The 72,089-nt window shown below is 46.3% G+C and overlaps 2 protein-coding genes and 2 pseudogenes across 5 annotated transcripts; all 4 read right to left on the bottom strand.

The window, feature by feature from the left end:
* Positions 1-19,995: 19,995 nt before the first annotated feature.
* LOC125518167 lies at positions 19,996-25,505 on the bottom strand (annotated as a pseudogene).
* A 6,831-nt stretch (positions 25,506-32,336) lies between these two features.
* Positions 32,337-36,840, bottom strand: LOC125525127 (disease resistance protein RPM1-like). Of its 3 annotated transcripts, none has more exons than XM_048690153.1 (5): positions 36,519-36,840; positions 33,347-36,274; positions 33,170-33,249; positions 32,960-33,079; positions 32,338-32,822 (listed from the first exon to the last, which is right to left on the bottom strand). In XM_048690153.1, exons 1-3 carry the CDS (start codon positions 36,632-36,634, stop codon positions 33,243-33,245), a joined length of 3,051 nt encoding a protein of 1,016 aa, XP_048546110.1. In that variant the 5' UTR covers positions 36,635-36,840; the 3' UTR covers positions 32,338-32,822; positions 32,960-33,079; positions 33,170-33,242. The 3 variants fall into 3 exon arrangements, with proteins under 3 accessions (XP_048546109.1, XP_048546110.1, XP_048546108.1); XM_048690151.1 differs by having other exon boundaries at positions 33,170-33,254; XM_048690152.1 differs by having other exon boundaries at positions 32,337-32,822; positions 32,960-33,249.
* Positions 36,841-52,406: 15,566 nt separating this feature from the next.
* On the bottom strand, positions 52,407-56,217 carry LOC125519070 (disease resistance protein RPM1-like). Of its 2 annotated transcripts, none has more exons than XR_007288188.1 (3): positions 56,021-56,217; positions 52,609-55,572; positions 52,407-52,528 (listed from the first exon to the last, which is right to left on the bottom strand). XR_007288188.1 is itself a non-coding variant. In XM_048683956.1 (3 exons), exons 1-3 carry the CDS (start codon positions 56,134-56,136, stop codon positions 52,492-52,494), a joined length of 3,051 nt encoding a protein of 1,016 aa, XP_048539913.1. In that variant the 5' UTR covers positions 56,137-56,217; the 3' UTR covers positions 52,407-52,491. The 2 variants fall into 2 exon arrangements, 1 of the variants encoding a protein (XP_048539913.1); XM_048683956.1 differs by having other exon boundaries at positions 52,675-55,572.
* A 10,152-nt stretch (positions 56,218-66,369) lies between these two features.
* Positions 66,370-72,089, bottom strand: part of LOC125524625 — a 6,302-nt pseudogene continuing 582 nt past the window's right edge.

Raw genomic sequence — 72,089 nt, forward strand, 5'->3', positions numbered from 1 at the left:
GGGTTTACTAGAGTTAGTAATCTAGTTCACATCACTATGTGATTAACACCCAAAGAGTACTAAGGTGTGATCATGTTTTGCTTGTGAGATAATTTTAGTCAACGGGTCTGTCACATTCAGATCCGTAAGTATTTTGCAAATTTCTATGTCAACAATGCTCTGCACGGAGCTACTCTAACTAATTGCTCCCACTTTCAATATGTATCTAGATTGATACTTAGAGTCATCCAGATCAGTGTCAGAACTTGCATCGACGTAACCCTTTACGGCGAACCTTTTTTTGTCACCTCCATAATTGAGAAACATATCCTTATTCCACTAAGGATAATTTTGACCGCTGTCCAGTGATCTACTTCTAGATCACTATTGTACTTCCCTTGCCACAGTGTAGGGTATACAATAGATCTGGTACACAGCATGGCATACTTTATAGAACCTATGGCTGAGGCATAGGGAATGACTTTCATTCTCTCTCTATCTTCTGCCGTGGTCGGGCTTTGAGTCTTACTCAACTTCATACCTTGTAACACAGGCAAGAAACTTTTTCTTTGACTGTTCCATTTTGAACTACTTCAAAATCTTGTCAAGGTATGTACTTATTGAAAAAACTTATCAAGCGTCTTGATCTATCTCTATAGATCTTGATACTCAATATGTAAGCAGCTTCACCGAGGTCTTTCTTTGAAAAATCCTTTCAAACACTCCTTTATGCTTTGCAGAATAATTCTACATTATTTCCGATCAACAATATGTCATACACATATACTTATCAGAAATGTTGTAGTGCTCCCACTCACTTTCTTGTAAATACAGGCTTCACCGCAAGTCTGTATAAAACTATATGCTTTGATCAACTTATCAAAGCGTATATTCCAACTCCGAGATGCTTGCACCAGTCCATAGATGGATCGCTGGAGCTTGCATATTTTATTAGCTCCCTTTGGATCGACAAAACCTTCTGGTTGCATCATATACAACTCTTCTTTCAGAAATCCATTCAGGAATGCAGTTTTAACATCCATCTGCCAAATTTCATAATCATAAAATGCGGCAATTGCTAACATGATTCGGACAGACTTAAGCATCGCTACGAGTGAGAAGGTCTCATCGTAGTCAACCCCTTGAACTTGTCGAAAACCTTTTGCGACAAGTCGAGCTTTGTAGACAGTAATATTACCGTCAGCGTCAGTCTTCTTCTTGAAGATCCATTTATTCTCAATTGCTTGCCGATCAACGGGCAAGTCAACCAAAGTCCATACTTTGTTCTCATACATGGATCCCATCTCAGATTTCATGGCTTCAAGCCATTTTGCGGAATCTGGGCTCACCATCGCTTCTTCATAGTTCGTAGGTTCATCATGATCTAGTAGCATGACTTCCAGAACAGAATTGCCGTACCAGTCTGGCGCGGATCTCACTCTGGTCGATCTACGAGGTTCAGTAGTATCTTGATCTGAAGTTTCATGATCATCATCATTAGCTTCCTCACTGACTGGTGTAGGTGTCACTGAAACAGTTTTCTGTGATGCACTACTTTCCAATAAGGGAGCAGGTACAGTTACCTCGTCAAGTTCCACTTTCCTCACACTCACTTCTTTCAAGAGAAACTCCTTCTCCAGAAAGTTTCCAAATTTAGCAACAAAAGTCTTGCCTTCGGATCTGTGATAGAAGGTGTACCCAACAATAACTTTTTGGGTATCCTATGAAGACACACTTTTCCGATTTGGGTTTGAGCTTATCAGGATGAAACTTTTTCACATAAGCATTGCAACCCCAAACTTTGAGAAACGACAACTTTGGTTTCTTGCCAAACCATAGTTCATACGGTGTCGTCTCAACAGATTTAGATGGTGCCCTTTTAACGTGAATGCAGCTGTCTCTTATGCATAACCCCAAAACGATAGTGGTAGATCGGTAAGAGACATCATAGATTGCACTATATCCAATAAAGTACGGTTATGACGTTCGAACACACCATTATGCTGTGGTGTTCCATGTGGCATGAGTTGTGAAACTATTCCACATTGTTTTAATTGAAGACCAAACACGTAACTCAAATATTTGTCTCCGCGATCAGATCGTAGAAACTTTATTTTCTTGTCACGATGATTTTCCACTTCACTTTGAAATTCTTTGAACTTTTCAAATGTTTTAGACTTATGTTTCATCAAGTAGATATACCCATATCTGCTCAAATCATCTGTGAAGTTCAGAAAATAACGATATTTGCCGTGAGCCTTAACACTCATCGGACCGCATACATCAGTATGTATTATTTCCAATAAGTCAGTTGCTCGCACCGAAGAACGGAGTCTTATTCATCTTGACCATGAGGCATGGTTCGCAAGCATCAAGTGATTCATAATCAAGTGATTCCAAAATCCCATCAGCATGGAGTTTCTTCATGCGCTTTACACCAATATGACCTAAACGGCAGTGCCACAAATAAGTTGCACTATCACTATTAACTTTGCATCTTTTGGTTTCAATATTATGAATATGTGTATCACTACGATCGAGATCCAATGAACTTGTTTCGTTGGGTGTATGACTATATAAGGTTTTATTCATGTAAAGAGAACAACAATTTATTCTCTTAGTTAAATGAATAACTGTATTACAATAAACATGATCAAATCATATTCATGCTCAACGCAAACACCAAATAACACTTATTTAGGTTCAACACTAATCCCGAAATTATAGGGAGTGTACGATGATGATCATATCAATCTTGGAACCACTTCCAACACACATCGTCACTTCACCCTTAATTAGTCTCTGTTTATTCTGCAACTCCCGTTTCGAGTTACTAATCTTAGCAACTGAACTAGTATCAAATACTGAGGGGTTTCTATAAACACTAGTAAAGTACACATCAATAACATGTATATCAAATATACTTATGTTCACTTTGCCATCCTTCTTATCCGCCAAATACTTGGGGTAATTCCGCTTCCAGTGACCAGTCCCTTTGCAGTAGAAGCACTTAGTCTCAGGCTTAGGATCAGACTTGGGCTTCTTCACTTGAGCAGCAACTTGCTTGCCGTTCTTCTTGAAGTTCCCCTTCTTCCCTCTGCCCTTTTCTTGAAACTAGTGGTCTTGTCTACCATCAACACTTGATGTTTTTCTTGATTTCTACCTTCGTCAATTTCCGCATTACGAAGAGCTTGGGAGTCGTTTCCGTTATCCCTTGCATATCATAGTTCATCACGAAGTTCTACTAACTTGGTGATGGTGACTAGAGAATTCTGTCAATCACTATCTTATCTGGAAGATTAACTCCCACTTGATTCAAGCGATTGTAGTACTCAGACAATCTGGGCACATGCTCACTAGTTGAGCGATTCTCCTCCATCTTTTAGCTATAGAACTTGTTGGAGACTTCATATCTCTCAACTCGGGTATTTGCTTGAAATATTAACTTCAACTCCTGGAACATCTCATATGCTCCATGACGTTCAAAACGTCTTTGAAGTCCCGATTCTAAGCCATTAAGCATGGTGCACTAAACTATCAAGTAGTCATCATATTGAGCTAGCCAAACGTTCATAATGTCTGCATCTGCTCCTGCAATAGGTCTGTCACCTAGCGGTGCATCAAGGACATAATTCTTCTGTGCAGCAATGAGGATAAACCTCAGATCACGGATCCAATCCGCATCATTGCTACTAACATCTTTTAACACAATTTTCTCTAGGAACATATCAAAATAAACACAGGGAAGAAACAACGCGAGCTATTGATCTACAACATAATTTGCAAAATACTACCAGGACTAAGTTCATGATAAATTTAAGTTCAATTTAATCATATTACTTAAGAACTCCCACTTAGATAGACATCCCTCTAATCCTCTAAGTGATCACGTGATCCAAATCAACTAAACCATGTCCGATCATCACGTGAGATGGAGTAGTTTCATTGGTGAACATCACTATGTTGATCATATCTACTATATGATTCACGCTCGACCTTTCGGTCTCCGTGTTCCGAGGCCATATCTGTATATGCTTGGCTCGTCAAGTATAACCTGAGTATTCCGCGTGTACAATTGTTTTGCACCCGTTGTATTTGAACGTAGAGCCTATCACACCCGATCATCACGTGGTGTCTCAGCACGAAGAACTTTCGCAACGGTGCATACTCAGGGAGAACACTTCTTGATAATTTAGTGAGAGATCATCTTATAATGCTACCGTCAATCAAAGCAAGATAAGATGCATAAAAGATAAACATCACATGCAATCAATATAAGTGATATGATATGGCCATCATCATCTTGTGCCTGTGATCTCCATCTCCGAAGCACCTGTCATGATCACCATCGTCACCGGCGCGACACCTTGATCTCCATCGCAGCATCGTTGTCGTCTCGCCAATCTTATGCTTCCACGACTATCGCTACCGCTTAGAGGTAAAGTAAAGCATTACATTGCGATTGCATTGCATACAATAAAGCGACAACCATATGGCTCCTGCCAGTTGCCGATAACTCGGTTACAAAACATGATCATCTCATACAATAAAATTTAGCATCATGTCTTGACCATATCACATCACAACATGCCCTGCAAAAACAAGTTAGACGTCCTCTACTTTGTTGTTGCAAGTTTTACGTGGCTGCTACGGGCTTAAGCAAGAACCAATCTTACCTACGCATCAAAACCACAACGATAGTTTGTCAAGTTGGTGCTGTTTTAACCTTCGCAAGGACCGGGCGTAGCCACACTCGGTTCAACTAAAGTTGGAGAGACTGTCGCCCGCAAGCCACCTATGTGCAAAGCACGTCGGGAGAACCGGTCTCGCGTAAGCGTACGCATAATGTCGGTCCGGGTCGTCTCGTCCAACAATACCGCCGAACCAAAGTATGACATGCTGGTAGGCAGTATGACTTATATCGCCCACAACTCACTTGTGTTCTACTCGTGCATATAATATCAACATATAAAACCTAGGCTCGGATGCCACTGTTGGGGAACGTAGTAATTTCAAAATTTTCCTACGCACACTCAAGATCATGGTGATGCATAGCAACGAGAGGGGAGAGTGTTTTCTACGTACCCACGCAGACCGACTGCGGAAGCGTTGCCGCAACGTAGAGGAAGTAGTCGTACGTCTTCCCGATCCGACCGATCTAAGCACCATTACTCCGGCACCTCCGAGTTCTTAGCACACGTACAGCTCGATGACGATCCCCGGGCTCCGATCCAGCAAAGCTTCGGGGAGGAGTTCCGTCAGCACGATGGCTTGGTGACGATCTTTATGTTCTACCGACGCAGGGCTTCGCCTAAACACTGCAACGATATGACCGAGGTGGAATATGGTGGAGGGGGGCACCGCACACGGCTAAGGAACGATCACGAAGATCAACTTGTGTGTCTATGGGGTGCCCCCTGCCCCTGTATATAAAGGATGGAGGAGGAGGAGGCCGGCCAAGGCTTGGTGCGGCCAGGATGTGGAGTTCTACTAGGACTCCAAGTCCTAGTAGGAGTCCACCAAGAGGGGAGGAAGGGAGAAGAAGTGGAGGAGAAGGAAAGTGCTGGCCCTGATGAGGACATCAATACCATTGTTACACCCACAGCCCCTACTGTTACATATACTGGACCAATTACTAGAGCTCGCGCACGCCAATTAAACCAGGTACTTTCATTTCTTGGTAATGATTCTAATGTTCATGAGATTATGATGCTGCCTAAATTGGATACATTTGTTTTGCTTACAAATGAAGGGCCTAGTTGGAGAAGGATGAACATTGGAGCAAGAACAGGCATGGAGTTGATGGCATGCGCAAGGGATCAAGAACGGAGTTACAAGTGATGATTTCAGGAATTTGAGGCCGCCATAAGGAGTGCATGAAGCCTTGACGAAATATACAAGATGCCACTTCATAATATTCGTCCATAGGCTATTCTAGGTGCTGCGTCTCCTTATTAATGGGCCAGGCCCATGTAATTTCGAAATACTTAAGTATAGGCTATTTTTAGAGTCCGTATGTGTGGGGAAACAAGAGTTAGGGTTGGTTTCGGACCCCACCCTCAAGGGCCACGAAATTCCCCCCTCTTCCTCCATATATACAGTCCTTAGGGCGTCGTTTAGACTTTGGGTTTTGTTTAGATTAAAAGTTTGCCATAGCTGTAACTTCGCGTACTTCGTTTGTGTCCAACGACCAGACCAAGACGTCACAGAACCCCACCTTGATCAATAAAGCTTTCATCTTATATTCGCAATATCCCGATTGCAATCTCAGTTTCTTGCTTGTTCTTCGTTTGCTCGCAGGAAACAGACCCTCGTGGTCAGGTTGATCGTGCTCCGGCGTGGTCAATAACCCTCGGAAGTTGGTTTAGCGATTGCTAAGGCGCGACGTCTCGCACGTTCGTAGTCGGATCGTCAAGGTCGACTCCCACAGAAAACGATAGCCACCATCTCATCGAAACATCGGGACACCTTAGCCTCTATCAGGCCCCCTTTTCCCCTAGTCCAATTCGGACTAGGCCTTGGAGGGGCGCGCGGCCTGCCCTAGGCAGCCCCTCTCTCTTTCCCGTATGGCCCAATAAGGCCCAATACTTCTCCCGGCGAATTCCTGTAACTCTCCGGTATTCCGAAAAATACCCGAATCACTCGGAACCTTTCCAAAGTCCGAATATAGTCGTCCAATATATCGATCTTTACGTCTCAACTATTTCGAGACTCCTCGTCATATCCCCGATCTCATCCGGGACTCCGAACTCCTTCGGTACATCAAAACTCATAAACTCATAATAAAACTGTCATCGAAACCTTAAGCGTGCGGACCCTACGGTTCGAGAGCAATGTAGACATGACCGAGACACGTCTCTGGTCAATAAACAATAGCGGGACCTGGATGCCCATATTGGCTCCTACATATTCTACGAAGATCTTTATCGGTCAGACCGCATAACAACATACGTTGTTCCCTTTGTCATCGGTATGTTACTTACCCGAGATTCGATCGTCGGTATCTCAATACCTAGTTCAATCTCGTTACCGGCAAGTCTCTTTACTCGTTCCGTAATACATCATCTCACAACTAACTCATTAGTTGCAATGCTTGCAAGGCTTATGTGATGTGCATTACCGAGAGGGCCAGAGATACCTCTCCGACAATCGGAGTGACAAATCGTAATCTCGAAATACGCCAACCCAACATGTACCTTTGGAGACACCTGTAGAGCTCCTTTATAATCAACCAGTTACGTTGTGACGTTTGGTAGTACACAAAGTGTTCCTCCGGCAAACGGGAGTTGCATAATCTCATAGTCATAAGAACATGTATAAGTCATGAAGAAAGCAATAGCAACATACTAAACGATCGGGTGCTAAGCTAATGGAATGGGTCATGTCAATCAGATCATTCAACTAATGATGTGATCCCATTAATCAAATAACAACTCTTTGTCTATGGTTAGGAAACATAACCATCTTTGATTAATGAGCTAGTAAAGAAGAGGCATACTAGTGACACTATGTTTGTCTATATATTCACACATGTATTATGTTTCCGGTTAATACAATTCTAGCATGAATAATAAACATTTATCATGAAATAAGGAAATAAATAATAACTTTATTATTACCTCTAGGCATATTTCCTTCACTTATAACATAGGTAGATGCTACAAGAAGTAGCAACTCTGTGTTTTATAGGTGTTTGTCATGCTCAGAGTGAGAAATATTGTTGAGCACATTATGAAGGAAATATGCCCTAGAGGCAATAATAAAGTTATTATTTATTTCCTTATAATCATGATAAATGTTTATTATTCATGCTAGAATTGTATTAACCGGAAACATAATACATGTGTGAATACATAGACAAACAAAGTGTCACTAGTATGCCTCTACTTGACTAGCTCATTAATCAAAGATGGTTATGTTTCCTAACCATGAACAATGAGTTGTTATTTGATTAACAAGGTCACATCATTAGTTGAATGATCTGATTGACATGACCCATTCCATTAGCTTAGCACACGGTCGCTTAGTATGTTGCTATTGCTTTCTTCATGACTTATACATGTTCCTATGACTATGAGATTATGCAACTCCCGTTTGCCGGAGGAACACTTTGGGTGCTACCAAACGTCACAACGTAACTGGGTGATTATAAAGGAGCATTACAGGTGTCTCCGAAGGTAGATGTTGGGTTGGCGTATATCGAGAATAGGATTTGTCACTCCGATTGTCGGAGAGGTATCTCTGGGCCCTCTCGGTAATACACATCACATAAGCCTTGCAAGCATTACAACTAATATGTTAGTTGTGAGATGATGTATTACGGAACGAGTAAAGAGACTTGCCGATAACGAGATTGAACTAGGTATTGGATACCGACGATCGAATCTCGGGCAAGTAAACATACCGATGACAAAGGGAACAACGTATGTTGTTATGCGGTCTGACCGATAAAGATCTTCGTAGAATATGTAGGGGCCAATATGGGCATCCAGGTCCCGCTATTGGTTATTGACCGGAGACGTGTCTCGGTCATGTCTACATTGTTCTCGAACCCGTAGGGTCCGCACGCTTAAGGTTACGATGACAGTTACATTATGAGTTTATGCATTTTGATGTACCGAAGGTTGTTCGGAGTCCCGGATGTGATCATGGACATGACGAGGAGTCTCGAAATGGTCGAGACGTAAAGATTGATATATCGGAAGCCTATGTTTGGATATCGGATGTGTTTCGGGTGAAATCGGGATTTTACCGGAATACCGGGAGGGTTACCGGAACCCCCCGGGAGCTATATGGGCCATAGTGGGCCTTGGTGGAAAAGAGAAGAGGCTGCCCTAGATGGGCTGTGCGCCTCCCCCTTCCCCTAGTCCTATTAGGACTAGGAGAGGTGGCCGGCCCCCTCCTCCTCTTTTCCCCCTCCGCGAATCCTATTCCGACTAGGATTGGGGGGGGGGGAATCCTACTCCTAGAGGGAGTAGGACTCTCCAGCGCCCTCCTCCTTGGCCGGCCAGCCTTCCCCCCTCTACTCCTTTATATATGGAGGCAGGGGGCACCTCTAGACACACAAGTTGATCCACGTGATCTATTCCTTAGCCGTGTGCGGTGCCCCCTGCCACCATATTCCTCGATAATACTGTAGCGGAGTTTAGGCGAAGCCCTGCTGCTGTAGTTCATCAAGATCGTCACCACACCGTCGTGCTGACGGAACTCTTCCCCGACACTTTGCTGGATCGGAGTCCGGGGATCGTCATCGAGCTGAACGTGTGCTCGAACTCGGAGGTGCCGTAGTTTCGGTGCTTGATCGGTTGGATCGTGAAGACGTACGACTACTTCCTCTACGTCGTGTCATCGCTTCCGCAGTCGGTCTGCGTTGGGTACGTAGACAACACTCTCCCTCTCGTTGCTATGCATCACATGATCTTGCGTGTGCATAGGAAAATTTTTGAAATTACTACGAAACCCAACAGTGGCATCCGAGCCTAGGTTATTTATGTTGATGTTATATGCACGAGTAGAACACAAGTGAGTTGTGGACGATACAAGTCATACTGCCTACCAACATGTCATACTTTGGTTCGGCGGTATTGTTGGACGAGACGACCCGGACCAACCTTACGCGTACGCTTACGCGAGACCGGTTCCCTCGACGTGCTTTGCACAGAGATGGCTTGCGGGCGACTGTCTCTCCAACTTTAGTTGAACCAAGTATGGCTACGCCCGGTCCTTGCGAAGGTTAAAACGGAGTCTATTTGACAAACTATCGTTGTGGTTTTGATGCGTAGGTGAGATTGGTTCTTACTTAAGCCCGTAGCAGCCACGTAAAACATGCAACAACAAAGTAGAGGACGTCTAACTTGTTTTTGCAGGGCATGTTGTGATGTGATATGGTCAAGGCATGATGCTGAATTTTATTGTATGAGATGATCATGTTTTGTAACCGAGTTATCGGCAACTGGCAGGAGCCATATGGTTGTCGCTTTATTGTATGCAATGCAATCGCGATGTAATGCTTTACTTTATTACTAAACGGTAGTGATAGTCGTGGAAGCATAAGATTGGCGAGACGACAGCGATGCTACGATGGAGATCAAGGTGTCGCGCCGGTGACGATGGTGATCATGACGGTGCTTCGGAGATGGAGATCACAGGCACAAGATGATGATGGCCATATCATATCACTTATATTGATTGCATGTGATGTTTATCTTTTATGCATCTTATCTTGCTTTGATTGACGGTAGCATTATAAGATGATCTCTCACTAAATTATCAAGAAGTGTTCTCCCTGAGTATGCACCGTTGCGAAAGTTCTTCGTGCTGAGACACCACGTGATGATCGGGTGTGATAGGCTCTACGTTCAAATACAATGGGTGCAAAACAGTTGCGCACGCAGAATACTCAGGTTATACTTGACGAGCCAAGCATATACAGATATGGCCTCGGAACACGGAGACCGAAAGGTCGAGCGTGAATCATATAGTAGATATGATCAACATAATGATGTTCACCGATGAAACTACTCCATCTCACGTGATGATCGGACATGGTTTAGTTGATTTGGATCACGTGATCACTTAGAGGATTAGAGGGATGTCTATCTAAGTGGGAGTTCTTAAGTAATATGATTAAATTGAACTTAAATTTATCATGAACTTAGTACCTGATAGTATCTTGCTTGTTTATGTTGATTGTAAATAGATGGCTCGTGCTGTTGTTCCATTGAATTTTAATGCGTTCCTTGAGAAAGCAAAGTTGAAAGATGATGGTAGCAATTACACGGACTGGGTCCGTAACTTGAGGATTATCCTCATTGCTGCACAAAAGAATTACGTCCTGGAAGCACCGCTGGGTGCCAGGCCTGCTGCTGGAGCAACACCAGATGTTATGAACGTCTGGCAGAGCAAAGCTGATGACTACTCGATAGTTCAGTGTGCCATGCTTTACGGCTTAGAATCAGGACTTCGACGACGTTTTGAACGTCATGGAGCATATGAGATGTTCCAGGAGTTGAAGTTGATATTTCAAGCAAATGCCCGGATTGAGAGATATGAAGTCTCCAATAAGTTCTATAGCTGCAAGATGGAGGAGAACAGTTCTGTCAGTGAGCATATACTCAAAATGTCTGGGCATAATAATCACTTGATTCAATTGGGAGTTAATCTTCCAGATGATTGCGTCATTGACAGAATTCTCCAATCACTGCCACCAAGCTACAAGAGCTTCGTGATGAACTATAATATGCAAGGGATGAACAAGACTATTCCCGAGCTCTTCGCGATGCTGAAAGCTGCGGAGGTAGAAATCAAGAAAGAGCATCAAGTGTTGATGGTCAACAAGACCACTAGTTTCAAGAAAAAGGGCAAAGGAAAGAAAAAGGGGAACTTCAAGAAGAACGGCAAGCCAGTTGCTGCTCAAGAGAAGAAACCCAAGTCTGGACCTAAGCCTGAAACTGAGTGCTTCTACTGCAAGCAGACTGGTCACTGGAAGCGGAACTGCCCCAAGTATTTGGCGGATAAGAAGGATGGCAAAGTGAACAAAGGTATATATGATATACATGTTATTGATGTGTACCTTACTAATGCTCGCAGTAGCACCTGGGTATTTGATACTGGTTCTGTTGCTAATATTTGCAACTCGAAACAGGGGCTACGGATTAAGCGAAGATTGGCTAAGGACGAGGTGACGATGCGCGTGGGAAACGGTTCCAAAGTCGATGTGATCGCGGTCGGCACGCTACCTCTACATCTACCTTCGGGATTAATATTAGACCTAAATAATTGTTATTTGGTGCCAGCGTTGAGCATGAACATTATATCTGGATCTTGTTTAATGCGAGACGGTTATTCATTTAAATCAGAGAATAATGGTTGTTCTATTTATATGAGTAATATCTTTTATGGTCATGCACCCTTGAAGAGTGGTCTATTCTTATTGAATCTCGATAGTAGTAATACACATATTCATAATGTTGAAGCCAAAAGATGCAGAGTTGATAATGAAAGTGCAACTTATTTGTGGCACTGTCGTTTAGGTCATATCGGTATAAAGCGCATGAAGAAACTCCATACTGATGGACTTTTGGAACCACTTGATTATGAATCACTTGGTACTTGCGAACCGTGCCTCATGGGCAAGATGACTAAAACACCGTTCTCCGGTACTATGGAGAGAGCAACAGATTTGTTGGAAATCATACATACCGATGTATGTGGTCCGATGAATATTGAGGCTCGTGGCGGATATCGTTATTTTCTCACCTTCACAGATGATTTAAGCAGATATATTTACTTAATGAAACATAAATCTGAAACATTTGAAAGGTTCAAAGAATTTTAGAGTGAAGTTGAAAATCATCATAACAAGAAAATAAAGTTTCTACGATCTGATCGTGGAGGAGAATATTTGAGTTACGAGTTTGGTGTACATTTGAAACAATGCGGAATAGTTTCGCAACTCACGCCACCCGGAACACCACAGCGTAATGGTGTGTCCGAACGTCGTAATCGTACTTTACTAGATATGGTACGATCTATGATGTCTCTTACTGATTTACCGCTATCGTTTTGGGGTTATGCTTTAGAGACAGCCGCATTCACGTTAAATAGGGCACCATCAAAATCCGTTGAGACGACGCCTTATGAACTATGGTTTGGCAAGAAACCAAAGTTGTCGTTTCTGAAAGTTTGGGGCTGCGATGCTTATGTGAAAAAGCTTCAACCTGATAAGCTCGAACCCAAATCGGAGAAATGTGTCTTCATAGGATATCCAAAGGAAACTATTGGATACACCTTCTATCACAGATCCGAAGGCAAGACTTTTGTTGCTAAATTCGGAAACTTTCTTGAGAAGGAGTTTCTCTCGAAAGAAGTGAGTGGGAGGAAAGTAGAACTTGACGAGGTAACTGTACCTGACTCCCTTGTTGGAAAGTAGTACATCACAGAAAACTGTTTCTGCGACACCTACACCAATAAGTGAGGAAGTTAATGATAATGATCATGAAACTTCAGAACAAGATACTATTGAACCTCGTAGATCAGGCAGAGTAAGATCCGCACCAGAGTGGTACGATAATCCAGTTCTGGAAGTCATGCTACTAGATCATGATGAACCTACGAACTATGAAGAAGCGATGGTGAGCCCAGATTCCGCAAAGTGGCTTGAAGCCATGAAATCTGAGATGGGATCCATGTATGAGAACAAAGTATGGACTTTGGTTGACTTGCACGATGATCGGCAAGCAATTGAGAATAAATGGATCTTCAAGAAAAAGACTAAAGCTGACGGTAATGTTACTGTCTATAAAGCTCGACTTGTCGCAAAAGGTTTTCGACAAGTTCAAGGGGTTGACTACGATGAGACCTTCTCACCCGTAGCGATGCTTAAGTCTGTCCGAATCATGTTAGCAATTGCCGCATTTTATGATTATGAAATTTGGCAGATGGATGTCAAAACTGCATTCCTGAATGGATTTCTGGAAGAAGAGTTGTATATGATGCAGGAAGGTTTTGTCGATCCAAAGGGAGCTAACAAAGTGTGCAAGCTCCAGCGATCCATTTATGGACTGGTGCAAGCCTCTCGGAGTTGGAATAAACGTTTGATAGTGTGATCAAAGCATTTGGTTTTATACAGACTTTGAGAAGCCTGTATTTACAAGAAAGTGAGTGGGAGCTCTGTAGCATTTCTGATATTATATGTGGATGACATATTGCTAATTGGAAATGATATAGAATTTCTGGATAGCATAAAGGGATACTTGAATAAAAGTTTTTCAATGAAAGACCTCGGTGAAGCTGCTTACATATTAGGCATTAAGATCTATAGAGATAGATCAAGACGCTTAATTGGACTTTCACAAAGCACATACCTTGACAAAATTTTGAAGAAGTTCAAAATGGATCAAGCAAAGAAAGGGTTCTTGCCTGTGTTACAAGGTGTGAAGTTGAGTAAGACTCAATGCCCGACCACTGCAGAAGATAGAGAGAATATGAAAGATGTTCCCTATGCATCAGCCATAGGATCTATCATGTATGCAATGCTGTGTACCAGACCTGATGTGTGCCTTGCTATAAGTTTAGCAGGGAGGTACCAAAGTAATCCAGGAGTGGATCACTGGACAGCGGTCAAGAACATCCTGAAATACCTGAAAAGGACTAAGGATATGTTTCTCGTATATGGAGGTGACAAAGAGCTCACCGTAAAAGGTTACGTTGATGCAAGCTTTGACACTGATCCGGACGATTCTAAATCGCAAACCGGATACGTGTTTACATTAAACGGTGGAGCTGTCAGTTGGTGCAGTTCTAAACAAAGCGTCGTAGCGGGATCTACATGTGAAGCGGAGTACATAGCTGCTTCGGAAGCACGAACGAAGGAGTCTGGATGAAGGAGTTCATATCCGATCTAGGTGTCATACCTAGTGCATCGGGTCCAATGAAAATCTTTTGTGACAATACTGGTGCAATTGCCTTGGCAAAGGAATCCAGATTTCACAAGAGAACCAACACATCAAGAGACGCTTCAATTCCATCCGGGATCTAGTCCAGGTGGGAGACATAGAGATTTGCAAGATACATACGGATCTGAATGTTGCAGACCCGTTGACTAAGCCTCTTCCACGAGCAAAACATGATCAGCACCAAGGCTCCATGGGTGTTAGAATCATTACAGTGTAATCTAGATTATTGACTCTAGTGCAAGTGGGAGACTGAAGGAAATATGCCCTAGAGGCAATAATAAAGTTATTATTTATTTCCTTATAATCATGATAAATGTTTATTATTCATGCTAGAATTGTATTAACCGGAAACATAATACATGTGTGAATACATAGACAAACAAAGTGTCACTAGTATGCCTCTACTTGACTAGCTCGTTAATCAAAGATGGTTATGTTTCCTAACCATGAACAATGAGTTGTTATTTGATTAACGAGGTCACATCATTAGTTGAATGATCTGATTGACATGACCCATTCCATTAGCTTAGCACCCGATCGTTTAGTATGTTGCTATTGCTTTCTTCATGACTTATACATGTTCCTATGACTATGAGATTATGCAACTCCCGTTTGCCGGAGGAACACTTTGGATGCTACCAAACGTCACAACGTAACTGGGTGATTATAAAGGAGCATTACAGGTGTCTCCAAAGGTAGATGTTGGGTTGGCGTATTTCGAGATTAGGATTTGTCACTCCGATTGTCGGAGAGGTATCTCTGGGCCCTCTCGGTAATACACATCACATAAGCCTTGCAAGCATTACAACTAATATGTTAGTTGTGAGATGATGTATTACGGAACGAGTAAAGAGACTTGCCGATAACGAGATTGAACTAGGTATTGGATACCGACGATCGAATCTCGGGCAAGTAACATACCGATGACAAAGGGAACAACGTATGTTGTTATGCGGTCTGACCGATAAAGATCTTCGTAGAATATGTAGGAGCCAATATGGGCATCCAGGTCCCGCTATGTTATTGACCGGAGATGTCTCGTCATGTCTACATTGTTCTCGAACCCGTAGGGTCCGCACGCTTAAGGTTACGATGACAGTTATATTATGAGTTTATGCATTTTGATGTACCGAAGGTTGTTCGGAGTCCCGGATGTGATCCATGGACATGACGAGGAGTCTCGAAATGGTCGAGACGTAAAGATTGATATATTGGAAGCCTATGTTTGGATATCGGATGTGTTCCGGGTGAAATCGGGATTTTACCGGAATACCGGGAGGGTTACCGGAACCCCCCGGGAGCTATATGGGCCATAGTGGGCCTTGGTGGAAAAGAGGCTGCCCTAGATGGGCTGTGCGCCTCCCCCTTCCCCTAGTCCTATTAGGACTAGGAGAGGTGGCCGGCCCCCTCCTCCTCTTTTCCCCCTCCGCGAATCCTATTCCGACTAGGATTGGGGGGAATCCTACTCCTAGAGGGAGTAGGACTCTCCTGCGCCCTCCTCCTTGGCCGGCCAGCCTCCCCCCTCTACTCCTTTATATACGGGAGGCAGGGGGCACCTCTAGACACACAAGTTGATCCACGTGATCTATTCCTTAGCCGTGTGCGGTGCCCCCTGCCACCATATTCCTCGATAATACTGTAGCGGAGTTTAGGCGAAGCCCTGCTGCTGTAGTTCATCAAGATCGTCACCACACCGTCGTGCTGACGGAACTCTTCCCCGACACTTTGCTGGATCGGAGTCCGGGGATCGTCATCGAGCTGAACGTGTGCTCGAACTCGGAGGTGCCGTAGTTTCGGTGCTTGATCGGTTGGATCGTGAAGACGTACGACTACTTCCTCTACGTCGTGTCATCACTTCCGCAGTCGGTCTGCGTTGGGTACGTAGACAACACTCTCCCTCTCGTTGCTATGCATCACATGATCTTGCGTGTGCGTAGGAAATTTTTTGAAATTACTACGAAACCCAACACATTAGCTATCCATCAATAAATTTTATGACCTAATCTTGGAGTCTGCGCCGTACCGGAACCTTTATTTCCCTTTCTCTAGAGAGGGGTTGCTACGTATGTGTGCTCTGCTCCATTGTCCCCAGCTAAACTTGGCATGCACACACAATACTGAATATCAGTTCTTGTGGGAGATGGTGCATTTGGATCTTGTACAAAATAACAGAGCCATGCTCCAATTATAACCTCACACACATCTGCATTTTGAGGAATGAGTGAAATTCTTGGATATCCAAGATCCCGCCTCCAGCCCCCTTTCATCGGCCTTCGATTGCAAATGAGGTGGCTCCCCTGATTCTTGCAAGAGAGTAGTGTAGTGCTATCCTTCCTCTGCAAAGACTTCTCCATTTTTGATCCTTGCTAGGTTGTAAAACTTTTCCCTACTACAATGAATGGCAGAGCTTTGGCTTGTTTGGCAAATTAACTCCAAACTAAAATAGCATGTCATGTCCTACGAAGAAGCTAGAGTCTTGTTCTACGCTAGTCGGGGAACATTTGTAGTTTGCATTCGTGGTAAGAGGAGGGTGTGGAAAACACAAATATTCATTTCTGCACTCGAGCTCATGTGATCTGGGTGAACAGTAAAAACAAATACTTTATTTTTTCTAAAAAAACTTTGTTTTTTGGCATGGAAGAAATTTAGTGCATCAGGTTTGTGCCAATTTTCAACGCGTTCAGACATCTAAGTAGCTCTCAAAAAAAAATCATTCCAAACAGTGGATGAACAGTAACCTTTTTTCAGACTCTAATTTTGTTATTTAGAGCTACTCAGATACCTGAACACGTTGAAAATTGACACAAACATCACACACTCAAACATGATCCATGCAAAAAAATCAGATTTTTTGGAATTTATAGCAATGCAAAAAATATTTATAGAATAAACATAATTTGTTAAGAGACACTGAATAAAATGAAAAAAAAAAGTCCAGAACATAAAATGGCCCACTAAAGCCCATTAGACACATAGCCCACCAGAGAAAAACCGAAAAACAAAACATTATTTTTTGGGCCAGGACTACCTCGGCCGTTGTCCATTGTCAGAGTTGGCCTGTTTAGCTCCGGAAGTCCTGACCGCGTCTCTGCTCCAGCGCCAGCCGTTGTATCCGATCGAACGGCTCCAGACGCCTCCCAGAGGAACAATAAAAAAGCAGCTGGTCCCCAAAACCTCTCCCCAACTTGGAAGTGCGCCGGTCCGGCGACCCCATCCATGGCGGCGGGGTGGCTGCGTTCGGCGAAGAAGCGTGTGAAGGACCAAGGCATGCGGCCTCCACCGTCGACCATGGCTGCCGGCGAGATGCGCATGGTGTCCAGTGATGAGGCTGGGGAGGCAAGCGGCGATCAGTCTCCTGATGTTCGGAATTCTCCTGGTCTTTGTCTTAGTCGGCCTGCTGATTCCTCAATTTAGCCTGCAGCTGCAGGTTCCTTTTTTTTAAGGAAAATATATTAATATTAAGTTGATATCAATTACACCTAGCCTCTGCACCGACAAGATGCCTAAAAACATCAAGGTGTCCGGAAACTATCGCAATTGAAATCGGAAAATATGGTGACAAATTACAGGTGGAAAATACTGCTCCCAAAATAAAACTATGGGTTTGGTATGCCACCGCGTGTCCTTTTGCTGACAAACTGTAATTGGAAAGCAAACCGATGAGAATTGAAACTGTAATGGCATATATAGCCGGCACATTATTTCATCAAACTCAAATTTTGCGGAAAACGGATGACAGCAGATGCAATCATCATTCTTCGTTTAGAAATAAGCACAGACGTAGTGGCAGCAAGAATTTGAGAGCATTTAATCATCTTCAAGAAAAGAGAGTACTAGAAACAGAGCAAGTATGTATTCTCATCAGGTTGATTTTGTACTACAGGAATGCTCAACTCCACACCGCCGACCCCACGGAGTCAAAAGGTTCGCTGCCACTCCGGAGTGGAGAGAATTCAAACAGATTCTTAGATTTGCGGGACTTGAATAACTACGTATGCAATCCTTGTTCTTTGATTACAAACAAGCACAAGCCTAGTGGCAGCAACAAACAAAGAGGAACGAACCATCTCTGGAAAACAGAGTACTAGAAGACAAAGTAAGTTGGTATTCAAAATTGCAGATTTTCATCTGGGCCAGTTCTTCCATTCACAGAGGCCACCAACCAGCAGGGAACTTGGAGGGCTGAACGTACATATATGCAGCTTCATTAGTAGCAGCATCTTGTGTGGCCTAGTCCTATGCATTTTCCACGTCTTCTCCCCATCTGAGATCAAATACAGAGCATTAATTAGTACATTTCATCAGCAAATGCACGCTCGCAAACTGAAAACGGTGCCAGTTATCAGGTGATCACAGTCCACACTTCAGGTGAAGTTATGAACTGACCAGTTGTCAGGTGATCACAGTCCACACTTCAGAACATTCCTCCAGTAGGGTTATACCTTCGGCAGAAAATCAGGTAGTGTGCCGCCATAAGTCGCATTAATTGCATCATGAGTTTGATCACGCCACGCTCCAGCTTATCCCAGATTTGCGAAATTCTAATTTCCTATAAAGCATGGCAACAAAGGGATGCTTCAATTCAAATCATAGAAAACAAGAGGAGCCCTATTGGTAATGGATGTTGAGAGTCTAAGACAGCAAACTGGTATGATAAAGAACTGCTCCGGTTTTGAGACGTTGTGGTTTAGTTTTCAAAAACAAAGTGCGATGTTTTTATTTTTGTACAGTATCAGAATAAATAAAAAGCTGAAAGCAAAATCAAAGCAGAAAACCTTGGATATAAAGAAATAACATTCACCTGCAGGATGCAGCCAATGTCATCTTTGCTGTAAGAGACAACAAAAGGAGAGATGAATTGAAATGTGTGTATAGCTACTACCTACTGCATGAACAAAAGAGACATTAGCAGCTGACCTATCAGCATGGTGGGACGACTCCTCTGACATTCGCAGTGTAGGAACATCATGTTGTAACTTAGCTTCACTTTGCGGCAGAGTCCACCAGTGGAGAACTTGGAAGTTGAACACAATGGCCAATTGCATTAAAACAATGCAGCTTAATTGGTAGTGGTATCTTGTGTTGTATGGTCCATTGCATTTTCCTCCCCGACTGCAATACATATACAGAGCATCCATAACTTCATTTTATCAGCAAATCTGTTTTGTGTTCAGGCATAAAACAACATGAGAAATCACGCTGAACAATGTAGCATGATACTAACTACAAAGAAAGAAAAAGAGTTGTTACTTGCTTAACTGACCAGCTACCACGCTTTGGAGGCGGACTGTCGAGTGTAGAGCATGTGAAGTTGTGTACTCCCTCCTGGATCAGAAAGAAACCCCAGGCTTTCAACTTGGCTTGATAAGACATTATTCAGTACCCCTTGGCAGCACAGGATGGATGAGAAGCTCCCTGCAGGCTGCATCTTTGGATATGCAGTGGATTTAGCTCGAGAAGCATGGTGTGTCAAGTCCAATTAACTAGAGACCTGAGTGCGAGCCTCCGATGCCAGCATATATGCACCCAATTTGGATGGACAAGCGAATGATGGAGGCAATCAGCGCAGATCATCTTCGCTGTAAGAGACAAAAAAAACAGAGATGAATCAAATATGTGTATAATGTACATCTCAGCTAGTAGCTATATATATAGGTAGCCTACTGATTGAACAAAAGACAAATTAGTAGCTGACCTGTCACTCGTCATCGGCATGGCGGCATCTCTCCCCTGAACAGATGACTCCCCCCTTGCTTGCACTTGTAGACCGAATCCTTGTTCGACCATATACTGACCCAGGTCATGGTAGCTTTGGTCCTTGTGAAGCCGTAGCACGGGATGGTTTGGGTGTGTGTTGACTTCTCCCTCCAACACACCAAGCCTCGCTACTCTAGCAGCCCAACTAATCCAAATCTCCTTGATTCTTGGAAGGTGTTTGATACCAGTAATCCCCGATCCCAACCAGCACTTTCTGATTTCTATCTTCTCCAACTGGGGTGCGGTGCCCTCCCTGAATATCAACCATGGTTTTCACTTTCAGTGAGATTTCACTGAAATTCACTGAATTTCATTAATTTCAGTAGACACTGAAATATTACGTTTCGGTCAAAATATTTCAGCAAATTCAGTAGTACACAGGAAATCAAATATTTTTCAAAATACTTTTTGAAAATTTCAAATATTTAATTAAATTCAAATGAATATTTCGGCCTTTTGGCTGAAATGCAAACTGAAATAATTGAATTTCACTGAATTTCAGTGATTTCAGTTGGTGCTGAAATTTTGTTGAAACTGAAATTGAAAACCATGATATCAACTCTCTTAGCTGTTTCAGGCTGGACATGAAAAGTTTCCTGAGATTTAGGAATGTTTCCTCTCTGAAAACAAGTTTTTCTCCAACATAAGATTGCCAACCAAGATGAAGGAGCATGAGCTTGGGGAGGGTGCCTAGTATTTTCAAGCTTGTATCTCCTTCTGCCAGTTCACTCAACTGTAAGTTTATCTTCACCAAATGTACCAGACCCCCAAAACCGTCAGGTATCTCTTCAAGAACACCACACAAATTCAGGGTCCTCAGAAAAGGGGGGAGGGAGAAAATAGAATGCAACCACTTGAGTGATACACTACCTTCCCGATAAGTTTTTGCATTCGCATAAATATGAAGAGAGCGGAGGGAAGGGAGCTTCACAATGGATGCAGATAGTATCCTGCACTTCTGCTTGCACGGCCCTAGTGCGACACCTAACTTTCTTTGCTTTATAAGCTCTCCGAGCTCTTTAACTACTTTCCTACTAGTTCGCTCAATGTGCACAACCTTTATTATCTCTAACTCCTTTAGGTTACTGATCCCTCTGGGCACCCTCACACCGTGAGGTGTGAGAGCTTGTCAAATGACCAGTGCAGGCCATCTGAAAGTCCAGGCTAAGCTCTGATTCATAATCATGACTAATTAAAGAAATGAGCCAAATAGGTATGCAAAGTGCTGACAAGAATAACATTGAAGGGTAAGCTAAAACTAAACCGGTTGTACTTAGTTTGCTACATCGAAGGCTACGAAGGCTTTGTAGTTCAGGGATCTCAGTCGGCAATGATGCGACATGACAACATCTTATGTCCAAGGTCTGCAACCCTTGTAGTTTCACTATTGGTCTTGGGAGCTTGTAATATTTGAAAAACCTCCATGAGAAAACCTGACATTGAGATACTTCAAATGACGTAATGACCCTATAGTGTTGATGTCTTTTCGTGTGATTTGAAACTGGGCATCATGTAGATCCAATGTTCTAAGCATCCTAAAATCAGGCGAACAAAGTGGATGTGCCAGCTTCATGGGTCTCTCACCAAACACAGTCAATGATTGAACATGGTGCCAATCCATGTTTTTATCTGGGCAACCACTACCTTGATATGTTACATGACGAAAACTCTCCCCTACTATGCCGGTTAGTTTGTCCCATGTCGAGCATGCAAAATTTTCTTCTCTAGACATGACAGCTCTTCACAATTCCCTCAATGTTCACACTTGACGCTTGAATCATGCTTCTATTGATTAGTTCACTGAAGTAACTATACCCAACATCCTCGACACTCACACCATCCCTAGCGATGACAAACCCCTCGGCTATCCATCTTTCTACTAGACGCCTCCTTTTGATTTCAAAATCCTCAAGAAATATGCTTAAGTACAAAAAACATGACTTAAGTGAAGGAAATATGTCCTAGAGGCAATAATAAAGTTATTATTTATTTCCTCATATCATGATAAATGTTTATTATTCATGCTAGAATTGTATTAACTGGAAACGTAATACATGTGTGAATACATAGACAAACATAGTGTCACTAGTATGCCTCTACTTGACTAGCTCTTTGATCGAAGATAGTTGAGTTTCCTAGCCATAGACATGAGTTGTCATTTGATTAATGGGATCACATCATTAGGAGAATGACGTGATTGACTTGACCCATTTCTTTAGCTTAGCAATTGATCGTTTAGTTTACTGCTATTGCTTTCTCTATGACTTATACATGTTCCTATGACTATGAGATTATGCAACTCCCGAATACCGGAGGAACACTTTGTGTGCTACCAAATATCACAACATAACTGAGTGATTATAAAGGTGCTCTACAAGTGTTTCCGATGGTGTTCGCTGAGTTGGAATAGATCGAGAATAGGATTTGTCACTCCGATTGTCGGAGAGGTATCTCTGGGCCCTCTCGGTAATGCACATCACTATAAGCCTTGCAAGTAATGTGACTAATGAGTTAGTTAAGGGATGATGCACTACGAAACGAGTAAAGAGACTTGCCGGTAACGAGATTGAGCTAGGTATTGAGATAGCGACGATCGAATCTCGGGCAAGTAACATACCAATGACAAAGGGAACAACGTATGCTGTTATGTGATACGTCTCCAACATATCTATAATTTATGAAGTATTCATGCTATTATATTATCTGTTTTGGATGTTTATGGGCTTTACTAAACACTTATATATTATTTTTGAGACTAACCTATTAACCGGAGGCCCAACACAAATTGATGTTTTCTTGCATATTTCAGTGTTTCGAAGAAAAGGAATATCAAACGAAGTCCAAACGGAATGAAACCTTCGGGAGAGTTATTTTTGGAACGTAAGCAATCCAGGAGACTTGGAGTAGACGTCAGGGAAGCTTCGAGGAAGCCACGAGGCAGGGAGGCGCGCCCTACCCCCTGGGCGCGCCCCCACCCTCGTGGCTCCCCTGACCGACTTCTTTCGCCTATATATGTCTATATACCCTAAAAACATCGGGGAACACAATAGATCGGGAGTTCCGCCACCGCAAGCCTCTGTAGCCACAAAAACCAATCGGGACCCTGTTCCGGCACCCTGCCGGAGGGGGATCCCATCACCGGTGGCCATCTTCATCATCCCGGCGCTCTCGATGACGAGGAGGGAGTAGTCCACCCTCGGGGTTGAGGGTATGTACCAGTAGCTATGTGTTTGATCTCTCTCTCTCTCTCGTGTTCTTGAGGTGGTACGATCTTGATGTACCGCGAGCTTTGCTATTATAGTTGGATCTTATGATGTTTCTCTCCCTCTACTCTCTTGTAATAGATTGAGTTTTCCCTTTGAAGTTATCTTATCGGATTGAGTCTTTAAGGATTTGAGAGCACTTGATGTATGTCTTGCATGTGCTTATCTGTGGTGACAATGGGATATTCACGTGATCTACTTGATGTATGTTTTGATGATCAACTTACAGGTTCAGTGACCTTGTGAATTTATGCATAGGGGTTGGCACACATTTTCGTTTTGACTCTCTGGTAGAAACTTTGGGGCACTCTTTGAAGTTCTTTGTGTTGGTTGAATAGATGAATCTGAGATTGTGTGATGCATATCGTATAATCATACCCACGGATACTTGAGCTGACATTGGAGTATCTAGGTGACATTAGGTTTTGGTTGATTTGTGTCTTAAGGTGTTATTCTAGTATGAACTCTAGGATAGATTGAACGGAAAGAATAGCTTCGTGTTATTTTACTATGGACTCTTGAATAGATCGATCAGAAAGAATAACTTTGAGGTGGTTTCATACCCTACAATAATCTCTTCGTTTGTTCTCCGCTATTAGTGACTTTGGAGTGACTCTTTGTTGCATGTTGAGGGATAGTTATATGATCCAATTATGTTATTATTGTTGAGAGAACTTGCACTAGTGAAAGTATAAACCCTAGGCCTTGTTTCCTAGCATTGCAATACCGTTTACGCTCACTTTTATCGCTTGTTACCTTGCTGTTTTTATATTTTCAAATTGCAAAAACCTTTATCTACCATCCATATTGCACTTGTATCACCATATCTTCGCCGAACTAGTGCACCTATACAATTTACCATTATATTGGATGTGTTGGGGACACAAGAGACTCTTTGTTATTTGGTTGCAGGGTTGTTTGAGAGAGACCATCTTCATCCTACACCTCCCACGGATTGATAAACCTTAGGTCATCCACTTGAGGGAAATTTGCTACTGTCTTACAAACCTCTGCACTTGGAGGCCCAACAACGTCTACAAGAAGAAGATTGTATAGTAGACATCATTATGTGGTTTGACCGATAAAGATCTTAGAATATGTAGGAACCAATCTGAGCATCCATGCCCATGTTGAGTCGCAGGACAAGATAGTTGGGGTGCTCATCCACCTCACACCTTGAAGCACACCAAGCCTTGCAACTTTACCACCGAAACCAAGTGTAATCTTGTTGAGCTTTTTAAGGTGTTTGACATCAATAATCCATGAATCCAACCTGGAAATGCCAAATTTTATCTTTATAAGAAAAAGGGTTTCCCCCCGCTTTGTATTACAAAGCAACCATCCGATACAACCAACGATAGGGGCTGGGGCGGAAGCAACACAAACACGCCCAAAAGAAAGGAAAGAGAAAAAGGAAAAGATACAAATGCCAATAACGGTGGATCGACAAAAACGACGAAGCCTCGTGACCGCTGCGTCCACCGGAGATTGCCCACCAAGCTCCGAGGCTCCGAAGTGCCGGTACCCAACAACACCTCCAAGAAGGGACGCGGCGATGACGATGCTGCTGCCAAGGGTTTCCCCTTGTACACGGTGAGGAGAGAGGAGGGGTAGCCCCAACGCCCTCCAGGAAGGTCCGGCGGCACCCTCAGGCGGCACCGCGTCGGTGTTGGCCAAGCCAACAGAGATTTCTCCCGATCCCAGCCTCTACCTCAGGCACTCCGGGGCTCTCCACCAGACCGACCACCACCCTGCGCCAACACGGACATGAAGCTTCCCACGCTGTCTCACCACGGCACCGCGAAGATGGTCTGCACAACGAAGAAGAGGAGACGGGACTAGGGCAACAGCACCGTTGGCATACGGAAGGGCCCCACCTCCACCGTCCATGACGGTAGCCGACCGAACGCCATGGCAGGAGGCTACCGGGCCCGTAGCCCCACAGGCCCGGCCGGGCCCTCAAAGGCCCGAACAGCTCCCGCCTCCGCGCAGCAGCTGGCACGCCGTCGGCGTCGCTGTCCCAGTCCAAGCTGCTCCCCTGCCTCCCCATACAGAGAGCGTCGCGGTCGCGCTGGAGCCGACCCGCAAGGACCCAGAAGGGACCCTACTGGCCCAGATCTAGGCCGGGGATGCGCCACCGGCCGGCCAGCACCACCGGACCACCCCGCCGCCAAGAGGCGGCACCACCACGGCGAGCACCGCCAGCCTCCACACCAGGACGCCGGACCGCCACCGGCCGAGGCGCACCGCCGCCGGCCATCACCGCCCGAGCAGGGGAGGACCGCGCGCGGGGAAGGGCAAGCCCACCGCCGCTAGCATCATGCGGCCGAGGGCCGGCGGCGGACGCTGATGGCGGCAAGAGGAGGGAGGGGCGCGCGGAGGAAGGGCCCCCGGCCGCCTCGCTGGGGGAGGCGGCGCGGGGGTACGAGGGCGTGGAGGGGGTGGGGGGAGGAGAAGGGGAACGGGAGGTGGAAGGGGCTGGCGGCTCCGGCGGGCTCCGGCCACTGCGATGGCAGCTCCGCGCGGGGGTGCCAGTGGCGGCGGCGGGGAAACCCTAGGAGCGGGGGAGCGGGGAAATTTTATCTTTTTCATGTGGGGCAAGGTGCCAATCTTAAATCTCACCTCCCTCAGTCCAATACCGCAATAAAAACCAACTTCTCTAAGATTTAGAATGCTCCCTCTTTGAAAACTAGCTGCTCTCTAACATAATCATTGCTACGAAAACGAAGGAGCATGAGTTTACGAATCGTCCTAGTAATTTCATGGTTTTACCTACCTTCAGTTTGCTACCCACTAGACAAATCTTGACCAAATGCCTCAAACTACCAAACTAAGCACACGAACAACAACAACAACAACAACAATCATATCTCACGCAACAACAACAACTCGCTAACCCAACTTTAGATTGAGATGTCACAAGAGATCGCCACCAGCCTGATTGAGAACACAGAATGTCTTCGGAGCACTAACAACGGAAACCACCCTCTGCCCTCTCGCCCATTAGAGCATCTCCAACAGCCGCGCTAAACTAGCGCCGCGCCGCAAAATAGGCCGTTTTTGCGCGCGCGCAATGCGGCGGGTCGCTCCAGCGGGCGCGCAAAAACGGCGCGCGCGCTATAACGGGTTGGGCGCGCGGACAAAAATGCTTAGCCGCGCGGTGTATTTGGGGCGCCAGCTGCAGCGCGCGGCACACTCCAGCGCTCGCGCCCGCACATCCTCTCCCACTTCCACCCCCCGTCCGGTCGCGCCGCCGCCGCCGCCCGCGCCCCCGGCGACCGTTCAGGCTTCCCCGGCCTATCCCCGCGCGCCCGCGCTTCCGCCCCTTCCCCTCCTAGTCCCGCCGGCCACCGCGCGCCTCCGTCGTCCGAGGAACAGCGCCTGAGCGCTCGCTGCCGTGCCGCGCCCGCAAGGTGTTTGACAAAACGCCTACAAGGTATGTATTGCTCAAACTTCATGAATTTGATGCATGTTTTGAATTGTAGTTTTTATAGTATAGTATTGAACATTGTAGATGAGTTCGTCGTATGATTCTTCCGAAGAAGAATTTGATATGGAAGAGGAGGAGGATCTTGCAATGATCCTAGCTATGCATATAAAAAAAACCGAAGCACGGTGGTTCGGTTATGGGTCGGCAGAAAATTTGGAGGGACAGGATCGATGCCCACAACAGATTGATCAGTCATTATTTTGCGGAGAATCTCATATACCCCGAGTCGTATTTTCGTCGCCGGTTTAGGATGAGCACCGAGTTGTTCAGGCGCATTGCAGAGAAACTAGCGAGCCATGACCGTTTTTTTCAGCAAAGGAGGAATGCCGCTGGAGAGCTCGGGCATAGCACCTTTCAGAAGGTGACAGCCGCTTTGCGTATGTTGGCATACGGTATACCGGCTGATCTTGTTGATGATCACTTGGCTATGGGTGAGAGCCAAGCCATCATGTGTGTCAAGCGCTTTGCAGTGGGAATTGTGCAAGTGTTTGGCGAGGAGTATTTGAGAGCTCCCAATGCTGAAGACGCCGCAAGGCTATTGGCGATGAACAAAGCTCGCGGATTTCCTGGCATGCTTGGCTCAATAGATTGCATGCATTGGAGTTGGAAGAATTGTCCAAAGGCATGGCATGGGCAATTCCACGGCCAAAAAAAGGGTTCCACTATAATCCTTGAAGCGGTGGCCGATCAGGAGACTTGGATTTGGCATGCATTCTTTGGAATGCCTGGATCTCTGAATGACATCAATGTTGTCAACCGGTCACCACTTATGAATAAGATTGCAAACGGTGAGTTGCCACCGGTGCAGTTTGTAGCAAATGGCCGTACGTACAACTATGGCTATTATCTAGCGGATGGCATCTATCCAAAGTGGCAAACCTTCGTGAAGCCGTTGAAAAAGCCGGAAGGTAAGAAATATCTTGACTTCCACAATGCTCAGGCGGCAGCTAGAAAAGATGTGGAGAGAGCATTTGGGATTTTGCAAGCCCAATTTGCTATTGTGAGAGGACCGGCTAGATTTTGGGATCAAAAAATGCTTTGGTACATCATGCACGCTTGTGTGATCATGCACAACATGATCATTGAAAATGAGCGTGGCCAAGATTTAGACTACTCACAGTATGAACTCTTGGGAAATTTCGTGCGAGTGCGACGGATGGCTGAAAGGGTAGCCCGTTTTATTGCCTGCTATCATGCCATTCGGCGTCAATCAATGCACAATGAACTTCAGAATGATTTGATTGAAGAGTGGTGGGCATGGCATGGAGGACAAAGAGCATGATGATATCTGCATTCGACATTGTATTGTTCATGGACGACAACGCACTATTTGTTGTGTTTATTGCATTTGTTGTACTAATTGATAAACTATTTGTTTGAGTTGTAAATGATAACGAAATTGAACTATTTATCGTTGATTTATTTTGTTTGTTTGATCATTTTTGCTATATATATGTGGTTTGTGCGGCGCGCGCGCGCTGTATTTTTGCGCTCTGCTGGAGCGGCGCGCACGCGCTGCATTATAGCGCGGCTGTTGGAGCCAGCGCAGGCGGGCGCGCCAAACCAGCCGAAGCGCGCGCGGCAAACAGGTTTTTTGCGCGCGGCGCATAGCGCGGCTGTTGGAGATGCTCTTAGAACCGGCTACGCGGGCTGCCGTTCTCCTTCACAATTGCTTCGTTGAGCTTCAGACCAAGATGCTTGGGTGTGACTGGCACAAAAATGCGTAGCTCATCGGAGTCCAGCGCAGCGGCGAGCTTTGGCCACACGCTTGCACTGATTATCCAGGCCCCGCCGCCTCGAGGCATAGCGGCCATCTGTACAAACCCTGAGCATAGCCCCCTGCCGCGCGTTGTCGACATCGCCATTGCCGCGTGGCCGAAGCCCAAGTCCGTGTCCATGGGGAACGAGGTCATTGCCGTCACAGCCACCGTGGGGCAGCCCAGCCCGATGTTGGACGCGTCCATGTAGGTTGCGCCGGACTTGTGCTGCTCCACCCAGTCAACCACCTCCTGGAAGTGGTCGCCGTACCCCGGCGCATCGATCAGTTCGCGCACCATGGACGCCACCTCCGGCAGAGGCTTCCGCTGGATATCCTCCACGCCGTCCTCTCCCAGTAGGAAGATGGACGCGTTGCCCACATAGGTGGTCGTCGCGAGGGCGCGGTGCTCTCGCGCCGTGAGTCGACGCCGCCCGTCCACCCACCAGCCCATGCGGCAGCGCGTGTCAGCCGCCCAAACCACGGCGGCTAGGGTCTTCCAGATGTACGCCGACACCGCCTGGACCCTCCTAGACTGTATATATACGTAGTCTGTGTATTAATGTTGTAACATTGTATTGGACCCTCCGCTGCTCCCGCCGTCGTCGCCGCCGGTGCGCCGAACTCCATCGCCACTGCTGCCGCCGCGCCGGCCCTAGCCCCTATGTCGCCGTTTCTCTCGTCTCGGCCCCTTGCATCGACCTATGGGGCCCTGCCGTCGACCGAGTCCCCGATCGGATCCAATCCATCGGCCGACTCCCCTGCTGAGGTTGCTGCGTTGCCGTCTCATGGCGCTGCGGTGCAGCCGCCCTACGGCGCTGTCGCGCCGATGCCCGGTGGCGTCGCCCCTGCCGTCTACGGTGCGCCGCCGGCGGCCCAAGGCTCCCTCCAGCCACCGCAGTCTTCCTGGCCGGTCATGCCCTACGCGCCGCCGCATCATCACCAACACTATGCGGCCCTTCCATCGCATCACCACCAGCCACCGTCGGCGCCGATCTACTCCGCGCCGCCCCCGCAGCAGAACCTCCTGGTGCAGCCGCCGCAAACCTACGCGCCGTCGCCGCACCAACCCTACTCCGCGTCGTCTGGGTTCGTGGCTGCACCGCCGCAGCCATCCTACGGGGCCGCAGTGCACTACGGCGCCGACGCCCTCGTTCCCGGTGCCCCTGGCGTCTACTCGGCGGGTGTTTCAAATCTCGAGACAGCCCCGTCGACGGGTCCCTACGCGCCCTCGATGCACGCTCATGCTGCTCAGGTCATGGCGTCATCACCGTTTTACTTCTCGCATCTGCTGCCGGTGAAGCTCACGCCGGACAACTACCTGTCCTGGCGTGCCCAGGTGTTGCCTCTTCTGCGCAGTCGCTATCTGGAGGGCTATGTTGACGGATCAATCCCGTGTCCACCCGCCCATCACCCAGCGTATCATACATGGGTGGCCCAGGATCAGGCCATTCTCTCTGCCATCCAGTCCTCGCTCATCCCGAGCGTCTCGTCGCTGGTCATCTTCGCTGCTACATCCCGGGAGGCGTGGGCGGCACTTCACACCAGCTTCGCCTCGCAGTCTCAGGCGCGTGCTCACTCTATACGCACCGAGCTTGGCGAGACCAAACTTGGTGACCTCAGCATCATGGGCTACTTCAACAAGATGCGGGGTCTCGCCGACACATTGGCCTCGGTTGGCCAGTCTCTGCAGGATGAGGAGTTCACCACTTTCGTTCTTAACGGGCTTGACGATGATTATGACAATCTTGTTGAGAACGTTCATGGCCGTGATGATCCACTTCCACCTCGTGAGTTGTATGCCGGCCTCCTTGGCCGTGAACAACGCATCAAGGCCCGCCGTGTCTCACCGGGCTTCGTCTCCGCCAACGCCGCCACTCGCGGCAAACCTCAGCGGTCTTCATCTTCAGGGGGCAAGCAGGCACCATCTTCGCATCCAGCCCCGCGTGGCAATGCGCCATCCATCACGGGTGGCAACCGGCCGGTTGCTTGCTGCTCCTCCTGCGTTGCCCCGTAGGCTTGCCAGCTGTGTGGTCTGGAGCGCCACATTGCATCTCGCTGTCATCGTCGCTACAAGCAAGATTTCCTGGGCCTTGGCAACAATGGCAAAGGAAACGACAAGCAGGCTGCCGCCGCCGTGACTACTCATGATCATGGTCGCACTCCGTCCTACTCCATTGATCCATCATCGTATATGGATACCGGCGCTACCAACCACCTCACCGGCGAGATGGGCAAGCTCTCCACTCAGGAGCCATACCGTGGTCATGATCAGGTGCACACCGCCAGCGGAGCAGGTATGCGCATCTCCCATGTTGGTCAGGCTTCTCTCCTTGCACACAATTTTCACACACTACATCTTTCTAATGTCCTTCGTGTTCCCTCTGCTACGCGTAGTTTGTTGTCTATTCCTCAACTTACACATGATAATAATGTCCTTGCTGAGTTTCACCCTTTTCGTTTCTTTATCAAGGACCGGGACACGAGGGCCGTTCTGCTTAGCGGTCGTCTTCGCCATGCCTTGTACGCACTTGATGTACCGACCACATCATCCATGCAGTCTTCTCCTCAGGCGTTCAGTGGTGTTCGTGTGTCGCCTACGCACTGGCATGCGCGCCTTGGTCATCCGGCGACCCCTATAGTTCGTCATGTGTTGCATCGTAAGGATACTTATTTATACATGCATATGTGATTTTTTTTAAATATTACATAATGGCAAATTATTGTAAAAATATTCGTGAATTAACAACATATTTTTGTAAAATGTTCATGAATTTTATTTTAAAGGATTTTAAAATATTTTAACGAATTTAAAAATATATGTAATCATGAAATAGAAAAATGTCAATGCATTTAAAAAATATTTGTGTATTCAGAAAAACCAGGTCGGACTCCGCCTCCTCACCGTCGAGCAGACACAATCAACGACGACTACGAAATAGGGCGTGCGTCCATGGCCTCGGAAAGCCGCTGGCGCATGAGGTCTGCCCGCTCACCCACTCTTACGGTCTACCCCGTCTCTCCTGTTGCTCAATCCAAGCTTAGTCAGTCAGTGGAGCACGCAGCAGCTGCCCTGCCTTACAACTCAACACAGTCTAATCTAAGTGCTCGGTCGGTATTGCTCATGTTGATGGTGCAGCTATCCTGCTGCAGGAAGTTCCCACTTTTTCGTTTAGCGATGAAGTGGACTTGTAGCTGCTGAGTTTCTTCACAAGTCTGAACCATCAAATCTCTGCATAAGAGTGGTTCCGAAAAATTCTCAAGCATTTTGATGGTTGCTGCTTTAAGTTCATACTGTTGGCATACTGATGACGATAAATTTTGAGGGACGCATAAATGAGCCCGGTGATTGCCTCGGAAAGCCACCAACACGCGGTCTGTAGCAGTCAGCCTGCTGCCTGCTCAGTTTATCCTGCAGACTCCGGGCAGTCTATGAAACTGCCAACAGTGTGCAAACATGGTCACTAACTATAGCTCGAAAACACTACTCATTCAAAAATAACTATGGATGTTGGATACCGCCGCGAGGCCTTTTTGATGGCAAACTGTAATTTGCAAAGCAAAATGGATGAAAATCGCAGAGTTAATTTTGCAGCAGGTGTATTGTTTCATCAACTCAAATTTGGTGAAAAATGGATAACCACAGATGCAATCATCATTATTTGTTTATTACAACCAAGCACAGACATTGTGGCAGCAACAAATGGAGAGTAATAAACCATCTCTAGGAAAACAGAGTACGCACTAGAAAACAGAGCAAGTCTGTATTCAGAATTGCAGGTCTTCCAGCCCATTCCACGGTGTTCTCCATCTGAGATCTCAAAATTACAATTGCAACTTTAAACTCCTGCTGAGATATCAGAATGGCATCGCAGCTTGCTTCTCCACTTCGTTACACTAAAGCCCCAAGATCAATGCACTCATCTTCCATCGGAGCTTGGAAATGTCAGGATACCTCTCAGCTGCACCTTGCACCATATTAGAGGCCGCCAGCCAGCAGAGAGAACCTAGATAGCTGAACGTGATGGCCAATTGCAGCTTAACAGTACGTATGTGCATCTTCATCTGTAGCAGCATCTTGTGGGGTGCAGTCCATTGCACTTTCAACGTCTTCTCCCCAGCTGAAATGCATTTACAGAGCATGCGTTAGTTTTATTTCCTCGGCAAATGTATTATGTGTTCGCAACTTGAAAACAACATGAAAAATTGCAAATTTATGACGAACACGTAACATGATAACTACGAATAAATAACTGACCAGTTATCTGCAAGAACACTTCATGGTTCACGTTTCAGAGGCACTTTGACTCTACGGCGGCAGCAATCGGAAGCAGCAGCGGGAATGGAAACGAGGGCAATGGGGAAACGATCAACACCTCTTATTAGATAGAGATAAACATCGTCAGAAACCAAAACGGAACTAGCAATGGGTCAGAATAAACCAAAACGGAACTAGCAATGCGTCCACCTAGACGATGTCGTCAGAATTGCAGGACCAGAAATCGTCTTCCACCAAAGCAGAGCCTTCGGCCTCCCTCATGTCAGGGTCTTGGCTACAACAACAACATCAAATTAAGGGACATCATCAGTTCAGTTCATACTTATCTGGTACTGCTAATGGACGGAAGAGAAAACAACTACTCACCTATTGCTCCCCGTCGTTCCGACCACCACCTGCGAGGAGGAGGTCTCCCCTGCAGCTGTATGCTCGGGATGGAGAGATGATGATTCCTCCCCCTCCGTTGCTTCATCCACATCTACTACAATAGTGGATCCTTGGACAATGTCACCCAGGTCGTGGACGCTCCGATCTTGCTCCAGTAGCAGCACGGGATGGTTGGGGTGTGTGTCCACTTGACGTTGCAACATACCAAGACTGGCCACCTTGCAATTGCAACGAAGCCAAATCTCCTTGAGACATGCAAGGTGCTCGATACCATTAATCCCAGATTCTATCCGGCAGTCACTGATTTCTATCTTTCCCAGCTGGGGTGAGGTGCCCTCCTCGAATATCAACTCTCTCAGTTGCATCAGACTCCAAATATCAAGTTTCTTGAGATTTTGGAATGCTCCCGTTTTGAACGCCAACTTCTCCCCAATATAAGAGTTGAATCCAAGACCAAGCTGCATGAGGTTGGGAAGTGACCCTGGTATTTCCATGATTTTACCTTCTTTCTTTATTACAGTCCTGGATAAGTGAGGCTTGACCAAATGTATCAGATTGCCAAGCCAGCCAGGAATCTCTCCAGGGCATCCAGACAAGTCCAGACACCTCAACAGGGGAGGAGGAGAGGAAATATCATGCAGCCACTCTAGTGAACCATTCACTTCAAGGGAGCGGAGGCAATGGAGCTTCTGAATAGCATCACCGAGTACCTTGCATTTCTGCTTATTGGTGCCCCCTTCTATTACCACGCTCAGTTTTTTCAGCTGCACAAGCTCACCTAGCTCTTTAATTGCTTTGCAACTAGTTCGGCCGATGTCCACAACCTCTAGTATTTGCAGCTCTTTCAATTTGCCGATTCCTTTTGACACCCTCACAGCCCTTGACTCGGACCAACGGCTAGACCAGGCCATGTGTAGCTCTGCAACTGCCTCAGCACGCTCACTAGAATCAAACAAAGGTGTGAACGGCATGGGCAAACATAATGTGTTCAGCAAGCATTCCCTGGGTTTACCCAGGACAAACCATTTATAGGATCTCTTTCTGGTACAACGGAGACTGTGTATACTCTGGAGTTTACTAATCTCAGTTGGCAGTTCTGTGATATAACTGTCTCCTATGTTCAAAGTACGCAAGCCTTGCAATTTTCCTATGGATCTAGGAAGGTTATAAATATGTGAATATCCTTGAGGGTGAGAAAAATTCACATACTTCAAGTGGCGCAACAATCCTATGTTGCTGATATCCTTTTGTGTGACTTGAAACTGGGCATTCTCTAGATCCAAGACCCGGAGCATTTTCATTTCAGGAGAACAAACCAAAGGTGATGGCCCCAATGATCTCTCACCAAACACAGTTACTGACCGGGCGTGGCTCCAATCCATGTGTATATTTTGGCACATGCTACCATGGTACGCTACATGTCGGAAGGTCTCCTCCATAGCACCAGTTACATTATTTCCTGCCACGTACACGAAATTTTCATCTCTAGAAACTGAGATCATGACATCACGCACGATATCATGGACTCGACAGCTCTTCACAACTCCTTCAATGTTCACCCTTGATGGTTGAAGCATGCTACGGTTGATTAACTCATTAAAGTAACCTTTTGCCACATCCTCAATGTTCACCCCAGTCCCACCTCTAATCAGCCCCTCGGCAATCCATCTTTCTACTAGACGCCTCATCTGGATTTCTGAATCCTCGGGAAAGATGCTTAGGTATAAGAAACATGGCTTAAGATGAGATGGCAAGTGGTTGTAACTCAAAGTAACCATCATCTTCATTGTTTCAAGGCTTGGGTTACTCTCAAGCTCAGACGGGAGTTGGCTATAGAATTGCTCCCACTCTACTATCTTTTTAGTGGCAAGGATCCCTCCAATTGTGAGTATGGCCAGTGGTAAACAACCACACTTTTTAACTAGTTTTTCAACTATGCTCTTGAAGTTTTCAACTTTTTCCATTTCTTCAGATACTTTCCTACTCTTTTTTAGTAGCAAATTTGTGGCCTCAACTACCTCTAAGGTTTTAAGGTGGTAGATAAGGGATTCAAGAGTACATTCCTTTGCTAAGCCAACATCACGTGTTGTTACTATTATCCGACTACCTTTCTTGTTTCTACTAGGAAAAACAATATCTTTAATCCACCTCCATGCATCTATGGTCCACAAGTCATCAAGAATAATAAGGTACCTCTTATCCTTAATCTCTTGATTGAGGTACTCGGCGAGGTCCTTTACTTGCACCACCTTCCCTTCAAGTTCTTTCAACAAGTTCTTCAGTGAATCTCCACCCAGAAGTTGCCTGATCATATCCTTGAGCATTTCTATCTTGAAAAATGACTGTGAAACTGTGATCCATGCACAGCAAGAAAAATTCTTCACAATATCTTCCTTACTTTCATAAGTTTTTCTTGCAAGAATAGTCTTGCCTAAACCACCCATGCCAACAACAGATATAACTTTGGCATCACCATCTCTAGTGTTGACATCCATCAGCTTAATCAACTCCTCCCTAGGCTTGGTAAAGCCCACAAGTTCCGCTTCATCAGTGTTGCCTGCTGAATGATTACGTACATCTTCTATGTAAGAAACCTCCTTGTCACTGGTCATTGAGGCCTCTGTCCTGATCAAGTTGTAGCGTGCATTCCTGCTGCTCACTTCTTCAACTCTTGTTTTCAGGTTGCGAATTTGGATAGCAATCCGACGACGATCTTTGAGCTTCATCAGCCGTTTCATCAGGCTTTGGCTCCTCACATGAACCATAAATTCATCAAGGCAATCTTCTATATTGTAGGAAAGGTCCCTTACTTGCTCTGCCCACACCTTCAGCAGCATGTCTTTGTTCTTCGTTGCTTCAGCGGCTGCCAAGAATGCCTGCATCGTCTTTAGCTCATCTTTGATGAACCTGTCAAGAAAATTCAATTGAGATTCAGAACAACTACTATTGTCATTATCAAGCTGGTGGCATGCGCGCGAGAATGCATGAGAAAATTTGCCGCATCCATGAATAACGGAAAATATCAAACAATGGGAATGAGATCTGAAACATGCCTGAAAAAACCTATAAAATTCCTAGATTTGGTATTAGTAAGTTGATCTATGTAACAACTTGAAAGAGTTAGCATGTAAATGGATGCATGCGTACATACCAGATATCCTTCTGCACACCCATCACCAAGCTCAGCTCGGCGGCCGCAGCAGAGGCGGCCTTGCTGATAGCGCCTCCCAGCATGGACCTCGCCATGCTTACCACCGTCTCCGCCATCTCCGGCTCTGGCTGGTTCCTCAGAGAACACCTTTTCCTTTTCTTTGCCGAAGACACTTACAAAGTTGAGCTCACAATAGGTGGATGTTGAGAACAAAGGACTGGGTGCCGCAAGAAATTCAAGGTTGCAGTGCTGTTTTCTTGCTACCACACAGGTAACCCACATGATCGCTGAGTTTGGTCTTAGCTGGCGCCTCAAGACTAGCCAACTAAAGCGGATCGCATGCTTTAGGCCGCTTCCCCACTAATAATCTATACTTGAATAAACTTTTGACAGCTAAGCCTGTTGTGATGTGAAAAAATATGAAATTTTGACAGCTAAGCACTCAAATATATACTTTTGAGTGTTAGTTTTGTTGCAGTATAATGTCCGACCCTCTTTCATAGTTTGAACTTTTGGATGAGTTGGCTGGTGCATGAATTCAATATGGTATCCGAGCCAAGCCAAGAAGTCTTGAGTTCAAGACCCTGCCAACACAGTATTAAATAAAACAATTCTAGGGCCTACATCGATCCCACGTCTAAGGACTAAAATAGCCTAGACGTGAGGGGGGGAGGGGGGGGGGGGGGGGGGGGGGTTTGTTGAAATATGTTACCCGCCTCCCTCCATCAATTCGGACTGATGGGTGAATTGGTTAGGTGCATAAACTTACAACCAAGAGATTTAGGCTTTAAAACTCAGTAAACGCAATAGATAATTGCAGCCTGCCCTCGCTTCCGCTGCCCACGTCATTGGCTGGTGCATGAATTCTATAAGTCCCGCGAGCGACTGAGGGGCTGCTCCCACCGCCGGCGGCTACTAGGCCTCTTCCTCCCCACCTAGCCCTCACCGTCGCCGGTCTGTGCCGCTGGGAAAAGTCCGGTAGGTGCGGGCGGAGGCAGGGCCGTCTCTCTCCCTGGCGCGGTGGAGCTCGGCATGAGCCGGCAACCTGGCCTGGCTGCATGGTGCTGGACCAGGGCGGCGCGTTAAATAGGCAGGCTCGGCAGCGCCTAGGCTTCCTTGGCGATAGGGTGGATCGTGCCCATGGTGTGGAAGGCTGGAGGTGTGGTGTGGAGGTGGGGTATCCTTGGGACGAAGTCAAGGGCTGCCAGATCCGATTTGGTGTGAGGCAACTCCTCTAGCCATCGTTTCGCAGGCGGCACCGGCCAGCCGTCTCCTGTTGATGTGGGCGCTGGTGGGGGTCCGGTTTCGTGGTGCACCTTGGCACGTCATGGCTGGCGATGGAGGCCACGATGTTGGGTTGTGTAGGGTGTGGGCGGTGCGGGTCTGTGGTGGCGGTGTCGGTGCCGTTCTCCGGCGGTCATGCCTCACCGGTAGCACAGAGTGGGGGTTGCGGTCTCCCCTTCTCCTCGGTCTATGTCGGCGGCATGGTGGTGGCCAGGGGGTCGTGCTCGGGTTGGTGAGATTTGGCTCGATCCGAGTGTGGCGGTCGTCGGTGGTGGTCAGGACGTCGCTTCACTACCGGGCAGCGCGGCGTCGAGGGGCACAAACATGATGGTGGTCGGGATGTCACTTCATTGTCGGTATATGTCTGTTTTTAAGTTCGGGCGTGGTCCGCGGATATGATACGGGAGGGAGCCATCCAACACTAATTAAAAAGTATCCGGCTGGGAGAAGAAACGTAGGTGAGGACATGCATGTGATGGGATATTTGTGGTTTAGTGTCTGGTTGGGAGGAAAGAGAGAAGTGGGGTATCATGCATGTGCAGTTGGAGGAGAGATAGAAGAGAAGGACATGCATGTGATTGGTCAAGTGCATGTCCGGACTCCGGGCAAACTCTCCCATGTTTGTCGCCAAAATATCGAAATTTGAATGTCCGGACAGCTTCGGGGACTGATACAGGTCCCCATTGAATTGCAAAAGTGAACAGATGTGTCCGGCCGAACATATACCGGTGTTTTGCGGGTTTCCTTGGAGATGCCCTTTTAGCAAAAGCCCTGAGGTTTTTACTTTCTTTCGTCACGATTATTCAAACAAACACCCATGTTTGTCTTTCTTATAATCCAGGCCTTTTGTTGCAATACAACCATCTTAGCTAAGAGCATTGGACAAGTTACAGCAGTTTAGTACTATATACGTATCTTTTGCCGGCGACAAAGTTGGCCGGCCAAATTTGGACTGACCAGAGCACTACCTCCCATGGCCCGAGTTATTATATCATACTCTGTTGGTGATTAGTGCCTTGAACCAAGCTGTCTTTTTGTATTCTGGTTGTTGAAATGCAACTAACCAAATAATTAGCCGCACGTTAATTTCCTATTAGCTACTAGTGTTGCACGTATAGCAGCGAAGGGTGTGCGTTTTGTACACTAGCGGTATTGGAATCTCCATTCGATTTCACACAAGCATCTTAGGTAGCACTGTGCGTTCCAATGGCCACATCATGCACCAAGTCAAGTCTTTCTTTCAAATTCTGGTTGTTCGAATGCAGCTCTCAGTATCCAGATAAATAATTGGCCATATGTCACTATGATGTATCATAGGCATATATCACAGGCATGCGGCAGGTAGCTATACGATGCGTGCTTAATTATATAGTAGTGGTGGCGGCTATAGAAACTTGGAATCTGACCAGTTCAAGCTAGCAAGCTTTAAACTAACACAGGCTGCTAGCTAGGCTAACGATCTTATTATACTGCCTACCTGTAAAGCTAGGTCTTAGCAAAACACAATTTGTCCAAGTGTAATTGAGTTGTTAGCAAAAAAACACGTTATTTGGAAAGGATGAAATAATTCAGCATTTTCTTTCAAAAAGAGCGCAAGATGCGAGTGTCTTTGTGTAAGAGGAGAGGGTTTGACATAACACCCATGAGGGGAGCTAATAGGAACTGTCATCTCATTTTTGGGGAACAACATAAATCAACATGTGGTAGGAACTAAATGTGTAAATTTGTGACAGAGTTCATGGGTAAATGAACCCAAGTGAACAACTGGGCTCAACCCTGACTCCCTGAGCACCATATGTATGTTTGTGATGTTGGTTATTCAGCTGTTTCTCCATATCGTATTCCTTCCGCTCGTCAGAGGGCTCCCTTTTGTTAGTTGGCCCCGTTTAATTTTCCGGTCTTCATTTCCTATGCATGTCGATCCATAAACTGATTTCAGTTTGATGACAAGCTTCATATATATCAAACATGAATGACAGAACGGCAAGGCTGACCAGTTCAGCAACTCAGCATCACAGTTGCGCATAGAGCTCTGTGATCACTTGCAATCCTGCTCTGCTTTGTTTCCTAAGAACTAGTTCTTTGAAGATCCAAGTATCTGCAATAGAATTCCCTACGCATATCTATTACCCTTCCAGAAATGAACGTATTCTCTGTTCAGATATTAAAGATATTGCCGACTTCTAGCGACCCGCTTGTCTCAAAAGGTGATAAGCGCCTCACGGGGTGGCATGTCCTTTTGATCTGTGGTGAATGCAAGTGTGTGTTCATCGACAACATCCTCACTGACCACATACACATGAATAGTACGGTTGCTTCAGAAAGCCACAAGACTCCTGGTCTGTACCTCAATCAGTCTGCTGATTGCTCAATTTAGCATGCAGGCTCGACAGTTGAAGTGAGAAACATTTTGCTTTATATATAAAGCGGGGCGAGAGCCCTTTTCGGTAAATGGAGAGATATATGGTCACAAATTACAGGTAGAAAATACTTCTGCCAAAATAAACCTATGGGTTTTGTATGCCGGCGTGGCATTTTACTGGCAAAGTGTAATTGGCAAAGCGAAATCGATGAGAATCACAAATAATGGCATATATAGTAGGCGCATTATTTCATCATCTCAATTTTTTTGAAAAATGGATCCATTATTCGATTACAAACAAGCACAGACATTGTGGCAGCAAGAATTTGAGAGCAACTAATCTTCAAGAAAACAGAGTACTAGAAACAGAGACTGCTCTGCTCCGCACTGCTGACTCTATGTAGTCAGAGCGTTTGCTGTCGCTCCGGAGTCGAGAGAATTTGAACAGGTTCTTAACTTTTCGGAACTGGGATAACAAGATATGCAATCCCAATTCTTTAAGCACAAGCATAGTGGCAGCAAAAAACATAGAGGAACTGAACATCTCTCAGAAAACAGAGCACTAGAAAACAAAGTAAGTCTGTATAAAAAATTGCAGGTCTTCTCATCAGGTTGATCAGCCATTACACTCCATGTTGTTCTCCAAGAACCTATTCTTCACCTGGGCCAAAATTTTCAACTTGTAAACTCCTCCTGAGATCAGGGCAGTGCAGGCTGCTACTCCCCTCAGTTACATACTTACACTGAAGCCCCAAAATCAATGCACTCATATTCCATTTGCAGCGGCAAAACGTCAGGGGCCCTCTCAACTTCCCCTTGCACCATACCAGAGGCACCACCCAGCAGAGAACTTGGACAGCTGAGCGTGATGTCCAATTGCGGCATAACTGTACGTATATGCAGCTTAAGTAATAGCAGCATCTTGCGTGGTGTAGCCCATTACATTTTCCACGACTTCTCCGCAGTTGAAATGCATTTCATTAGTTTTATTTCATCGGCAAATGTATTATGCGTTCGCAAGTCGGAAACAACAGGACGAATTGCAAATATATGAAAACATGTAACATGATAACTACAAATAAATAACTGACCAGTCATCAACATGATCGCTTCATGGTTCAAATATTCTTTTGGCGTCGTCTCCCGCGAGGCGGCCGGAGGCCTACCCCATCCCTCGCCGCCGCCCAGGGGCGCGGCCGGGCGAAGCCCGGCTGCTGCCGGCGGTGGTGGGGCCACCTTTGTCCCCCCACTCGGGCGTTTCTGGCGCGGGCCGGAGCCTCGGGCCGGGTCATGGAGCTGCGGCCAGGCTCCATGGCGGCGCGGCGGGCTGGGGCGGCTCCCTGTCGTCCCTCCCTCCCCCCGCGGCGGGCGGCTAGGCGGGTGGCGCGTCTGTGCCCGAATTGGTGGCGGCTCCTGCGCGGCCAGATCTGGCTCTTGGCGGCGCGGGCTGCCGGTGGCCTCCTCTGCCGTGGGCGCGGCAGGTGGTGGTGGCACCGCGGCAGATGGTGGTGGTGGTGCGGGCTGGAGGTCGGAGTCGGCGGCCGCGGCGGCTTTTTTGGATCTGGCCTCTCGGCGGCGCGGGCCGCGACGGCTAGGGCTGCGGCCGGCGGCCCTGACCGAGGCCTCCTCGGCTGGTCGGGGTGGCGGCGCAGTGGGGGTGGTTCCGGTGGTGCGTGCCCGGCGGCTCCGGTGCTTGGAGCTCGTCGGGCGACGCGGATGGGCAGCGGCCGGGCGTGGCTGCTGCTCCGGCCGTGGGCGGCGGCATGGGCAGGTCTCGGTGGCCTTCCGTTGTCGTGGCGGCTTCACGGTGCCTCGATGGATCTGTCCGCGGCAACGGCCGGCTCCTCTGGCGTCGGTTTGTCTGCGTTCGGACCGTCTCGTCCTTCACCCCATCTCCTCGTCGCCCGGACCCTACTTCCATCAAAGGGCTGGCCCTCCCCCAGCTGCAGTCCACCACTCGTCTCACGCCCGTTGCCGCAGGACAGAGCTCGTCTCGCGCACGATGTAGCTGGACCGAGCTCGTCTCGCGCACGATGTAGCAGGACTGACCTCGTCCCTTTCTCGTCGCTGCAGGACCGAGCTCATCTCGCGCTTGGGGCAGCAGGATGGGTCGGTGGATGCTAGTTCTGGCCGACCTATTGGGTCTCGACGCTGGGGGTCGCCCAGGGGCGCGAAAGGTGGGACCTTTCCGCTCGTCTCTTTCGTTGGGGTGCGGCGGGTCACGGGTGAGGTGGTGTCGAGGTCTTGGATGCTGGGGCGGCGGTCCTGGTGGTGGTGGTTGCGCGGTGCTCTTGGACAAAGCCCGTGCCTTGGTGCTGCCCGGTCATCATGGTCGTGTGGGCGGCGTGGTTGCCGGGGTGTGGCGTTCGGTGGCGGTGATTGTTGGCCGAGGGGAAAACCTGCTCTATCTTCGGACGGACCGGCGGCGGCGAAGATCGCTCTCTTCTTGAAGGCGTCGTCGTGGCTCTCATTGCCCGTCATGCGGCTCCGGGGGAAACTCTGATCCTTGGATCGGGCGGTGGCGGTGCTCCGGCGTTGTATCCTTCTTGAAGGCGCCGCCTTGGAGCACATGGTTCGTCATATGTAGCTTCATATCTTCGGGGCGGTAGTGCTAGGAGTGGTGTTGCTGCGCTCAGCGCCTATGTATCCTGTCTTGGGTGTGTGCGTGTGTTGCGATGCTGTGGCGTGTCGTTGTACCGGATGCTTGTGGTTTGATGCTTTATATATAAAGCGGGGCGAAAGCCTTTTTCGATAATTTGAGAGGCTCTTGGATTGTCGAGGCACCCCGCAAAACACAAACTGGCTATCTCCTGGCTAGGAAATGGAATCCCAGGTTTCAGATTTCAGAATCATGTGAGATCGTTCAGTGTTCTGGCGGCAGAAGATGTTAGGATGTTTGTTCACTCCAGGTTGAGGAGCTCCCTGCAAGAAACTGGATTATTATATTAAATAAATGCATAAAGGAAAATCGAAGCAGAAGACCACGATGAAGCTTACAGTATAAGATAGTCCGTACACGTCCAGCACATAAGTGCAATCAGATGGCCGTATCATCACCATCAACAAGTGCAAACGAGCAACGTCTACTGTTATAGGGAGACCAACATCGTCAGAAACCCAAACTAAGTCGACTAATCAAAGCATGCAACTATGGTCTTCCAGTTAAGGTGCCTGGCGACCTGAGCATAAGGCACAAGGCAGTATGGGCCAACATGTAGCAGGGGTCGATCTAGGTGATTGAAGAAATGAAGAATGTAACTGAGAAGAGATCGACCATCAACTATCTAGGCACTCGTCTTCAGCGCAGATCATCTTTGCTGTTGTAGAAGGCAATAAGGCAGAAGAAATAGAAATGGATTGTAAGAGTATCTATAATAAGCATCATCAGCTGATAGCAACGTGCCGTCACTGCCTTGCCCCTCTAAGTAGGACAGAAACTTTAACAAAACTAAAAAAAAACATCAAAAAACAAAGCCCTCCCGTCAGCAAGAACCGAAATCCATTGTGCCTCCATGGCCCTAAGGCCACAGGAGGCGAGGCCGACGATCTGTTACATGGAAACATTTAACTATCGTATATAGCAAACATATGTGAATGATATTTGGTTTGGCAAACTTGCTCAGATACACATGCCTTCTAAAAGGCAAAAGACAAAACACACACAAAAAACGTGATAACCAACACAGAGCGCGCACACACACACGACGCATGACGCACGTGCACGCTCTGGACCTCCATGTTGCGTATGAGAGGACCTAACCAGTAGACCTAACAAGCCTTGTTGGTAACTATGAAGCTTGCTGGTATAAGAACTAATACCAATGAAGGACAGTTTTTTGAATTTTTTTCGAACTTTCCTTCGAAATTCTGATTTTTTTAACAAACGTGCAGTGTATCAAAATACTATGAATTTTTTAACAACTCGGACATATTTTCAATTTCAAAAAATAAAACAAAAGATGTGAACATATTTGACAGATTTGTTTTTGAAATTCGTGAACATTTTCCGAAAACCCAAACATTTATAGAATTTTGAGAACAAAAATTTGATAATAGGAACAAATTTTCAAAAGCACAAACAGTTTTCGTGAATAAAAAAGCATTTTGATAATCGCCGGCCTGCTCTGGAGCGTCGCCGCGTCCCCGCCTGCGAGATCTAACTCACGACATAGCCCACGAGCGGGGGGGGGGGGGGGGGGGGGGGGGGCGAAAGGGTCCCCGCCACCGCCAGTGACGACCGTGTTTCACCCGGACGCGCCCTTTTGGCGGTGGCGAGGGTGGAGGAGGGAGGATGGGAGGCTGCGGCGGCGGAGATCTGGAGCCCTCCCGGACACCTCACGGGTGGTGGCGGGGGAGGGGATAGGGTTTGACTTGGCGAATGGAAAAACTGAACGAAACTGATTTTTGTTTATGTTTATCTTATGCTAGGTTTAGATGTTAACAGAGAAACTAGAGAAAGGTATAATTATTGCTGCTCAAGTTCCATGGTTGGGTTATGCTTCATGTTCTCCGTTAGGTAATCAAGTTTCTCAACTTGACAAAAGGAGCCATGTGAGATCACCTTACAATTTGAACACTTGAGTGTTCCATCCGTGATATAGTATTTTTTTTCCTGGCACATAATTTTGGCTGCCCCAAACTTGTAGGTGTGCCTTACGGCGTATGTGCTCTTCAACATCTTTTTCATCTACGACTCTACCTCATCACTTTTCAGGCACAAGAGTCCACAGGCACATGCCCACTTGTTGTTCCGTAGCATCTTGTATAGAGGTGGGAACACGGAAAAAGGAGAAAGCTCGGTTGTACCTTTGCAAAAAATTGGCTATTGTAACTAGATAAATATATACCCACAAAAAGCATTTCAAAGTAATTCAATCTTTTGCGAAAATTATGGTAGACTATTGCAAAAACATCACCAAATTAAAACAACATTTTGTGAATGGACACATCAAGAAATAGACCAAACAACATGTTTTTTGGGAAACAGTTTTTGTTAGCAACATAGCGGTCTGGCTTTGCGGCTGCAAAAAAAAAGGTGGCACCTGGCAATGTCACGTCTGGTTTTTCTTGCATTTTTTTCTGTTTTCTGTGTTTCACTTTTTTTTGCTTTTTTTCCTTTCCTGTTCTTTCTATTTTGTTTTCTGTATTGGTTTTCTTTTTTTCTTTTGTTTACTGATTTTTTCGTTTCTAATTTTTTTAAACACATGTCTATTTTTTCAGCACACAATGTATATTTTTCTTATACATGTGTAACATTTTTTGATAAATGTTGAGTATTTTTTTGAATAGATGATATTTTTATCCTTGTTTTTGAATTTTTTTTTGAATACATGCAAAACATTTTTTACTATTTGTTTCTGATTTTTTTAATAAATGCTAAATTTTTTAAAATATAAGTCGGACATTTTTTTAATGGCATGAAACAGTTTTTGCATTGTATAAAATATTTAGTAATGTCACGGACATTTTTGACATGTGTGAACTATATATGCGAGTTGAATTTAGGTTTGATCTATTTTATTTTGAAACTTAGTTGGTTTGTAATATTTATATTTGAACTACTGTCGCATTTTAATATTTTCACCCCTCGAAGATTCGATATGGTATTGTTTTGAGTTTTGCGAACTTAAGATAAAAAAACAGGGGCAAACATTTATGAAACAGGGTTTGAGGACCATCTACCGTATCACTGTCCACAGACGAGTCCCAACCAGTCCGCGAGCAAATAGTTTGTCTGTTTTAAGGGTTGGCATTGAAGATGCCCTTAGTTTTCGCAAAGAAAAATGATATCTGGAGCTAGATTGAGTGAGGCATGGAATTTTCTTTCATTGCGTAAACTTATTTTATTTCATTCCTTCATAATCGGGACAAGTTGTGCAGGTACGTCATGCTCGCAAAAAGCATGGACCCTAATCAACTCATTTTCAATCCATAACCTATATATCAACTTATTTATGCGTCTACTGAGGCTCTCTTAGTCTAGACATGCCACTGCTCATGCTCCCCGCTGCGGCTCGTAGCCCCCGCCGTCTTCCGGTGCATAGGCGCCGAAGCCCAGTTGGCGTGCAGTTGCTTTCCTCTGTTGCGATTGATTCCTCAAGAAAATGCCGCAAAAAACGAAAAAATTGCAGACAAAGTACATGTGATCGTCTTCGTATGGCACGCTGAAGGAGCACTATGGCCACATCAATGCTCTACGTACCTGGAAACATACAAAGGACCGTATACGGATTTTAGGACCTGAACGGATCCTCGAGAAGTCTAATGAATTTAGGCGCATTTCAGGAAGTGATGATTGACTGTTCATTTTTCCTTTTCGAGGGGAATTTAGTGTTCATAGCAGAAACAAAGTTTGAATCGGGAATAACTATTTTTTAGCACAAATAGGGACTCGGGCCACCAAGCGAAACCAAGCCCATCGCACCGACGGCACTGGGCTGCGATCACGGGTTAGGATTGGTGAGGGCAGCAATCAATTTAGCGCATGTGACCAGCGTTCCGCGCCGAGGCATCGAAGTTGCGTAGCTGGATGGCAGTGCCAATTGGTTGTCTATCAAATGATCGACATAAGAAATGGCGAATTTGCAAAGTAGAGGTGTTAATTTGCATAAGAATACAGAGAAGTTAATTTCTCCAACTGAAAACTGAAACCGCAAAGTTAATAGGAGTATCATATATTCATAGCCTGGAAGATGTAGCACCCATAGCATGCATACACGAGTAGTGAATTCAGTTTGCCAGTAGCTTTGCATACACACTCCACTTACAAAGCAGAGTACAAATACAGGGGAAGAAACAAACAGAGAATATACTCAGTAGAAGGTTGGTCATGCTGTACTTCTCTCGACATGAACAGAGTACAGGATTCCTGGGGTTAGAAGCTATTAAAGTTCATGAAAGTAGGAATGATTTGACTTCACGTTCATCAACCCCATGGTGAAAAGCTGATACAACACCCGCTTGGGAACTCGGTCTGAGCTTGGTCCATCGCCTATGTGTGAGCTCAACATTAAAGTTGCAGATAATTTGCAACACCAGCTCCACTTCTGCTTGCTCTTTTTTTTAGAAATGGAGAAGGACTCCCGGCCTTTGCATCTGGACGATATATGCAGCCACTTTATTAATTATTCACACAAGACCTTACAAAGTCATACAAAATTAAGACTAAAGCCACCGTCTAGTCAACGTCTATCGCTACTCCTATCGAGTTGATGAAGGGATGCTGATAGTCTGTGCCTAATACCAAACAGACCTTGTAGCCAAACATAAGATCTGAGACCTGAGGTCCCAACCAGGACGCCTGCCGGGTATAGGGCACACAGCAGTCCGGCGCACTCTTCAATTAGGACGCCTGCCAGGTATGAGGCCGCCGCAGCCACTTGCCACCAATCCATATTTAGTGTTGTACTGTTGCATGTACCTTGCCCGGTCTGGCCGTCGTCGACGCCACCACGACGCCAGACAACGCCACCATCCTGTGCTCGTCCATCATCACACGCCCACCGGCGAGACCCTTCTACTCCATGCAACTGAGACCCGCCCTTGTCGACGTGTCAGATATCACGCCGCTCCTCCTCTTGTCCCCTCTAGACAACACTTGCTCCACTTCTGCTTGCTGAAGCTTGAAAGATTGCATTGCCACTGTTGAATACCAAGCAGGCATCATTTATAGCGGAAAGATTACACATATATCAATATCATTATTGCACTTTTACGGAAGTCTACCACTTTCTGGCATTGTAATTCTTACAGAAAGAGAACCAACATACCAGCTGGAAGCTTCATCTGTAGAAAAGCACTGAACACACATCAGGCCGATTCAAGCAGCCATCTTGCATTTGTGACAGTGCGTTGATTAAAAAAAATGCATGTTGTGCCTGCGCGGTGTTAGAGTTGTGTCGAATATTATTGTACAAGTTAGGTTACAGTTGGACTTGAAGTCGTACGGTGTGTAGACAGGATATGGAGTGGTGTTCAAGTAGGACACTTATATCCTAGGCCTCTCATATATATCGGGAATAGACACATGATGTAACATATGCCAACATAATAGCACAGGCACGCGGGGGAGCCGGCGGCGTGTGCCGGCGCCCGAGCGGCCGGAGTGCGGTATTGTAGAGGTATCATGGGGAGGAGCGCCCGTAGTCAGGCCCCGGGAATGTAGCCATATCGGTGAACCTCGTTAACCAATCTTGGTGTCGTGCCTCGTATGATTGCTTGATCCTCGGTAGATCGATGGTAGCCTCGGATTTATTCTAACAAGTGGTATCATGAGCAAGGTTCGATGAGACGGGAATTGTTGATCTAGAGGAGGAGAGTCGAAGGATTGATCGAGTCGATGTGAAAATCGGCGGCGGACTGATGATCGGGTCGATGTGAAAATCGGCGCCGGTGCGGAAAGTGCATGTTGCCGGGGAGATTGTTTTGCGACATCGACGAGGATCGGGATTCGTTCGGCCAGATGAAAGCGATCAAAAGTAGCAGATAAAGTGAGCAATGCACTCCGAGATTGCATCGTGTTGGACCAAGCGGTGGCGCACGCACACGAAAGTCAGTCTGGGCAAGCCACGTGGGCAGCTGCATGGTCGCACGTGGCGACGGCGGTGGTGCCTGCGTATTGATTTGTTTCAGCGGCGGCTAGGGCAGCAGCCTACTCAGTTCAGCAGCAGCACGGCCGAAGGCGCATCTAGCGCGGTTGGCAGGCGGCCCAAAGGCCCATCGCACAGGAGGATAGGGTTGCGTGCAAAGACCAAGGCACATACAGAAAAAAATAACTCGAAGCGTGGCCTAGGTGTGCTATGACGACCTTGGCTGTGCAAGGAAGGACTTTGGTGCATGGGCTGCAGGCGGTGGAGTTCGTACAGGTTGCAGCCGGACGTACGCGGGGCCGAAGTGTGCTAGGCGTCGGTGGTTCGGAAGGACACGTGCAGGCCAGGTTTGTGACACATGCAGTATACGAGATTTGTTCGGAAAAAAGGTCTTGAAAGTCCCGAGAGGAGCAGACACGCACAAGGATCCAAAGCTTTTGGCATGAAACACATGCACAAGTTTGTTACGTGCATGGTCAAAGACGAAACGCAGTGAAGCAATTGGAGCAGGTTCGCGTGAGGCTGATTTTGCACATGACTGGATGTGGTTACCACAGCACACATTGTGGTGGCTTGATGGGAACACATGAGATGTCAAGGTGGCCGGGACATAATTCAAGGATGGACGACGTGCGTATAAAACTTGAAGGAGTCTGGAGCGCGTTGTGGAATCATGCATACACAGGGCGTCAAAGCAATGCACGGAGATGTGCGGGGCAGATATGGCGTGGGGTGGAGCATGGTTGCAGTCGGATAATTTCGGCTGGATCAGACTGGATAGTCTGATGGACTGACGTGGATGTTGGTCAAAGCAGAAGACGACGGTGATTTCAGCGACGACGACATAGGAGCGTGATGCTGATGGTGGCCGACTTCTGGGGCGTGGAGACACGTGGTGCAGGTCTGAGGGCTTGTGCGGATTCGATAAGACTGTGGCGCAGGGTTGATTCAAGTCAGTGTACACATGAGTGCTTGAAGTCGACGGGGCGCGAGGGTAGCATGGCCAGCTACATGGAGTCATGTTGAAGGTGGAGCTGGAGTCTGATGGACGACTTCACTCTGTGCTGATGGAGGGGCTACGGCGTAAATGCATGGAGAGTCGAAGCCTATTTCAACGGGATAGCGAGAGACACGTGGATCGGACTGGGCGCCAGTGGTCTGATGGAGGCGTGATACTCGGCATCGGTCGGTGATGATCGATGGTTCTCTGCAGTGGGAGTTGAGAAAGTGGGGGCTAGCTACCCGGGAGACTCGGCCAGGACAACAAAGCCTCGACACGGTGATAGCGGCGAGGCGTGCGGTAAGCACGGGACACAGCGACAGGCCAAGGCACTGGTGGTCAGACATGTGGTCAGACAAATTGTGCAGGGGGTGCTGAAGCAGTGTTGACGAGTACTAGATTCAAGTTGGTGACTGGGTCTATCGGTGCCGGTTGATGGACAGGAGTTGACCATGGGGAATCTGAGAAAGTGACGGAGAGTCTGAAATTGACAAAAAGCTGAGGGAATACATGGCCGTATATTTTGTGGTGTTCAGTGCACATGGCAAAGTGCGGATGACAAGTACAGAAGGAGGCGGAGTGCTATAGCTATGGGACATGTCAGAGGCTATCCAGAAGAAGGGTGAGACAACTGTAAATTTGACTCAGGGTGACACAGAGCAACGGTGAAATTCCTTCAGGTTTCAGACAGTCAAGAAAGAGCGGTGATGTTCAGGTAACTCTTATATGCAGCTTTCAATATGTGAGTTGTTCACTTTCATGCAGACAATGGTCGGTGTGTGATGGTGTTGAACGGATACTCCGGGAGTTGGGAGCACAAGATAGAGTAACGAGGAACTTAATTTTCTCGAGTGTTGACTGCGAAGAAGACAAGAAGGGATTACAGTTGCAGGTGGATTCATGTGGAGTCTGGGAGTAGCAGCGGTGCTCATGGTGTATCTCAAGTCCAATGTACATGGAGGTTCGACGCACGTACGAATTCAAGGTGGTGGAGAATATTCACCAAGGTGGAGTTTGTTAGAGTTGTGTCGAATATTATTGTACAAGTTATGTTACAGTTGGACTTGGAGTCGTACGGTGTGTAGACAGGATATGGAGTCGTGTCCAAATAGGACACTTATATCCTAGGCCTCTCATATATATCAGGGGTAGACACAGGATGTAACATATGCCAACATAATAGCACAGGCACGCGGGGGAGCCGGCGGCGTGTGCCGACGCCCGAGCGGCCGGGGTGCGGTATTGTAGAGGTATCATGGGGAGGAGCGCCCGTAGTCAGGCCCCGGGAATGTAGCCATATCGGTGAACCTCGTTAACCAATCTCGGTGTCGTGCCTCGTATGATTGCTTGATTCTCGGTAGATCGACGGTAGCCTCGGATTTATTCTAACAAGCAAGTTGCGTCACCACACGATGCATACCATCTTCCAGCTTGACCAATGTTAAGAAAGAGGGGCATATACAAGAGAGACTAGGTATTAATGGCGAGATTCCACAAGAGCAGAGTGGTACGTCAAGGGCCGGTCAGACCCACGAGAGCAGAAATCATTGTAGTCCAAGTCCCTCTTGGCTGCTACAACAACAACGGGAGAGCATGAGCAGGCTCAGTTGTGCTAAGGCCTAAGTGTATATAGGATAGTTGATAACTAGCGATTGCTACTGAACGAAAGGGGTTTAGCTGACCTGTCGCTCTCACTCCACATTTGCACATCCACCACTAGCGAGGAGGAGCTCTCTCTTTCTCCCATTGTAAGTATGGAAGAACTAATATGACAACAAAGGTCAGTCAGTATCAGTACCCCTAATCACTTCATGGCTAATGTAATTTTAATAACTAGATGAAAACAATATACAGAGCTGTTGATGAACTGACCAGTTATCAGTATGACCACTTCACAGTTCAAAACTTCAGATGCGCATGCGAATGGGATCCCGGCGTTTCCAAACTACACTTCTGATCACTCAGTCGGTCTTGCTCCCAACACTAGGATGTTTGTTCGCTTCAGCTGCAGGGTTACCCTGCTCAAATATCATGTCTCGGCCCCATAGATATCAAGATACCTGAAATTTTAAAAATGATCCCATTCTGAAGGAAGACTAATTCCTCCTAGCATGTACACTCAAGGAAGCATCAGGGGTTACCTTTCTCCGGTTGGCTCTAGTAAGCTCTAGCAAATTTCGAACCAATCAACAGTGTACCATAAGTCAGGCTGCATCATGAGTTGCTCTAGCTTTGCCCGTGGTGGTCAGGAAGTCTATTGTTCATTTGTTCTGCAAAGTTTGGTAACAAAAGAAGGCTTTTCAGATTCCATACACAAAGCAGGAGCGTTTTAATTGAGAGTCCAAATGCCTATCTTTTAGACTAGATTTAACATGTATTCCCTCCGTTCCGAATTACTTGTCGTAGGTATGGATGCATCTAGATGTATTTTAGTTCTAGATATATCCATTTCTGCGACGAGTAATTTCGAACGGAGGGAGTATGTGTCAGTGCATATAGACACAACTGGTAATGACAGGATGGAATACAAACACAAGGAAAATAGCAGCATAAACAGACACTTGTCTAGCTGAAAATAGGAAATAGTCCAATGTAATGTAGTGTAACCAACTTAGTGAGAAAGAGGCGAAAGCAGAGGGGGAGCTGAGCTATACCAGCATGGTGGGGGGAAGCCAGCAAGGAGACTCTGCGATGTCGGCTCCAGGATAGGCATCACCAATTAGAATGCGGGGAGCACCATCAGCAAGAATTGTACGTGTGCAGCAGATCATCATGGCTGTTAGAGATAATCAAAAAGATGCGTAAGTAGACATACAGTAGTTTTTTTTTGCGGGAAGACATACAGTAGTTGCATACCATGCATCTCACTTGATAACTACTACCGTAGTACTGAACAAAAGGGATATAAGCTAGCCAGCTGACCTGTCACATTTATCCCGTGCTGCTACTGAAGGGTCGTTATGGAGTGATGAGTCATCCTCCTCCGTCGCTTCTTGCACTTGTACTGCTGTAGTGGAGGCAACGTCACCCAGGTCGTGGTGGCCCCGGTACTCCTTCAGTCGCAGCACGGGATGGTTGGGGTGTGCGTCCACTTCACGTTGCAGTGCACCAAGCCTCGCTACTTTACCATTGAAACCAAGTGAAATCTCCTTGAGATCTGGAAGGTGTTTGATGCCAGTAATCCTCGAAGACAATATGCAGCCACTGATTGCTATCTTTTCCAATAGGGGCGAAGTGCCCACCTCAAATGTCAACTCTGTCAGTTGCTTCAGGCCAAAAATATAAAGTCTTCTAAGACTTGGGAATGTTTCTGCTCTGAAAACCAGTTTCTCCCCAACATAAGAATACTGACGAAGACGAAGAAGCATGAGCTTAGGCAGTGCACCTAGTAGTTTCATGCTTTTATCTCCATCCTTCAGATTGCTCAACTTTAACTGAATCTTCACCAAATTTACCAGATCTCCAAACCACTCAGGCATCTCCCCAACATCTCCAACCAAATTCAGCTTCCGCATGAGAGGGGGAGGTGAGGAAATAGACTGCAACCACTTAAGCGATTCACCGCTTCTCGGAGAAGCAGCGTCCACACGAATACAAAGACACGTGAGGGAAGTGAGCTTCTCAAGGGATGCACAGAGTATCTTGCTCTTTTTCTTGCTTGCCCCTACTGTGACACTTAACTTTCTGAGCTTTATAAGCTCCCCGAGCTCCTTAATTGCTTTCCTACTTGTCCGTTCAATATTCACAATCTCTAGTATCTCTAACTCCTTTAGGTTGCTGATCCCTTTGGGCACCCTCACACCTTTAGAGTTGGTCAAACGACCAGTCCAGGCCATGTGAATGAGCATCATAATTTCTGGACGCATATCCGGACTAACTAAAGGAGTGAACATAAAAGGCATACAGAATGTGGACAAGAACCAGGTCACTGGGTAAACTAAGTATAAAGGTATATCGATAACCTGGTTGCTGCATCGGAGGCTACGAAGGCTTTGTAGTTTAGTAATCTCAGTTGGTAGTGATGTTATGTTACCATGTGTCATGTCCAAAGTCTGCAAGCCTTGTAGTTTCCCTATGGATCTTGGAAGCTCGTAGACCGATGAACCTCCATGAAGCTTGAGATTAACATATTTCAAATGACGTAGTAACCCTATATTGCTGATATCTTTTTGTGTGATATCAAATTGTGCATCACATAGATCAAATACTCTAAGCATTCTGAAGTTGGCCGAACAAAGTGAAGGTGCCGGCTTCATGGGTCTCTTACCAAACACAGTTAATGATCGGACATGATTCCAGTCCAAGCCTTTATTTGGGCACCAACTGCCCTGGTATGCGACATGGCGGAAGTTGTCTCCTCCTATGCCGGTTACATTAGCCCATGTTGAGCATGAAAAATTTTCATCTCTAGAAAATGAGATCATGACATCACGGACAATATCATGAACTCGGCAGCTCTTCACTATCCCTTCTAGGTTCACTCTTGATGGCTGAATCATGCTACGATTGATTAGTTCATTAAAGTAACTATTCCCAACATCCTCAGCAGTTATCCCACTTTTGGTGATAACAAACCCCTCGGCTATCCATCTTTCCACTAGACGCCTCCTCTTGATTTCAAAATCCTCAGGAAATATGCTTAAATACAAGAAACATGACTTAAGATGAGATGGCAAGTGGTTGTAACTTAGAGTAACAATCCTCCTAATTGCTTCAAGACTTTGATTGGTCTCTATCTCTGAGGGGAGCTGGTTATAAATATTTTGCCACTCAGTTACCATTTTGGTGGCTAGCATGCCTCCTATCGTGAGTATGGCTAGTGGTAACCGTCCAGACTTCTTTACTATCTTAGTAACTATTTCCCTCATGTTCTCGTCATTTTTCATGTCTTCCTCACTTTTCCTAGCCTTTATAAGTAGCAATTTTATGGCATCTTCTCTTTGTAGGGGTTCATGGTGGTAGATAACCGATCTCGAAGATTCCAAATTACATTCCTTAGCTAAGCCAACATCTCGTGTTGTTACGATTATCCAGCTACCTTTGCTATTATTGGTAGGAAGAGCAATACTTTTGATCCACTTCCAATCATCTATGTTCCATAAATCATCAAGAACAATTAAGTACCTCTTCTCAAGTAGCCCTTCCCTGAGATAGCAGGCGAGGTTCTCTACTCGCACTTCTTTCTCTTCAAGTTTCTTCTTCAATGCTTCCTTGCCAAAAAGTTGTGTGATCATAACTTTGAGAAGCTCCATCCTGACAAATGATTGTGAAACAGTGATCCAAGCACGACATGAAAAGATATCCATACTTTCATAAACCTTCTTTGTAAGAGTGGTCTTACCCAAACCGCCCATGCCAACCACACATACTACTTGAGCAAGAACATTTCTGGCATGGACATCTATAAGCTTTATTACCTCTTCTTTGGGCTTGGAAAATCCCACAAGTTCGGTTTCATCTATGTTGCTAGCTGAGTGGTTGCGGATATCTTCCATGCAAGAATCCCTCTCATCAATGGCTCTAGTAATTTGGTTCTTCTCAATCAGATTGTAGCGTGTGTTCCTGCTGCTCACATCTTCTATTCTTGATTTGAGATCACGGATTTGTATGGCGATTCGATGGCGATCTTTGAGCTTCATTAGTTCTTGCGACAAGCTTTGACTTGCCACATGCACCATGAATTCACCAAGACAATCTTCAATATTGTAGGACGTATCCCTTACTTGCTTCGCCCACACCTTCAGTAGCATGTCTTTCTCCTTAATTCCTTCAGCGACCAGCAGGAATGTTTGCATCGTCTCTAGCTCGTCTTTGATAAACCTGCCAAGCCGGAAAAAGGCTCAGAAGGAACTTCAAATTGTGTCCAATGCAATTCTACTACTCTTAACATGCACAATAATTGTTGGCGAAATCTGCACCGGCTAAAACAGATTTTAGTCGAGCCATGTATGCACTTAATTTTGTAATGGTAACAGTAAAGGGAAGGTGTTGTTTATGTTGAATGCATTTGTAGAGTGAACAAAAGGTTCCCATAACGAGGCTAGTTCTTTTTACAGAGTTATTCCAGTCTCCGAAATTTAAGGTCCTAGTCGGTTTGGCCAACTAATGGCTAAAAAAAACTTGTTTGGCCATTCCGGTTAAAGATTTGGGATATTTGAAATTCATTTTCATAGTGAGATGTGGATACACAGAACCTCTCATCTCACCAGTGAGATGACTCCTCGCTCAGATTTAAATACACACTGCAAATAAAGATTCAAACAAATACCAGATATCCTTCCTGACGCCCATGAGCAAGCTCATCTCGTTGGCAGCAGCAGAGGCGGCGACGCTGATGGCGGCCCCCAGCATCGACCTCGCCATGCTTAGCGCCGTCCCCGCCATCTCCGGCCGGTTCCTCCTCCTTCTCGTGTTCAAGTTGGAAGAAAAAATATCTGCAGCTAGCTCACAAGCCACGGTAGGAGTTGGCGGTCTTCTTATAGCAGCGGATTCGTTGACTGAGCCGTTGCTCTGAACCAAGTTGTTTCAATAATAGAAGCGTCATTATCCAATGCAGTTAATGCTCTTTGGAATTGTCGCAAGAAAAGACAAAGAAAAAATTGAGCTTGGACAGCTATACAGGCGCCATGTGCATTTGGTTCCTAGTGACATTTTGTTTCGAAATTCTTTCAAGGAATTATCGTGGCACAAAGAAAAATGCTCTTTGGAATTATCGTGGCCCCTGTGGACCAGACTACGGGGAGCCAAGCAAATCATCATGACTTGACTTTGGCAGCAAAACGAGAATAGTCTTCTCCAAAAAAGAAAAAAGAAAGAAAAGAAAAGGACAAAACAGAGTAGGGGGTACAGAGTACAGACAACTGCACGCCTTTGCAGCAGGTTGGTTGCCATGGTGTTACTTTCAGAGAATTAACCTTGGTCTGCCGGTTTGCTCACTCTCCTGTGTTAAATTGAAGTCCCCAAGTCACTTGCATCCATACAATTTGTTACAACACCATGATAACAGACCGTGAGACGATGCTCTCAGTGACAAATTAATGGCACTCCCTGATCACAAGGATACCAAGGGTAACAGACTTGGCAACATCCCATACTGAATGTCAACCAACTTGTTATTGAATCTAATCCCATTCTATCAAATCGTTGACAAGAGAAACGAGGAAACTGCAATTTAATTGCAAAGTGAAACCAGCGAAAACCACAAAGCCGATCGTATGTAGGATGATATAATGTTACATGACGAAAACAGAGCACTCATATCCGGCTACTGAACAACAGCACAAGTTCCATTGGCATGCACAGTAGCATGTCTTCCTGTTCTTCAGTTACAAGGAATTACAGAATATACTGCCACCAACAAATTGATAATTGTACATAGTACAAGCAAATCTTGCGATGTTGCATTGTTTGTTCTGTGATGTTGCATTGTTTTATGTACTACTATGCACTTTAGTTCATAAATCCAACCCTTTTTATGAAGTCCAACTCATAGTCACTGAAAATGTTGTCCAAACAGGCTCCAAAGTAAGGGAAAACGGCCCCATTTCTAAGCAAGTTTTTTTCGACCTCCTCAAAATCACCCAAAAAAGATTATCTTAGCTTATATTATACCTATATAGGATCAATACGAAGTCTCACCTTTTTTTTGAATAAGTATTCATATTATTTAATTTATTTTTTAAAAAACACCCTTTAATACAAAGTCAACAATAAAACAAGTTTAAATATTTAAAATGCAAAAATAACTTCAAATCCTCCTTAGTCACTCCAAAATGAAGCTAAGGTGATGTTTTTGATTTTTTTGCATTTTCGAAACCTCAAACCCTCTTCTCACTCTTTTGAACTCTATGCAACCTCAGTCGAGATAGTCCAATTTATGAAGGATTTTTCATGCAAAGATAACTAGATCAAGTTTATCATTTTATATTATAACTATGTAACATAAAAAGACTATATGCGCAGGTTTTTCATTTTTTAGATTTTTTTGAATTAGTTATACACATTTGAATGTTTGGTCAAACCTTTCAAAACCCCGTTGACTGCCTCCAAAACCTTTGTAACCCTAGGGCCAAATGTCCACCGTCGATCTAACCCTAACGCCAAACTGCGGCCGTCGGATAGGCCTTCTAGAAGGATTCCGCCGGGGCGATCCGTGGGAGCCCTGATTCTCCAATCTGATTGGCCACCGTTTTTTCTCTCTGACGAACAGATAACGTTGAGCGGGGGAGCATCTCAGTGACCGTTGGGCCGAGCGGATCGGGCCCGGCAGAGCCTGGCGTGCGTGCGCACGGCCGTCGAGAGGGGGGGATGGGCTGCATGCGAGAGGGTCAATGACATGTGGGCCATCCCTGTCCCATGCATGCCATGCAACGTCTTAGCCTAGCTATTCTGCGCTCATGAATGCTGTGACACAGCCTAGCCATTTGCATGCGGGCTTGCATGCACGCATCGACGCAGTAAAGCACGGCAGGGGCGCAGCGTATAGTTATGTCGCATCTAAGCTATTTTAACAAATGCATGTTTGAACAGGACGGACGCGTCGGTGGTGCAGATCCTTTTTCAGTGTCACGCGCGGATGAACGGGCCTGTTTCCCACGCGGCGTCATCGCCGATGCAAGTGCACGAAACGCGATGCATCTCGCATGTGCCGCCCGTGCCTCTTTGGATGCTCTGCCCGCTGTTTTTGAATTAATGCCTGCAATTACTTATGCCAGTACGAACGGAGAAGAGAAAACGATCGAGAAGGCAGCGTGTACATATTGACCACGGCTGCAACGCGGCTATAAAAGGGCACCATTTCTTCATCCCTCTCACACTCATCTCTCAAGCCTCCTCCCCTTCTTCTTTTCGAGCCAAATCCACCACTCGAGCCACCATGCAGTTCAACGGTCCTACCTACCGTCGCCCTCGCACCGTGCCGGAGAGGGAGTACCCGGCCGGAGTCATCGTCAAGAATAGCCTGAGGGTGTGGGCCATCTCAAGGTGGAGGGGGCCTAGAGAGTTGGCCCGCTTCTTCCTCCAAGCCGGCTACCGCCACCTCCCTCCGGGCACTCCGCCCATGTTCCACCTCCATGAGCAGTACGATGTCAACGCCAAGGGCTTCGTCATCGGCCTCTACATCACCTTCACCAACCCCTACGACGCTCACCACCTCCTCGGCAAGGTGTTCTGGTGTGGATGCGAGTTTATCGCGTTCACGACCTACAACATCTTCACCAACTTCCACCACATCTTCCCTCACCCCAACGGCATGCACACCCTCCCCTACCAGATGCCGGAGAATGACGAGTGAGGGGAGCCGGCTAAGGAGGAGGGGCCAAGGAGTTGTTCGAGTGCGAGTCTTTCTATCTATCTAGCTTGTGTTTGTGTTGGTTCGGGCGTGTGTGCCCGTGTCTTTTATCTATCTAGTTTTAATTATTTTCCTTTCATGTTTTATTAACTATATGTTGTAAGGGGATGCCCCTCTATATGTTCTATCTATCTATGCTACTAGGGTACCCGATGCCCCTCTATCGTGCTATCTATTAATGTTTTTTCGGGCCTAAAGTTTCTCCATTGCATTTTATTTATGTGGCCATGTGTACTAAAAAAATGCACTAAAACATGATCCAATCATATAAGTTGTTGTTAGCACGTGTCTAGTTAATTATCTTTCTTTTATGTTTTATGCACTATATGTTGTAAGGGGATGCCCCTCTATGTTGTAAGGAGATGCTACTAGGGGCACACTAGATGTCTTCTTTTTTTGAGAGGGGCACAACCTTTTTCGGTTGAAACACACGAGTAAAAACTTTGAAAACACCATAGCACAAATCAATTTTTTTTTTAAAAATGGTGCTTGGTTGAAATAAACTAGAACCAAACAATTGCAACCTTTTTGGTTCACAAAGACTGCAAGTTAGACTACTAACTAGAACCAACCTTTTGTTTTAGCCGAAACAACACGGGACCCTACCATCGGACACGATAGCTTATGCATAAAAATAGCTCATATAATTATCAGATGAGTTATCTCAAAAAAGGTGACTGCAGGAAACTTAAAATTTGTGAAATAACCTAAAGCCGAAAAGATATATCGATGCCAATGACCGTGTGCACTTTTTTTTTGCACTAGCTACACTTCTTTTATCAATGGGCCTGGATATGTTCTATTCGGCCCTGCCTAACTTCTATATAGGCCTGGCCTTTACGGGCAACTATGGACGAACCTTTTTTTTCCTTTTCTCCCTCTACCAATGAAACTGAAACTGGTGACGAACTGAAGAACTGAAAAAACGGGGCCGAAACAGAGTGGAGAAGACATGCCGAATTCGTACACAGTGCAACACTTTTATTCAAATGTACATATCATTACGATTACAAATGATGCCCAATCTATTCACTTACGAGTAATTATCATCACATAAACAAATGCGTGAGCAATTACACAAACATAAAAAAGTCCGGCCATCAGTCCCATCAAATTTCCCTGCTTCTGCAATTCGATGAGTTTCTTCATCTGCTTGTTCAGCTTCTTCAGCTCTGCCGTCACTCCTGCATCCCCCACAGTAGCCCCAATGGACTGGGCAGATCCAGGGACCCCAGATCCAGACGCGCCCGATCCAAACTTGCCCAACTTCTCTGCCTCCAACGGTAAATCGAGCTCCCCTGATGCACCCTCCAGTTGAATCCGCTCTATGTACTCATCTAGCCACTCAAAATGGGTGCATTGCTTCAATTTCTGAAATTGGAAAGATGAACCCTAAATCCCAAATCCGATGAAAAATTGGGCAAATATGAAATTGGGAGACAAAAACCAAAATTGGCATATTGAGAAGTAAAATCTCACCTTTCCCTGCTCTGGTTTGCTCTCGCATTTCATGAATTCCCGCCCAAGGTTGCTATTCTTGTCGGTCGTTGTGACTAGCCGCTTCAGGGGTGCGATGCGTGGGCATGCAGGGCACCTTGTCATGGGCACTGCGCCATAGCGCGGCCATGAGCGGCGGGAGGCTGAAGCGGAGCTCGACATTGCTAGGTCGCGGCCCGGAACGGCGTTGCTGCGCGTCGTCCCCGGAGAAGAAGAACAACAACGGTCGGGGAGGGGGGAGGGGGTGTGGGAGGATGGGCTCGGGTGCTGCACGGCTCGGGGCACGGCTCGGTGTCCTCTTGTACCAATGCTGACCTGGATAAGTTAGTGGGTCCCACGCTGTGGGTCCCGCTCACCTGACCAATGCTGAGTTGGATAAGTTAGTGGGTCCCACGCTGTGGGTCCCGCTCACCTGATTCGAGTTTTAAACATGTGTCTTTGGATTAGGCAGCAGTGCCGCATGGGAGCTATTTTTCCAACGCAAATGTCGCATGAGAGCTATTGCAACCAACGACGTCGCATGAGAGACAATTCACACCAACGACGTCGCATGGGAGCTATTTGCCCTACATATGATGTTTCGTGAAATTTAGTTCATCAAACTCTTGCATGTCCATACACGCCTCCTTTACAAATACAGTGGCAGATTAAAAAAAACAAAGAATACACGCAGTAGCTGGAAAGCAGGTCATGCTGCGGTGATTCAGGGAACCACCGTAGAGATTCCTAGGACTGGAAGCTGTTGAAGTTGAAGGAAATATGATCTGATCAACTCTATGGTGCCAAACTGATAGGATTGTCGTCTTGGCGAGGGAATCAGGGCCAGAAACTATCATGGGAAACTCGGACTGAGCTTCGCTCCACTGCCTCGGTAAGTCGGTATAAGCTCACGAGGATGTGTGTGATCCATTTCAAAGCAGCAGAACTTCCAAAGGTTGCAGTGCCAGTGAAGAGCACCACTCAGGCATCATTTGTGCCTGGAAGATCGCACGTCTAGCATTATCATCACTGAACTTTACAGAAGTGTGCAACTTTTCCTGACATTGTAGTGCTTACACAGAGAAAAGTAACATACCAGTGAGAAGGTTCATCCGTAGAAAAGAGCATTCGTAGGCAGTGGGCTGATTAGGGAGTGCGGATTGTGTGCCACAAGTTGCGCCACCTCTTCAAGCTTGACCCAGGTTGAGAAAAAGGGGCCTATATGAGTACGACAGAGCCTAAGCAATGGTGAGATTCCACGAGAGCAGAGAGGAACGAGATACAATAAGTCTCTGTTTTATAGACTCCAGCCTACAGGTAACAAATATTATAGCGCATATAGCAAGACTTTGTAACAAATAACCGATCAGCCAACTTTGTAAGAAATCAGATGGAAAGCCACAAAACAGAGGGAGGCTCCATCTGCACATACCACGGAAGGCGTGGACCTGTGTGGTGCGGCGGGAAACTTTGAAATCAGCAGTATGAGTGGGAGTGTCGCCACAATATTGGTGCTTTTTTTTTTTTGTAAACGAAGAAGAATCCTGTGCGGCTAAATGTCGGGATCAGAGGCCAGCAGCAGCAGCGAACTTTGAATCCTGAGCATGACGGCCAATGAAGGGGCTGTCAAACATCACATATGCGGTATATGTTTGGGATATAGAGATATAGTTAGGAGGTAGTTTGTATGAGATATTCTTGTAACCATCTCCTCCTTTTCTTCTTTCTTAAACTGTATCTTGATTCTCTCTTATCTCTTGTTGTAACCGCATCATGTAAAGCCATCTAGGGTTTTAGCTCCCTACTATATAACATGGACACGTCGCCCCCAACAGGGTAGGACGTTTTACCGCTCGCACATGGTATCAGAGCCCCTCTTCTTCAACTCATCTAGCTACCAAAACCACCTGTGCCAAAGCCATCATGTCTTCCTCCTCCGGCACTTCCTTCCTGGCTAGTCTCAATGACCAGGTCACCGAGAAGCTATCCCACACGAACTACGTGATGTGGCGCACGCAGATCATCCCCCAACTGCGTGGCGCCGGGGTCTTCGGCTATGTCGACGGCACCCAGCCGGAGCCGGCAAAGCTCCTCGTCACCACCAAGGAAGGCAAGGAGACTTCAATGCCAAACCCTCTCCACCCAATCTGGGTCCGGGAGAACCAGCAGGTCCTTGGCTACCTGCTGGGCAACCTCACAAAGGAGGTGCTCCTCACGGTGACCACGGTCACCACCGCGGGCGCGCTCTGGACGATGCTCGCCGGCATGTACTCGTCGCAATCGGTGAGTCGCATCAACACCATCCGCACTTCTCTCATCAATGCGCAGAAGGGAAACCTCTCCGTCGCCTCCTACTTCGCCACCATGCGTGGCTACGCCAACGAGCTGGCCGCGGCGGGCAAGGCGATCCTCGACGATGAGCTCATCTCCTACATCATCCACGGGATCGATGCTAACTACCAGCCTCTGATCTCTGCTCTGGACGCTCGCGTGACCCCCGTCACCATCGACGAGCTGTTCGCTATGCTCTCCAACTTTTATCAGAGGATGGTGCACTTCCACAAGTCCAGCGACGGCGGCTTCAAGTCCTCCGCGAACTCGGCCTCTCGCGGTCATGGCGGCTCCTCTCGGCGCGGCGGCTTCTCCCGTGGCAGGGGAAGGTCCAGTGAAGGCGGAAACGACGGCGGCTCCAACTCCCGCAATGGCGGCGGGCGTGCTCCCTCCAACAACAGAATTCGCCACGGTGGAGGCAATCCTCGCGCACGCCCTGATGCTCCTCGCTTCCAGATATGTGGCAAGTTGGGGCACACAACAAAAGATTGCTGGTACCGCTATGAAGAGGATGACGACTCCTCTCAAGATGATGACAAGGTGGCGGCGGCTGCAGATGGCTCCTACGGAATCGACACCAACTGGTATGTCAACAGCGGCGCCACCAACCACATCACCAACGATCTCGAGAAGTTGACCATGAAGGAGAAATACCGCGGCAAGGACCAAATCCACACAGCTAGTGGTGAAGGTATGGAGATCTGTCACATTGGTCATTCAAGTTTTAGTACCCATTCTCGTAAAATCCATCTTAAGAAAATGTTGCATGTTCCAAATGCCGACTAGAGTCTCCTTTCTGTCCATAGAATTGCCCTTGATAATCATGTCTTCCTTGAATTTCACCCTTATTTCTTTTTGATCAAGGATCAGGCGACGAAGAGCATTCTCTATCGAGGTAGATGTGTTCGTGGACTCTATCCGTTGATTCCGGAGCTTAGGAGACTAAATGAACAAGCTTGTGGTGCTATCAAGCTTTCATCCACACGATGGCATGATCGTCTAGGACATGCTTCTTTTTCTTTACTTGAAAAATTTCTTAGAAAGAATAAGCTCCCGTTTGTTGGTGAGCGCAATATTGAAACTGTTTGTGATTCTTGTCAATGAGCTAAAAGGCATCAGCTACCTTATCCTATTTATATTAGCGTTTCTACCAAACCATTGCAATTAATTTTTTCAGATGTGTGGGGTCCTGCCCCCAACTCAGTTGGTAGACATACGTACTATGTGAGCTTCATTGATGACTATAGTAAATTCTCCTGGATTTATCTTCTGAAGAAACGATCCGATGTCCAAGCACTCGTTGAACGCCAGTTTGACTGCAAGATACTTGCTGTCCAATCAGACTGGGGCGGAGAGTATGAGAAATTCTTTCTTTCAAACTCTCGACATCTCTCAACATGTGCCATGCCCCCACGCTCACCAACAAAACGGTTCTGCCGAACACAAGCACAGACACATTGTTGAGGTCGGTTTAGCTCTTTTAGCTGGCGCCTCCATGCCTCTCAAATTTTGGAATGAAGCTTTTCTCACAACCGTTCACATCATTAACATGCTTACTAGTCGTGTTATCAATAACGAAACTCCAGTAGAACGGCTATTCCACACCAAAGCTGACTACACGACTCTTCGTGTTTTTGGGTGTGCATGTTGGCCAAATCTTCGTCCATATAATCAACGCAAACTTATGTTTGGCTCAAAACAATGTGTTTTTCTTGGGTATAGCACTCAACACAAAGGTGTAAAATGCCTAGATGTGTCCACCGGGCGTGTTTATATATCAAGTGATGTTGTTTTTGACGAAACAAAGTTTCCCTTTGCTGATCTTCATCCCAACGTCGGTGCATTACTTCGCAAAGAAATTCTTCTCCTGCCATCTCACCTCCTCGGCCTCGATCAAGGGGGAAATACTTGTGATGATTCAATGCTGACTAACCCTCCTAATGGTGCACATGAGTCCTATGGTGATGTTGCAGGAACAAACAGTGAGCAAAATGATGAAGAAATCGAGCAGAATGATGAAGAAATTGGCCCCCAAGTGCCATATTTGCTGTGTCCGGAATTGGGGAGCAGATCCTCCTCGAGATCGTCGCCAAATCAGCAGCAGGGCAGAAGATCTGCGCCGGGATCAGCGCTGGCAGATGTGCCAGACCCGACAGCAGCAGAACCTGCCGCCCGCGCGGGCTTCCGCGGCTCCGCGCACGCCACGCGCCGGCCCTCGGGTGGCGGTATCCCTGCATCGGCCCTGCTCCAATCGCCAGAATCCACGTGGCGACATCCTGGTGGCTCGGGCAGTCCGTGGTTTCTCGACGAACCGCGCTACTACAAGCGGCGCGCCGCCCAGGCTCGGCCGACTGACGCGGGGTCCAGTGCTGAGCCATCCAACCAGGTGGGCGCGGGCTTCGGTGCTGATCTGCGTGGCCCCGCGCAATCATGCACCCATGATGAGCCGGCTGGCCACCCGGGATCTTCTGCGGAAGATACAACCTCGCAGTTGCGTGCTGGAGACCCAGAAGATCCGGTGCGGGTACCGAGCGGATCTACCTCGGGATCGCCTACACCAACAACTCCTGTGCATGACTCTAGATCCTCTGCACCGGCTGATTCTGTGGTGCAATCTCGGCGACTCACACGACTGCAAAAAGGTGTAACTCAACCTCTTAATTATAAACATATGACTAAATATGGCCTAGTTTGCTCTACGGATGAACAAGCTGAACCAAGGACTCTGGATGAGGCATTCGTAGATGAAAGGTGGAGAAAAGCAATGATGGAAGAATATGTGGCACTAAAGAAAAATAAAACATGGCATTTGGTTCCCCCACGGCAAGGTAAAAATCTTATAGATTGCAAGTGGGTGTTCAGAGTTAAAAGAAAATCTGATGGAACTGTTGACAGATACAAAGCTAGGCTTGTTGCAAAAGGGTTTAAACAGAGATATGGTATTGATTATGAGGATACCTTTAGCCCTGTTGTGAAAGCTGCCACTATTAGACTTGTTCTCTCTATTGCTGTGTCTAGGGGATGGAGTCTCAGACAGCTAGATGTACAGAACGCGTTTCTCCATGGTGTTCTGGAAGAAGAGGTGTACATGAAACAGCCTCCTGGGTTTGAGAGGAAATCTAATCCTTCATTTGTTTGCAAACTTGATAAAGCACTTTATGGCTTGAAGCAAACCCCACGGGCATGGTACTCCCGTCTTAGTCACAAGATGCAATCACTTGGTTTTGTCCCTTCCAAGTCAGATACCTCACTGTTCATCTACAATAGACTCAATACATGCATATTTGTTCTCATATATGTTAATAATATTATTGTTACAAGTTCATCTAGTGAGGCCATTGCATCATTGTTGAAGGATTTAAGTGCAGAATTTTCCCTTGGGATTGAAGTGAAGAAACACAAGGATGGACTTCATATCTCTCAAGAGAAATATGCAACTGACTTGGTAAAAAAGGCAGGTCTGCAAGGTTGTAAACCCTCGTTTACTCCTTTATCCAGCTCATAAAAACTATCTCTCACAGAAGGGCAACTCTTGAATCAAGAGGACAGTATGAAATATAGGAGTTTAGTAGGTGCACTACAATACTTGACCCTAACAAGGCCTGATATTTCCTTTGCTGTCAACAAAGTGTGTCAGTTTCTGCATGCTCCTACCACCGTGCATTGGACTGCTGCAAAACGCATTGTTAGATATGTCAAACACACTTTGAACATTGGCCTTAATTTCAGCAAGTCATCATCAACTCTTGTCAGTGCTTTCTCTGATTCTGAGTGGGCAGGTTGTCTGGATGACAGGCGCTCCACTGGTGGATTTGCACTATTCTTTGGACCTAACTTGATTTCATGGTGTGCAAGGAAACAGGCCACCGTGTCTCGGTCTAGCACAGAGGCAGAATATAAGACATTGGCAAATGCTACAGCTGAAATCATATGGGTTCAATCAATGATGAAAGAACTTGGTATACAAAGTTCTCAAGCTCCATGCTTATGGTGTGATAATCTTGCTGCTACCTACTTATCTGCAAATTCAGTTTTTCATGCCAGAACAAAGCACACAGAGATAGATTTTCACTTTGTGAGAGGAAGAGTTGCACGGAAACAACTTGATATTTGGTTCATTCACTCTAGAGATCAAGTTGCAGATGGGTTTACTAAAGCCCTGCCTATCACAAGCTTTGAAGAGTTTAAACATAATCTCAACTTGATGAAGTTGTGATTAAGGGGGGTGTCAAACATCACATATGCGGTATATGTTTGGGATATAGAGATATAGCTAGGAGGTAGTTTGTATGAGATATTCTTGTAACCATCTCCTCCTTTTCTTCTCTCTCAAGTTGTATCTTGATTGTCTCTTATCTCTTGTTGTAACCGCATCATGTAAAGCCATCTAGGGTTTTGGCTCCCTACTATATAACATGGACACGTCGCCCCCAACAGGGTAGGACATTTTACTGCTCGCACAGGTGCAATCACAACATCTGCATCTTGATTAGTAGCAGCATCTTGCGTGGCATAGTCTTCTCCCCAGCTGAAATGCATAAACAGAGCATGCATCAGTTTATTTCGTCGGCAGATGTATTATGTGCTCGCAAGCTGAAAAGTACCATGCAGACACTGAACACACAGAACAGTATGTTGTTTTTTTTCTGCTAGGGAACGGATTATAGAAAATAAGAAAGCAAGCTCAAAGGAAAACAAAAGCAGAAGACCATGATAGTAAGCAAACAAGGCAACATCACACTGTAAGATATTTCTCACATGCGCAGCAGGTAAAATAGCAATGGAACTAAGAGAAGGTAATTGCATTGGACTACATTTTGGGACAACCAAATAACCATCTGCAGGTCATCAAATGTGCATCTACTAAAAGATAATTGTGTCAATTTTAAATTCAGTAGAACATACAAACATAACCGCTTAGAGATGTTGAAACCAAACAGTTGGTGTGCATGAAAGGAAGTCTGACAAACATAATCAGAAATCTGGTGGGACCGAATAAAAATTGAGTGGTACCAACAATGGCATCAGAAGACGACGGTGGCGGCAGTTGAAGAATCAAAGGAGAAGCAACGACCATGGCCAAGGAAATTGAGGGTCGTATCATCAGCAGCAGCAACTCCTCCTGTTCGAAGTGGGACAAATTGTAAGAAACCCAAACTGAATTGAGTGGAATAAAAAAACTGAGGGATATTTGACCCAAGAGGTACAGGCATGGAAGCAAGGCGTTTCATGGCGACGACCTGAGTGCAGCATGCAGCAGGGGTCAACCAAATCCAAACTAGAAACTCGTCTTCAGTGCAGATCATGTTCACTGTTAAAACGCAAGAAAACATAAGAGAAGTGAGATATATTGTAAGTGCCTAGTAATTAGCATCAACAGGAAGATAGATTGTATGTGCTACTGAAAATGACTGAGAACGTAGGTAGCTGACCTGTACTCCCCGTCGTCACCAGTAGCACCTACGAGAAGAAAAAGAAATCCCATGGCTTCGTCAAACTCCAAGCAGAAAAGCTAAATGTTTTTATTTTCAGAGGAAATAAAAGCTAAATGCAAAATCCAAGCAGAAAACCATGGATATAAAAAAAACATTCACCTGCAGGTTGCGTGGGAAACTTGATAGTATTATATGATAATGTGTACATGTCCAGCAGGTAAATAGGAATGCAACCTCTTACAGATGCGAAACAGAGTGTTAGTTTGCATGAAAAAAGGTTGATAAACATCGCGAGAAATCAGATGGAATCAAACAAAATCGAAGGAGGTTTGAGCTGTACCAACATGGCGTCAGAACAAGCGGAAGCGAGCAACAACTTCTGTTAGAGAGAGACAAACATGGTGAGAAACCTAAACTGAACCAGCATTGCCAGACATCGGATGGAGGTAAATGAACATACGGAAATTCTACCTGTAGGTACCACCGAAGGCATTGACCCGTGCGTGAGTCATGGAGAATCAGCAATGGATCTGAAGAAAGAAGGGAGCAACGCTGACCAAGCATTAAGCATCATCATCGTCAAAATTGCAGGACCAGAAATCACCTTGCACCACAGGGGAGCCTTATGTCAGGGTCTTGGCTGCTACAGCAACAACGGTTCAGTTGATACTAATACTACTGAACGAGAGAGAAAAAGCTAGCTGACCTGTCGCGCCCCGTCGGGTACCCCCGCTGCTGCTGGCTCGGGATGGAGAGCTGATACCTCGTCCTATGTTGCTTCTTCCCCTCGTGCATGAAGCTAGAAAATGGTCTCTAGCGCAGATCATCATCACTGTTAAAAGCAAACGACAAGAGAAATAGTGTACTGTAAGTGTATGATACACATCATCAGCTACTGCTACTGAACGGAAGACAAATTAACCAGCTGACCTGTTGCTTCCCATCATCATGACGACCTCCCCGACGCTGTGGTCTGTGGATCGATGATTCCCCGCCCTGGGTTGCTTCTTCCGCTTGTAATACTCATGTGGAGCCTTCGGCGGTGTCATCCAGGTCGTGGTGGCTCCGTTCCTTCTGCAGCTGCAGGGGTGGTTGGGTGTGCGCTACTTCAAGTTGCAGCATACCAAGCCCCGCCAATTTACCATCCCAACCAAGTGAAATCTCCTTCAGTCTTGGAAGGTGTTTGGTACCGGTAATCCCTGACTCCAACCTGCAGTCACTGATTTCTATCTTTTCCAACAGGGGTAAGGTGCCCTCCTGGAATATCAACTCTCTGAGTTGCTTCAGCGAGATAATATCAAGCTGCTTGAGATTTTGGAATGTTTCTGCTCTGAAAACTAGTTTCTCCCCAACATAAGATTCTTCATCGAGATGAAGGAGCCTGAGCTTGGGAAGTGCGCCTAGTATTTTCATGCTTTTACCTCCTTCCATCAGATTGCTCGAGCTTAAGTAAATCTTCACCAAATGTTCCAGGCGGCCAAACCAGTCAGGCATCTCCCCCAGAACACCACCCAAATTCAATGTCTTAAAGTGAGTAGGGAAGGAGGAAAAAGAATACAACCACTTGAGACCATCTCTGGTAGAAGTTGCATCCATGCCAAGAGAACGGAGGGAAGATAGCTTCTCAAGAGATGCACAAAGTATCTCACGCTTTTGCTGGTTCACCCCTAGTGTGACACTTAACTTTCTTAGCTTTATAAGCTCTCCGAGCTCTTGAACTGCTTTCTTGCTAGTTCGCTCAATATCCACAATCTCAAGAATCTCTAACTCCCTTAGGTTGCTGATCCCTCTGGGTACCCTCACACCATCAGAGTTGGACAGTACAAGCCATGTGAAACATCATAATAATCTCAGGAAGTTCATCACAAGATGTAGCAAACAAAACAGGCAGACATAATGTGGGCACACACCAGATCCTCGGGTAAGACAACAAAACTCGTTTCACACATTTTTTGCTACATCGGAGGCTACGAAGGCTTTGTAGTTTAGTGATCTCAGTTGGTAGGGATGCAACATGACCATCTCTTATGTCCAATGTTTGTAAGCCTTGTAGTTTCCCTATGGATCTTGGGATCTTGTATATGTTAGAAAATTGAGCATTGACATACTTCAAATGACGTAACGATCCTATTGTGTTGATATCTTTTTGTGTCACTTCAAAGAGGGCATCATGTATATCCAAGACTCTAAGCATCCTAAAGTCAGGCGAAAAAAGGGGAGGTGCGGGCTTCATGGGTCTCTCACCAAACACAGTCAATGATCGCACGTGGCTCCAATCCAAGCCTTTATTTGGGCACCAACTGCCTTCATATGCTACATGACGGAAGTTATCTCCTGCTACACCAGTTGACTTATTCCATATTGAGCATGCAAAACTTTCATCTCTACAGATTGAGATCATGACATCACGAACAATATCATGAACTCGACAGCTCTTCACTTTTCCTTCTAAGTTCAGTTTTATTGGTTGAATCATACTGCGGTTGATGAGTTCATGAAAGTAACTATTCCCAACATCCTCAGCACTCAATCCACCCATGGTGATAACGAATCCCTCGGCTATCCATCTTTCTACCAAACACCTCCTTTTGATTTCAAAATCCTCCGGAAATAAGCTTAAATACAGAAAACATGACTTAAGATGAGAAGGCAAGTGGTTGTAACTCAGTGTAACCATCCTCTTCATTGGTTCAAGGTTTTTGTCGCTGTCTAGCTCTAGGGGGATTTGGTCATAAATCATTTTCCACTGGTCTATCGCTTTGGTGGCAAGCATGCCTTCTATTGTAAGAATAGCAAGGGGTAACCCTCCAGACTTTTTCACTATCTTGGTGACTATTTTCCTCATGCTCTCATCCTTTGTCATGTCTTCCTCACATTTCCTAGTCTTCCTTAAGAGCAAATTTATGGCATCATTTGTTTCTAGAGGTTGATGTTCGTAATTAAGTTGTGTGGAAGAAGGTCCCAGAGTACACTTCTTAGCTAAGCCAGCATCTCGTGTTGTTACCATGATTCGGCTACCTATACGATTACTACTAGAAAAAATAGTAGATGTGATCCACTCCCAATCATCAATGTTCCATAAGTCATCAAGAACAACGAAGTACCTCTTCTCAAGAAGCTCTTCCTTCAGGTAGGTCGTGAGATACTCTACTTGATCTCGCCCCACCTTCTCCTCAAGTAGCTTCTCCGATTCTTTTCCACGAACAAGTTCTTCGATCATATCTTTGAGAAACTTCAACCTAATAAATGACTGCGAGATAGTGATCCAAGCACAACTTGAAAAGTTATCCATACTTTCATAAACCTTCCTTGTAAGAGTAGTCTTACCCAAACCACCCATGCCAACCACACATACAACCCGAGGAGGGCCATTGTTGGCATGGACATGTAGATGATCTATTAACTTTTGTTTGCATTCAGAAAACCCCACAAGTTCAGCTTCATCAATTTTGCTCGCTGACTGGTTGCGAGTATCTTCCATGCAAGAATCCCTCTCATCAATGGCTCTGGTGATCTGGTCCTTCTGAATCAGCTTGTAGCGTGTGTTCCTGCTGCTCACTTCTTCAACTCTTGATTTGAGATCTCGGATTTGCATGGCGATTCGGTGACGATCTTTGAGCTTCATCAACTTCCGCAACTTGCTTGCACTCGCCACATGCACCAGGAATTCACCAAGACAATCTTCAATATTGTAGGACAGGTCTCTTACTTGCTTAGCCCACACCTTGAGTACCATGTCTTTCCCC

This window comes from Triticum urartu, chromosome 7 (assembly GCF_003073215.2).
Source record: "Triticum urartu cultivar G1812 chromosome 7, Tu2.1, whole genome shotgun sequence".
NCBI classification, from domain to species: Eukaryota; Viridiplantae; Streptophyta; class Magnoliopsida; order Poales; family Poaceae; genus Triticum; species Triticum urartu.

Bases quoted from the DNA above. Each gene is read 5' to 3' on its own strand.
- LOC125525127 (XM_048690151.1), bottom strand. From the start codon at position 36,634: ATGGCGGAGACGGTGGTAAGCATGGCGAGGTCCATGCTGGGAGGCGCT. The intron at 36,275-36,518 runs GTATGTACGCAT...TTTTCTTGACAG, and splicing joins GGTGTGCAGAAGGATATCTG to GTTCATCAAAGATGAGCTAA. The intron at 33,255-33,346 runs GTGAGTAGTTGT...TTGTTGTTGTAG, and splicing joins GGAACGACGGGGAGCAATAG to CCAAGACCCTGACATGAGGG.
- LOC125519070 (XM_048683956.1), bottom strand. From the start codon at position 56,136: ATGGCGGGGACGGCGCTAAGCATGGCGAGGTCGATGCTGGGGGCCGCC. The intron at 55,573-56,020 runs GTATTTGTTTGA...CCGGCTTGGCAG, and splicing joins GGCGTCAGGAAGGATATCTG to GTTTATCAAAGACGAGCTAG. The intron at 52,529-52,674 runs GTCAGCTGGCTA...TATCTCTAACAG, and splicing joins GCACGGGATAAATGTGACAG to CCATGATGATCTGCTGCACA.